Source organism: Dioscorea cayenensis, chromosome 5, assembly GCF_009730915.1.
Source record: "Dioscorea cayenensis subsp. rotundata cultivar TDr96_F1 chromosome 5, TDr96_F1_v2_PseudoChromosome.rev07_lg8_w22 25.fasta, whole genome shotgun sequence".
NCBI classification, from domain to species: Eukaryota; Viridiplantae; Streptophyta; class Magnoliopsida; order Dioscoreales; family Dioscoreaceae; genus Dioscorea; species Dioscorea cayenensis.
The window spans coordinates 1,601,528-1,659,562 of record NC_052475.1 but is presented as its reverse complement, the minus strand read 5'-3'; the positions used below and the strand labels follow the sequence as shown (position 1 = coordinate 1,659,562).

At 33.6% G+C, this 58,035-nt stretch overlaps 6 protein-coding genes, 1 long non-coding RNA gene and 1 pseudogene across 12 annotated transcripts in view; 4 read left to right on the top strand and 4 right to left on the bottom strand.

Annotated features, from left to right (window-relative positions):
- Positions 1-7,520: 7,520 nt before the first annotated feature.
- Positions 7,521-9,748, bottom strand: LOC120260472 (auxin transporter-like protein 3). Its single transcript, XM_039267954.1, has 7 exons — positions 9,516-9,748; positions 9,225-9,410; positions 9,021-9,133; positions 8,726-8,909; positions 8,553-8,650; positions 7,993-8,458; positions 7,521-7,905 (listed from the first exon to the last, which is right to left on the bottom strand). Exons 1-7 carry the CDS (start codon positions 9,666-9,668, stop codon positions 7,714-7,716), a joined length of 1,392 nt encoding a protein of 463 aa, XP_039123888.1. The 5' UTR covers positions 9,669-9,748; the 3' UTR covers positions 7,521-7,713.
- A 2,927-nt stretch (positions 9,749-12,675) lies between these two features.
- On the top strand, positions 12,676-15,246 carry LOC120261601. The gene is made up of 3 exons (XM_039269548.1): positions 12,676-12,794; positions 14,362-14,865; positions 14,941-15,246. The coding sequence occupies exons 2-3, from the start codon at positions 14,380-14,382 to the stop codon at positions 15,091-15,093; spliced, it is 639 nt and encodes a 212-aa protein (XP_039125482.1). The 5' UTR covers positions 12,676-12,794; positions 14,362-14,379; the 3' UTR covers positions 15,094-15,246.
- Positions 15,247-16,335: 1,089 nt separating this feature from the next.
- Positions 16,336-19,869, top strand: LOC120261611 (annotated as a pseudogene).
- An 811-nt stretch (positions 19,870-20,680) lies between these two features.
- On the bottom strand, positions 20,681-22,841 carry LOC120260380 (protein GrpE). The gene is made up of 3 exons (XM_039267848.1): positions 22,555-22,841; positions 21,287-21,805; positions 20,681-21,091 (listed from the first exon to the last, which is right to left on the bottom strand). The coding sequence occupies exons 1-3, from the start codon at positions 22,753-22,755 to the stop codon at positions 20,858-20,860; spliced, it is 954 nt and encodes a 317-aa protein (XP_039123782.1). The 5' UTR covers positions 22,756-22,841; the 3' UTR covers positions 20,681-20,857.
- Positions 22,842-23,954: 1,113 nt separating this feature from the next.
- Positions 23,955-27,201, bottom strand: LOC120262169 (auxin response factor 10-like). Of its 2 annotated transcripts, none has more exons than XM_039270241.1 (4): positions 26,158-27,201; positions 24,813-25,368; positions 24,674-24,733; positions 23,955-24,108 (listed from the first exon to the last, which is right to left on the bottom strand). In XM_039270241.1, exons 1-3 carry the CDS (start codon positions 27,142-27,144, stop codon positions 24,714-24,716), a joined length of 1,563 nt encoding a protein of 520 aa, XP_039126175.1. In that variant the 5' UTR covers positions 27,145-27,201; the 3' UTR covers positions 23,955-24,108; positions 24,674-24,713. The 2 variants fall into 2 exon arrangements, with proteins under 2 accessions (XP_039126175.1, XP_039126176.1); XM_039270242.1 differs by lacking the exon at positions 23,955-24,108 and adding an exon at positions 24,475-24,517.
- A 6,823-nt stretch (positions 27,202-34,024) lies between these two features.
- LOC120261323 lies at positions 34,025-40,200 on the top strand. Of its 5 annotated transcripts, none has more exons than XR_005536590.1 (5): positions 34,025-35,817; positions 38,015-38,129; positions 38,385-38,480; positions 38,773-39,117; positions 39,900-40,200. It is a non-coding gene; the product is annotated as an uncharacterized LOC120261323 (long non-coding RNA). The 5 variants fall into 5 exon arrangements; XR_005536592.1 differs by having other exon boundaries at positions 38,548-39,117; XR_005536593.1 differs by having other exon boundaries at positions 38,385-38,852; positions 39,023-39,117.
- A 2,925-nt stretch (positions 40,201-43,125) lies between these two features.
- On the bottom strand, positions 43,126-51,794 carry LOC120261608 (zinc finger BED domain-containing protein RICESLEEPER 3-like). Its single transcript, XM_039269556.1, has 6 exons — positions 51,694-51,794; positions 46,837-47,831; positions 45,825-46,576; positions 44,529-44,688; positions 44,317-44,409; positions 43,126-43,250 (listed from the first exon to the last, which is right to left on the bottom strand). The coding sequence occupies exons 1-6, from the start codon at positions 51,792-51,794 to the stop codon at positions 43,126-43,128; spliced, it is 2,226 nt and encodes a 741-aa protein (XP_039125490.1).
- Positions 51,795-57,807: 6,013 nt separating this feature from the next.
- Positions 57,808-58,035, top strand: part of LOC120260752 (probable cysteine desulfurase) — a 2,579-nt gene continuing 2,351 nt past the window's right edge. The window contains exon 1 of the mRNA XM_039268309.1: positions 57,808-58,035. This exon is cut by the window's right edge and continues 205 nt beyond it. Within this exon, the coding sequence (XP_039124243.1) occupies positions 57,850-58,035 (186 nt within the window). The 5' untranslated portion in view covers positions 57,808-57,849.

The following is a 58,035-nucleotide window of genomic DNA, read 5'->3' as shown; positions in this document are numbered from 1 at the left end:
CTCGGGTGAAAAAAAGACTAGTAATATAATTGGAAAAGCTCAATATCTTATTTAGTTGGTAGTTTTCTAGGTCTCTTTGGAGCCTAGAGATTTCTTTATTTTTTTCAAGATTTTAGTGTTTGTTTTTATTATTGTTTCGTTTTGTTCAGTTTATGAGCTGTGTGTTGTTATTTATACTTTTCTTTTTTTAATGCATATATTCAAGTTTTTTTTTAAAAGTAATTATTATTACCCTATAGGTCAATATAGTATCTGAACAAGAGTTCAATATCACATCTGAACATTTAAAAAACTAAATGCAAGTGTTGTACAATTCAACATCTCAGCATTAATGTTGCATTTAACTGTTGAAAAGGAAGTTTGAACAGCATATATGCAATGTTGCATTGAATTGCTAACCGTTGCCCTAACCCATTGGAAGGCAGCAGCTTCAAATTCATTGAGTATATAAGACCCATTAAAAATTTTGCTTACTATCTATAGTCAAGCAGTAACATTTCAAATCAGTATAATTAATAACAGATAAAAAATGGTGAATAACTACTGTTCAAGGTGAAGTTTGACATCATATGGAAACAACAGCTCTGCAGCATTGCAGAGCAATCATCAGATTACAGGTCCTCCAATTGATGCATACATGGTAATAACCTAGTCAATTTGATGGGACAATGCTCATCATCCAACTCTGTTGGCTTAACACTGTTTAAAACCTCAAAATCCTCTAATGATAACATCTCAATGGCAAAAACTCTTGTTTCTGCCAGCAACTTCAATGTTTTTACATTTTACACTTCATTGTTGCTGTTCCAAATACCACTATCTTATTCATAAGTTTTTTCACTCAAAAAATTGTTGGAACTAGCTAGGCAAGCTCTGGCTCAGGTTTATATTTATATCTAGAATTAAACTGGATTTGTGTACCCTTGCACACATATATATGCTTTTGTACCCTCCGCATTTGAAAGTGGTTTTTGGGCTTTAATTGGGCCAACGCACCGTAATCCCAGGCTTAAACATTCTAATTCTTTTAATTACATTTCATTTGTGCATTAATTGCATGCTATAATCTCCATTTTTTTTAAACAAAAATAATCAATGGGTGCTAGATGGAGGGTGGTTGTTCGAGATTATATCAAATCTGCCTTTCTATTGTTAAATTGTGTCATATATATATATATATATATATATATATTTTTCTATTTTTAATTTTTTTAATAATAATGATCAAATCACATCAGAGATATACATATACATGGAATTACTACTTTAACACACGTCTCTTCATTCTACATGGGAGTTAAAATTTTAAAAATAATTTTTTTCTAATAAATTATAAATATTTTATATAAGAGATCAAGGGTAATATCTTGCCTGCACATGCTAGGAATGATTGTATCTTTAACGCTAATATCTTACCTGCACATACTCTTATTTTAAAAATTTATCAAATGCTATTATCCTATTTCTCTACAGTTGCCAAGGGGTCTAAAGTAAAGCTGGAGGACTCAATTTCAGCTATTAAGCGTAGTCTGGAGTTTTTAAGCCCTCGTGTGGAAGAGTCTAATGGTGCTCCATCTTTAGAGGTGGGTCAGGATCAGCATACTCGCTAGTTGACAGTGGTGAGTCTGAAGGTTTGAGGAGGGCTATATTTTTTTTTTTTTTGCTTTTTGTGTCTGTGTGTTGTCCCTAGTGTAGTTGTTCCACTACTTGTGGTTTCTTTTGTAGGTCTTTGCTATTCTTTTTGCTTCTCTCTTTACGGGGGAGTGGAGAGTTTTTATAAGCTTTTATTGTTTAATTGAAGTGGTTTACCAACCTCTAAAAAAAATCAATGGCAATAGACCAATTGAGTTCATTGGCTTTCTTTTTGACATTAACCGAACAAATTTGGATTACATCATTTACATCTTCATGTCTTTCATGTGCAGCCACATCAATTAAAGGTCATGCAGTGCAACCAAATTTTCTTTCAATATATATATATTATAGAAATTGGGGTCAAGAATGTGGCACTTAATGGATCACATGTGTGCTCACCGATGGTTGCTCTCAAGAAGTCCTTTTCTCTCGTAAGCAATAAGCACGCACACAAGGCAAGGACCACAAAGACTACCGGGCTTTCGGTGACCAATCCCTTTTTTATTTTTATTTTTTACAAAAGTGATACAAAATATCCACATTACATCAGGAGTGTGCACAAATTGAGAATTAATCATCTAATCTACTCATTTTATTTTATTTTATTTTTATTTTTGAATAAAAGTGGATAAACCACTGATTTATTAAAAGGAGAACAAAAGTACAAAGTGCTAAATCCTCTCACCAGAAGTGAGGGGAAAAAAGTACAGAGGAGAAAGCAAAGAGGCAAAAAGTAGAGGGAAGTCTAATCAGGCGGAAGACACCGTCTGGCATCTCAGGCCTTATTAGAGAAGTAGTAGAAGTAACTATGCCGGAGCAGTGTCGTGGTCGAGATCGCCAGTAGGATTTGAGGCTCTAGCGCTAAAAAAGTTGAGCGAGCGCTTGATTGATTGTGAAGCATCATTGAGGCTTTGTTGATGTCTGTCGGCTGCTGTTGAGAACCAGGAAAGAAGCATGTTAGCAGTTTTATAAATAATATTGAGATGCGAAGATGCAGTCAATTGAAAGATGCGAATATTTCTTTCAAGCCAGATATTCCACAGGATTGCACGGGACGTGAGGTCCCAGAGGATTCGGTGCTGAGGGGCTAAGGATGGTATCCAAATGGTCCACAGTGAGGGGATTGTCTGTGGAAGAGAGTTTGCTTCTAAAATTTGTGAAAAGAGTGCCCAGATGCGTTTAGAAAATTCACAATCGATGAAGAGGTGTTGAAGATTTTCAGATGCATTGTGGCAAAGGACACAGGTGTCGGTGGAATTTTGGAAATTGTAACCTTTTTTGAAGAGATTTGAGAGAGTGAGGATTTTGTCCTCCCCAGCAAGCCAACAGAAGAGAGTAATTTTGCTTGGGCAGTGATTTTTTTCCGAAAAGGGGATAAAAGCGAGTGCATGTATTCATGGTCGATGAGGAAATTTATAAAAGGATTTCTGATTGAATGTGCCATACATCAAGAGTCAGTGTGAACATGTCGTCTTGAGTCAGGGAGCAATCGGGGATAATATCAAGAAGGAGATAACACATGTGGGGGTGGAAGTGGGAAATAAGAGTTCGGTGTTGTTAGATAATCTCGTGAATTGTTTGATGGTTATCCATGGGCCGATTGCAATCAATGAATAAGATCAGACTGACAATCTTTAAAGGCGAAGTCCGGCATACCAACGATCATACAAAAGTGAAGTGTTAAGAGCCGTTTACGATGGATTCGTTATACGCAAGAGCGGAAGGTAACAATGATCTTTGCCCAAAAAGTTTGTTTACGGGTGAAATTTATGAGATAGGACTCCAACGGTGTCACTTATGGAACAGGCGTGGATGATTTTGGCCCAATGCCAATGGGATTACAAGTTTCCTACCACTTTCCAGGTAGCGTTTATTGAAGGTCGAAGGTTAAGGATTCCCCCAAACTTCCCGTATCCGAGTCTAGTGATCCTACTCGAGGCGATCAATCGGCTCCTTTGGGTCCCAGTTAGGGCCTTTCCAAAGAAATCTCTCTCGGATTTATCAATAGTCCTGGCCGGGGCTTAGTGACATCGATGTGGGGCGGTTGAGAGAGAATAGGATTAAGGAGGCGTTAAGCGTCCACCAAGTGAGGTAATTCGTTTCAAGGGTGAACACAGGAGGCGGGCCACTATTGATTCGCATGATAAATCCCGATTTGGGTCCTAGAGCCAGGAAAGGTACCCACTGTGTAAGTAGGTGATTGGGAGGCCCTACGTGTATGCGTTTAGGATTCTAGGCGAGGAGTGATGGGGTTGATAGCCATAGTTAGAGGAGTAGAGGCGACTTTTTTTGAAAAAAATTGATGGATAAGCCGGAGGAGCCTTCATAAAGATACGAGTATAAGTTTAATGATATGAAGATCTTCCCGTCCTCCGATGAGTGAAGATAAGAAGATCATCAGCATATTGGAGGTGGCAGATGTTATCAGAATGGTTCAAGGGGATCCCTACCAGAACTTTGGATTTGAGAGCATGGGAGAACATAGCGCTCAGAACATCAGTGACAAGGGCAAAGAGCAGAGGAGAGAGGGGATCACCTTGCCTCAAACCTCTTTTGCAACGAATGTAGCCCTGAGTAGATCCGTTGATAAGGAATTGGGCCTTGGCAGTGCTAAATATGGAATGAACCCAGGAGATCCATTTAGGTTCAAAGCCTCTAGCAGCAAGAATTTCGAGAAGGAAATTCCAATCAAGAGAATCGAAGGCTTTAGCGAAGTCCACTTTAAAGATATGTCCAAGACGTTTGTGTTTTTGTAAGTTGAAAATAATTTCTTGTGCACCAACAATGTTGTCCGCAGTACATCTGCCTTTAATAAATCCGGATTGAGATTCATTGACAAGCAAACCGATAACAGTATTGAGACGATTAGCAAGTATTTTGGAGATAATTTTACAAGTGGAATTGATAAGACTGATGGGTCGGAAGTCCTTTACTTCGCCAGGCGAATTATTTTTTGCAATAAGAGCAATATGTATCCAGTTAATGCGCTCAAGGTTGATTGTGCCTTCGAAGAAGTCCTCGCAAAGTTTAACAAGTGTGTCTTGGAGGATGGTCCAATGTTTTTGGAAGAAGAAAATAGGGAATCCATCAGGACCAGGGGCTTTGTCAGGGTTAAGGCCAAAAACAGCTTGTTTGATTTCTTCAGTGGTGAAAGGTAGTTCAAGCTGGGAGAGATCAATTCTAACCTTGTAATCGAAAAGAAAGTGCCAATCCAGGAGAAATCTATTTGGCAAAGGAGTGCCAAAGATAACTTTATTATTATATTTTTAAATATTTTCATTAACATTTTCTTATCATGAATATTGATTCACATGTAAATATTTATGAGAAATTTATTGAAAAATAGTGGTTTACATATGAGCAGGAGTTTAGATTTGAATTGTGGCTGAATTTAAAATATTTGACCAAACATGTACATGTAATATATGCTAATTAACCTCCTAAGATTTCTATAATATGCATTAATGGAACTAGCATTAGTTTTTAGACCTTTTCTGTTTTAAAAGTATAATTTTTATATTAAATATGTGTTATTTATGAGTTATATATAGAAACGATTTGTAAAGAATAAAAATTATAAAGTCATTTTCATAATAAAAAGCCAATAACTCTTTTCTCTGCTAAGTGAGAGGTGCAAAAATTAACTTCTCTAACCGTAGTTGAAGCGAATAGTTTATCTATATTATTATTATATAGATAAAATAAAAGAGAAATGCAATAAACTTTCTCAATCAGAGTTTATATCCTCTTATTCTTTCTAAATCATCTTCAATTTTTTATGCCTGCTTTTATTTTCAATGTCAATTCTTGGTTCTTAATCACATGTCTGGTACCATGCTTTCTTTATTCCTATATCTTTTGTATTTGCCTTTCTTAAGTGAATCCAGGATTTCTCTTCTTTTTTTTTTAATGAAAAAAAAAATCAAGATGGCCAGAATGATCTTATTAAAAAATAACTAAAATAAATTGAAAAGTTCTATTTGGTTGGATTGTTAACAAAACAGTCACAAGTTCATCCATACTAAAATTATTAGTATATCATGCCTTGCAAAAAGCTCACAATGGTTAGACATAAAAAAAATAACAGGAAATTAATGGTCAAAGAAATTAAATTTTAGCCTTTTCCTTCATCTCTGATCACTTTATTTTTATGGTAAAATATATGAACTTTATGCTTTTTAATGCACTCATCTAGATTTCAATGCCATTGACCTTAGAATTCATGGCTCTTCCTTAATGATAAAGGTTCTTGGTATTTCAAATCTTTATACAAATTTAATACAATGTTATAAACCTAGATAATTAAGATCAACTAGAATCATATAATTTGAGCTATTTTTTTTGTAATTTGATGCCACTAGAGCCTTAGATATATGTTACTAATATTGTAAATATATTATCCAGTCCAATTAAACTTAATTAAAAATCTAAGTTAATAAACACATTGTTTATATATTTAAATTCATATTTTTTAAATTAAATATTTATATATATATATATATATATATATAGCATCATCTCATTGAACCTTTTAATTTTTTTTTTAAAAAAAGGTGAATGAACCTTTAACTTTCCGTTGTATATTGCAATATTTATATTGGTTCTTGTCTTATGAATTGCAAGTTAACACATATTCTACTAACAATTACAAATTGATGGAAAGCAAACTGAAGGACATATATATATATATATATATATATATATATATATATATATATATATATTCAGCTTTTTCATTTCTAATTGGTGTGCAAATTGCTTGGCATGGCCCTCACTGATGTTGGGTTCCATTTGGAGGCATCTTCCTTTCCGAAAAGAAAGATCAAAGGCTTGATAACACAAAGCTTTATCAAGGATCACAAGATCACAGCTCCAGGTCCCCATTGCCATCCATCACATGATAGGTTGGCAAAGTTCAAGAGGAGGACGATGAGGACCCATTAACTACTCTATTACCATAATATGATCATGAGATAAGCCAATTAGAAGCTACCCAAATTTTCACCTGCCTATTTCCCTTGTCTGAACTATTTCTGTTTGTTTTATGATTCATGTTGTTTGTTTGTTTCTTTAGTTCAGTACTGAAAATGAGAATTTTTTTTGTTGGTTTTTGTGATGCAGTGCTTAAGCAGTGATGAGACTCTTCAGCAAAAGTAAAAAAGAAAAAGGAAAGTTGTTCAGTTCCATCAATCTTGTTTGAATGAACCCTCTCAGTTTTGATGAATACATGAATGAATGACTAGAAAATCAGTGGAGAAACTATGTTCATTAAAAATCAAAATTCCTACTTGAAAAGACTAGCAAACAGATTTTCGGATTGCGCCGATGATTATTCGATTACTTGCCACCAAACTTTGTGAATAATCATTTGCTAGAATAATGGTATACTTACCACAAATATATATAGATATTTTTATTATTTTTTGATTCTATGAATTTGTAACATTGTAATTGCAATTGAGAGAATAAACTTTATAGCATTTATGGACAACTTAACGTGGTGATGGTCTCAGGAAAAGCTTTGGATCATCCCCTCCAAACTTTCATCATATACAGAGCTTTTCATAGCTAGTGTGGTAAAGTTTGAATCTATTGCCTTTTTAAGCTTTGTTTTTTCAGCAACTTGATTGTCCTTTTCTCTTCTGATAGAAAGTTTCAGACAGTTCATAATATGTTTTTTTAGACTTGATTTTTCATTGTTGACTGCTCATACTAGTCTTTGTAGGACCTTTTTTTTTTCTTTGAAAAAAGTATATAGATAAGAACATATCTACCCCTCCACATGCATGCTCATTTCCATGGATTTCTCATGCTTTGGATTTGGCCCCAAGTTCCATGAACTAAAGCAAGTGATAGAGACTAAGGAGACAAAGATATATATGACTTCCAAATTCCAATTCTTTCAATTCAAACAAGCAACACATGCATTACTCTTTTCAAGTGAATCTCATTTAGAGAATACATAAACAAGCTACAAAAGAGAGCCATTGGCTTCATCATCATCATCATCAAACACACCCACACTGATCACCAATCTATTAATCCTCATTACAAACACTAATTACAAACTCTTTCTTTTTAAGTCTTGCGTGGGCATTGATAGCACCTTGTGAACAATCCAAAGGTGTTCACTTGTTGTATGAAATTTAACATGCTTGCCCACCCTCCAAATCCAAATCCAACCACCAATACCCATACAACCACAAAGCAATTCACAGAGTACATTCCAGCCCACCCTCCCACCATTGATGGTGGCCGCTCCACCGCATTCTGCATTAATTGATGTGAGACTATTAGTTACCCTAACAACAAACAATTATAATAATAATAATAATAATAATATGAGAAAAAATGTACCTCTCTTGCCGAAGCAGGTGCAAAGGTTATCATGTGAGCGAGAGCCGGAATTATGTACACCGTGAAGCTAACAAGAAGTGAACCAACAGTGGAGTTGATCGGGCCGAAGAAAGGGAAGATGATGGCGAGAAACCATATTGGTATGACGACAGGGAGTCTCGCCATTGCTCTCTTGAAAATGCTCTTTGTTTCATGGATTCCGATCGCCTTCTCCCACACAAAGTATAGAGGAGTGCATGCAAATCCAAAGGTGATGAACTGATGTATAAGCATAAGAATAACAGCAGTGTCTCTGAACCCAGTTCTTGGAAGCAAAGCCAGTGCATTGGAATGGTTGAGTAGCATGTCTCCAAATGCCCAGTAAACAGCAGCAGCTGATGGCAAAGTGAGTGTCAAAACATACAAGGTTGCCATCAGGTATATCAACTTAAACTTTTGAGGTTTCCACATTGCATGCATGATTTCGCTGCACATGTAATCATTTTAATTTATTAGTCATTATGCATTGGCTAGTTCTGATACAATGTTAGATTGATTCCGATCCGGTCATTGAGACTCACACTGTGACAGCATGGCCGCCGAAGGTGTAGAGAATGTTCGTCGCTCCGGTGAAGTATAGAACCATCTTGGCAGGACCTGAATGTTGAACTCCCTCAACCTTGAACAAACCAATATATGTTAGACTATAGAAATATATAAAATCAATCTAATTATATATATAGAGATGCTTTACCTGGCCATGGATCAAGGATGCAATAGTAAGATACCAAGCAGTATAAGAAGTCATTACGAGGCCAAGGAAAGACCAGATCCTATAGTTATGGAAAGAAGGGATGAACACAGTTGTAGCACAACAAGCTCCAAAGATGTAGGTCCATGTCCTCTTGTCAAGGTTATCATTTATGTAGTAAATGTTACTGCAAAAGCAGAGAAATTATATACAAATTTATATATAAAACCATTCATATCTTTTCTTTTTCTTCTGATGAAAAGCAAATATCATTTTTTTTTCTCCCTTTATATCTAACCTAGCACATGCAATCAGTTGTATCACTGATCCAAAGAGAAGAAAAGTGCAATTGAAAAACAGCCCCACATTCCTCCAGTGCTTCCCCAGCAGTCCATCAAGAACTTCAAACCACTGTATCATAATAAACATTTGAAATTATATATACATATCTATATATATATATATATATTCATGTGAAACATATGTAATTTGAAGTTTTTACCTGAATGACATGATTTCTGAAGTCCACCTTCTCTCTTTCCTTTCTAGTTCTATACTCAACATATAATAAACTGATAAGATAAGCAGTCCAACTTCCCATTAACCCATAAAACAACTGAAACAGTATCCCTGAGGCCATCCCAAGCTGAGAGAATGAGTATGGGAGAGTAAGGAGGACTTGAGCCACCTACCAAATTAAAACAAACCATAATTAACACATATAAGTCTTTTAAACTATATTTATCTCTAGATTTCTATTAACAAAGTTGAAGCATGATATATATATATATACCTGATTAGAAGCACAGCTAAACCATGCATCATAAACAGAGCCACCATGCCAGAACAACTTGGAGAGCTTGCTCTTCGAATTCTTCGGGCCCTCATCGGGCTCCATCTCGATATAGTTCCCGGCGACAATCGTCTCGACCTTCTCCAAGGCCATCTATATTCCTTCTTCTTCTTCTTCTTCTTCCTTGAGTACTAATGAGAGTTTGTGTTTTGTGTTTAAGAGAAGAATGACAAGTAGTGAATATAAAGGAGTTGATCCCTCCATCCTTGTCTTCAAAGTGGAGATGGGGACCAAATGGCAAGGCAATGCACGAGCGGCATTGGCCCACTAGATGTTATTTTGGATATAAGGTGATCAAGTAGTGTATATACATTGTAGATGAAGCTTATTAGGGTTTGCATTCAATATTTGTTCATGGTTTTATAGAGTAGATGGTTATTAAATGTAAAAGGAGTCCCCATGCATGGAAATGGGTTGCATGATTGCTTTGGATATGGGGAGTTGGTGCCTTGCATGATTAGGAGAACCTCTCTTTTGTATACTCTCCATGTTAATTTCAGTGTACAAGATATCATGAGGGAGGCCTACAAGGGAGCAACCCTTACTTTTTTAGTTTTTTAAGTGGATTTCTTGGGATCTTAACCTTAGTTCCTTGTCCAATTGAATATTAATATTAATTTTTTATATAAACAAATTGGATAAATCACTAAAATATATTAGCTAGGAATATCAGTGTTAAAAGAACACACAAGAGAATAGAATATAAAAGAGAAGATAAAGAGCATGGAGTGGTACATTAATAAGATATGTAATGTATGTACAAAACAAACATGAATACCTCGAATCACCAAAGTTTTTGGGTGATCCAAATGAATGTGAAAGAGATGAGAAAAGCAAAACAAAGACTCCAAAAAATAATCACCTATAAAATTATCTATTTATGATTGTTCTCTTAAACTGAGAAATCAAAGGTTTTCAATTGTCTTCTTGATTTTTGGGGGAGTTTCCTCCAATTCCTCAATAAATTGCACATAAAATTTAAGATCTATGTGATGATGGTGGCAAAGTTAAATATTAATATATTTTATTATTATTATCATCATAATTATTCTTTAATAGGCTTAGCTGAATAATTGTCTGTCTTTCAAAAATCCCCATAACAATATTAAGAACCTTATGGAAATATGAAAATTTTTAAATATCATTATATTTATTTCTATGCCATTAAAATGATATGTAAAGTTCTGTTATTTAATAGTTTTGAACCTAGGTTTCTAAATGCTACTATATATATGATTTATTTTTTTTTTAATAAAGTGGATAAATCATAATTTATTAAAATCAAAAGAGTAGTACAGAACTGGAAAAATAAACCAAAAAGACTACAAGCAAATAGTACAACGGTAAAAAATGCCGAACAGAGTCCAAGCAACACACAAGCAAAAACAAAGTCCACTATATGATTTTTATCTATAAGATTATTTTTTATTGATAAAAATCATATATCTATAAAATTATTTTTTATCTATAAGAATATTTTTTATGTTAGTGTTTGTGGTAAGAAATAAGTATGGTTTTCAAAAAAAAAAAAAGTATGGTTTGTTTAAGAATTAAATTGTTATGATCACGAGGGTGCTAAAAATATAATTATATTAATAAACATATTTTACAGAGGTATATAGAAATCAGATGGACAACCAATATATTATGGTTTATCCACCTTTTCAAAAATCAGATGGACAATTAGACATACTTTGAAACATATAAACAAATAAAAATAAAATAAAATGAAAATTAACTTCTTGTTTGGTGAGTGGTTGGAATGATAACATAGAAGTTAGTTACTTGCTCTTTTAGCTCATCAATTTTTTTAGCGTATGGGTCTTGCTTCAAGATGAGGAAAAGAAGTATAAGAAAAACAGATTAAATATAGTTATGCCATTGTTTCCTTTAATAAAACACAAGTTAATTAACTTTAATGATGAAAATAAATCATAAACAAAAATTTAGACCAAATGCATGCAGTGATTACCATTGATGGCAACGCTTACTTTTGGGGAAATGGGGCTACTTTTTTTTATTTTTTCAATATCTTTTATAAGAAGAGTGGCTTCATGAACTAATTAAGAATCCACATTGTCCTTTTGGGACCATCAAGAGTTGCTCTTTAGGACCATATTTTGTTATTGTTAGGTTGCTACTAAGTTTGTGTGAACAGACCATGGTGCAATGTACCTCATATTCTCACTATTGAGCTGGCTTTGTACTTTTAGCACTACCTTTTGCTCTTCAATTTTATAATGATCCGAATCAACACATCTTCATGTCTAAGTCATTTGTGTAACATGGCATATCATCTTCTCAAACCATTTAGTTCATCTTAAATAAATAAATAAATAAATACGCAGTACTTCGTTTATTATAAAATAAGAAATGATTTATACATTCGATAATTGTTAGTAGTGATGCAGATAAAAATTGCAAATGCAAAAATGAAAAAAATATGACAGATTAGTGGTTGCTAGAGTTATATCCTCCAACATAAACAAATGATGTATGGTGTTTTGTTTGATAGACGTTACCATTAGTCTTAACTTTAAAAAACTTGAACAACGATGATTTTTGACACTTTTTAATTATTGGTTAAACGTCAAAACTTTATTCGATGAGTATACATAACTATGTGCTAAAGAACAGACATAAGCAAAACATAATCATAAATCCCAACTCTTTTTTCTTATCATCAATAGAAACAAGTACATATTATTAAAATAAACACAACCGCAAAAACATAAATCATTTTTTAAATACATAAATATCTTTAAATGCAAGAAAATGTCATAAAAAAAAATATAATGAGTAAATAATTGATAATAAATTAAAATAAATCCTAAAAATATTTTTTTGCACAAATGTTTCTGACATTAATGGTGCGCATTAAAAAAAAATATTTGATGATGAAAAATCCACTGTGTTCAGAAAAAAAAAAGGATTTTTATGGATCATTAGATGATTAAAAGGCCAAGCTCAGACTTGGGCCTCCAATGGACTGTTATGAATCAGTTGACAATTAATGGGCCGATCTCAGGCTTGGGCCTCTGAATTATAAAAGCACAATAATTTCTATATTTACAAGGGACTAATGTGCAACATTGTGCATTTTCAGTGACTCGGTTGTGGCGCTGCCTCTCTATTGCTTTTAGGTCTCCGGCCGGCGTCTTGCTCTCCGGCTCTCGTCTCCGGCGGGCCTTTCGCCGGAGAGGTCACCGGCGCTATAAGGTAGAATGATTACCTTCTACTTCTGTTTGTGGATCTGGTGCTGTCTTACTTCTCGATTGTTCATCATTTCGTTTCTTCTTTTCATGCGTTTATGAAATTCTGGAATTCAAATTGTGTTTATTCGATAGATAAATAGTATAGAAGCTTGTATTGATTGCTTTATTTTGTTTAATTTTTGGGCATATTGTTATTTTTTGTGATTGATGTAGGTTAGGGTTTCACAAATTCGTTGTTTTTGTGTTGTAATGTGATGTTGTTCATGGTTGCTAACTGAATTGCGTGTTGGTATCTTTTATGCATCTATTGGCGTGCAAATGTAGATCATTCTGAATTTTATTGTTGTGAGAATCCATTGTTCCTAAAATTATTACAATGATGCTGCATGGAGAGCAAACCTAACTTTGTAATTTTATTTGAAGATATCTCAATGCTTTTACAAAACTCATGAGAAGTTTAGAATTTATAAGAGGATGGTGTTTGTGCTTGTTTGATTATTTAGTTAACTTATATATGTTCAGTTTATACTTTAATTTACAATGCTTGATTGTTTTATTGATGAACATGTTTTGGTAGCATCTAGCACATCATGCGTGATTTCTGCATAGCATCACTGTTCATTATTTGTTTTGGTTTGTAAGCGACAGTGATGTGATTACTTTTGTGTGATTAGAGTATTTGTATGTGTGTGCCATGGAATTGTTACTTATGGTTTACATATTAAGATGATTGTTAGAGTAATATGCTTAAAGTAAGACAGTTGAAATGAAGTATATATCTAAGTGTGCATATAGAAAGGTTGGAGCTAGTTAATATTACCATGACTGCTATTTGATTAAGATTGTCCCATATTCCCAGTTCACTTCTTTTTGTATGACTAGCATTTCCAAAAGTTAACTGAGCATATAGCAGGATCTGTGGCATCATCTCAGGCTTTTTATGTTATTTGTGGAATATTTTGATCTGTGGTTTTATTTTGGACATATGCTAATGCATTAGGTTGCTTTGACCATTCAATTATTTTTTATTTAATGCTAGTGTATCTCTTACTGCATGTAATTTGGGGGGAGCCATGGGTGTTAAATAACTTATTAAATACCTGGATGTGGGTTATGATGCATGGTTGATGTGAATATCTGATCTCAATTTAAGAGAGACTCTGCCTAAGTTTTAAGCCTTGAGTTTGTGTGACTTATCCGTGTTGATCTTGAAATTCTCTTTCGCTACTGACATGGGAGATATGGACTGCCACAGAGCTTAAATTAATTTTTTTTTGCTTCTTTTTTTTTTTCCCTTGGTGACACTTTAGGAATGATCCAAAAAAGGCAAGGTCTTATTCAAAGGTAGAATCCGAATTAGACGTTCAAAGGTAGAATCCGAATTAGACGCATCTCAACCTCTTTAGTTTTAAGTATGAGATTTCAGGGATCTTTGACCACATAAAAGCTCAATTATGTCCATTATTCTTCCAATTCTTTTTCTTCTTATTCTTGAAGAACCTTGGGTAACCACCAAGGCCAGTCATTTGAATTTTTGAATTTCTGTTGATTATCTTACTTCACTTTTGCAGACGGCAAACTTCGTCAATATGGCATCCGCTTCCGCACCTGAAAAAGCAACACAAGCAGCATCAGAGAGGTTGGAAAAAGCATATGCAGCATTCCAAGAGAGAGTGAAGAGGACAGTGTACCTTGATAATATATCCCCACAGGTAAACATTCCAGTTATCAGGACAGCACTTGGGCAGTTTGGCAATGTTGTCAATGTTGAATTCATTCTCAACTACACTATACCATTTGATATTCCACAATGTGCCTTGGTGGAGATGGAGAATGAGAAGGAAGCGGCGGCAGTCATCTCTGAGATGAAGAATTTTCCATTCATGATTTTGGGAATGCCAAGACCTGCCAGAGCATTACCTGCCAAGCCCGAGATGTTTGCCGACCGTCCTTCACCACCTAACCGCAAGATACAGCTCCGATGGGTGAAACCCTCAGACCCTGAGTTTGAGGTGGGGAAAAAGTTGAAGCATCTAGTGAAGCGCCACCGAGCTGAGACTAATGCTATGATTGAGGTAAGCAATGGACCATTTTCTGATTATGTTTTGCGAGATGCTCAGTGATTGACATCTTTGTCGACAATGTTGCAGTTCCAACTGGCTGAGGAAGAGAAGCTCGCGAAACAACAATCGGAGCAGCTCAAAACAAACTATAAGAAGTATGAGATGATAGAGAACATCATGCACGATGGAACTGCTGCTCGACTGGCGCGCTATTATGGCGTGAATTTAGGTGATGACTGAACTGTCCAGTGATTCTAGGCTTACATTTTCCTCTGATGATAGAACACCATGCAGATAGTTGACACTAAATGATCTGATGTTTTTTTCTGTCTGTGCTTGGGGCTATATTGTCACCGGGAAACTCTAATTTGCCCAAGTTTTGCTGATCTCTTATTTTGAGAGTGAGAGAAAGAGAGAGTTTTGCCTTCATGATATGGCATTTTGCCTTCATGATGTGTTGTTTTCAAGTTACAGAACTTGAGGCAACATATATATATATATATACACTCACATAAATTTGTGCAATTACACGGATACCTCTATAAAATATCTACGTTTTTCTAAAATTTTTGAATTTTTTTATGCACATGCTGCTGCATGAGTAGTTAAGTTGGGATATTTTGAAAATATTTCATGTTCTTAAATCTGATTAATTATTTAATGTTTCATATATATTTATATTTAGCCTTCCACATCATGTGTATATTGCATTTTGAGTTAGATTATATTTTTAAAAAAATTGTTTATATAATTGTTGTGTTTAATGGGCCAACGACTTTTTGACTATTGGATCCTCTATGTAAGAGCAATTGGATCCTCTATGTAAGGTGCTCTTGTCTTGTGTAAGGTGAGGGTATAACATATACATTTAGGTGGTAATTCATCATTTGTGCATGTGATTTGTTCATGTCTTGTTAAAAAAAAAAAAAAAATTACCTGTAATGGTAAATATGAGAATAAAAGTTTCAAAAATGTTTGAACGAGGGGGCAGAAGTTTTATTTTTTCATGAGTTTACACGCATTTGATTTCATTATGGCCTACTGAGTCAAGGTTAGCAAGGTCCACTAGCCTTATTAGTCTTCATTTATAATTATTTTTACAGGAAAAGAAATTTTCCCTCAATCATAATTAATTTTTTTTTAAAAAGAAAAAACAACTGAAAGTGAGTTGATTGAGAATAAGGGTCTGTTTGACTGCAAAATAAAAAAAACATGGTGTAATTTTATTATGCAGGAAGTGCAAATGATTATTACAGAAATTATAACATATTTTATTCCTACATAATGAGTGTTTGGTTAATAAAATAAAAAAATTATGGAGATCAGCCGGTCGGTGACCAGAGTGTCGGTGGTTGGTTGTCGGAGGTCCGTCGGACCACCGGCGGACTGGTGGCCGGTCACTGGAGGGCGGGCGGACCACTAGTGGATCGCCGGCGTGTCATCGGAGGCTGGTGGACCGGTGATCGGACCATCGGTGGACCAATGACCGGTCGCTGGAGGCCAGTTGGACCGCAGGCCGAACCGGTGTCCAGTCACAGGAGGCCGACCAGACCACCGGTGGATCGGTAGTCTGATCGCCGGAGGCCGGCTGGTCCGGTCACCGGTCACCGGAGGCCGGGCGGGTCACCGGTGGACCTGTGGCTTGATAAAAAAGAGAGAAACTTTTTACAATGAAAAAAATATTCTGGAATATTTTTTTTATACCATAATGTCTATATTATGCCATAATTTTATACTCTAAAATAAACATCCAAACAGTCAAAATGGCATAATTCTCAGAAAATATTAAATTATAGCATATTGTATTGTTTTTTGCTTTTTAATTCATGGCTCATTGCTACTAAAGTTTTTAATAAATACTCCCTCATGTTTTTTTACTTTTTACTTGTCTATTTCAATTAAATCACATGGAATAAGAAAGTTGGTTAAAATTAATTGATAGTTTAAATTTTATAAAAATTATATTATTTTTCTAAAACTACTCTTATTTAAAATATAATAAAAAAAATGTAATTAAATATCATGAGCAGTTAGGCTGCTAAAAAAGGCAGAGATATATACAAATTTCGGTGAAGCAAATGAGGGTAAGATCCGTGCACATGCAAGTAATGGAATTACCCGTACACAACCATGACCCACAATCACAGAAATATACTTTTACGCGTGATTTAAATTCTCACCACTTGTAAAGAATTTTAATAGATACCCGATTATTAATAGGCCACTTCATTATTTGTACTTCTTGTTACTTCAAATAGAGATGCTTCAGGAGAAGAATCACTGTTGTAACCATTTAATCGTCTCTTGGGGAAAAGCCCTTTCTCATTCATTAAACGAGGTTTTGTTTTCGTCTTTTCTTAATATATACACAAGAAAACACCCTCATTTAGATGTGGGAATCATCAAACAATTCATCGTCGTCATTCTAAGTTATTTAAAGTGCAAGCCTCTTGTTCCATTTAATATTGTTTCAGTTTCATAGCTTAGAAAGCTTATTTATCATGCATCTCTTGTGGTTGCTAGATGGAGGTCTCAACTGTTATTTGTGGATACAAAGAACTGAAAAAACTGGTTAATTTAAATGGAAACTAGAGACTATAAAGCGTGTGATTTATATAAACAATGAAGACATACCCAATGAAACCGAAAAGAAAACAAAATGGACAATAACTTCATTTGCTGAAGTAAAGAAACTGGAAGGAAAAACCATGTTGATGCAGACTTACCAACTTCTGCCGACATTGCTGTGATAATGTTTACAAGCGGAACATTCATTCGATCCTTACTCTTAAACAATCTGTAATTATTTGTTACATGTTGATAGCTTGATGACCAATCCATTATAACTGCAGGTTATTAACAATCTATTTATTTACCTTGGTGGTTTTTTCATGTAGGGTGTGGTAATGACCCATGGCAATGCCTTGGCCACAGTTTCTGCAGTCATGACAATTGTTCCTGCAATTGGTTGTTCGGATGTGTATCTGGCATACATGCCACTAGATCATATCTTTTAGTTAGTTGCCAAGGTAATGGTTTCATTGTACTTTGATCGATAATTTCGATACTTGTTTAACTTGAAGAGTGTTTATATGACGATTGTTTCTATGTAGACTCTGATCGTTGCTGCGGGGTGTTCTATTGGATATGGATCACAGACACATCGAATAAGATAAATAAAGGAACAAAGGGTGATGCTTCAGTCTTGAGACCAACATTGATGGCAGCAGTACCTGCTATACTTGATCGAGTTCGAGGTGGTGTTTCTAAAAATGTTTTGTAGCTAGTTCTAGCAAACCAATAGTTCCTTATGGCTTTTTGTTTAAGGTTCCAGGTTGATGCAAAAGGTGGTTTAACTAAGAAGCTATTCGAAATTGCATACCGTTGTAGTTTGAGTGCAGTTAATGGAGGTTGGTTTGGAGCATATGGCCTTAAGAAAATCTTGTAAAATTTCATTGTCGTTAGGAAGGTGCAAGCAATTTTAGGAGGCCAAATACGTTGCGTGCTTTCTGAAGCAGCTCCTCTCTCTGCAGACACAAAGATTCATCAACATATGTCTTGGGTTAGTATTATCTTTGCATTCATGTTGGCAATAATTTGCTAATTTTCTGATCAACAAATACCTGATGGTTATGTTGATTCGGAATGCTGATTTCCTCATCACTTTTCTCTGCTGCTGCATTCCATGTTAACTGAATTCTGTTAGAACAACATCCCTAACTTGTTTTAAATCCGGCGCTCAGATTGGGCAAGCATATGGGCTCACTGAGACTTGCGCCGGTGGGACATTCTCTGAGCACAACACCACCTCGGTTGGTCGTGTTGGCGCTCCGCTTCCTTGCTCATATATCAAGGTGCATTGGTGCAAATAGTTGAAACTAAAACAACGTTACAATTGTGTGAAAGTTACATAATGATAAGCACTCAATGTTTCAGTTAATCGATTGGCCTGAAGGCGGATATTTAACTACTGATTTACCTATGCCCCATGGGGAGATTATTATTGGTGGACCAAATGTTACAGCAGGATACTTCAAAAATGAACGAGAAAACAAGAGAAGTTTATGAGGTGGATGGGAAGGGGATGCAATGGTTTTATACTAGTGACATTTGGTGCTTTCACTCTGATAGTTCCCTGGAAATTATCAATCATAAGATAGATATAGTGAAACTCCAACATAGTGAATATGAGTCACTTGGGAAGGTATGCATTATCTTTTTTTTTTGACAAAACCCTGGAGGGGAGAACGAGAGGTAATCCTCACACAGAACTCCTACAGGAGACCTTAAATATAAATTGTAATCTGAGAGGTTCGAACTCGAGACCTCTTAATTACAACCATGGGAAGGTATGCATTATCAGAAGGAAAAATGTATGGATAAATATATGGTCATGGGGAATATAGTGTATATTAACAATGTGTTTAACAGGTGGAGGCTGCTCTTATTGTGAGTCCCTTTGCGGATAACATAATGGTGCATGCTGACCCTTTTCCAGTTACTGTATGGCTATTGTGGCAGTGGCACCACAAGCAATTGAGAACTGGGCACTGAAACAGGGAATCAAATTCACTGGTATTGCACTCTTTGCAGATCTATGTCAAAAGGAAGAAACTTTGGAAGCAGTTCATGTATCATTAGTAAAGGTTTGCACATTGTTTAGATAACTGCTATTATACACCTGTAAAAGCCTTATTTCCTTACATCTAACATATTCTTAAAAAATACAAATAAAGGTCAAGGATAATACTAGCGACTTTAATCTAAAAAAATCTTAGATGATACACTGATGATTGTTAGTGTCAATGAATTCAGGCTGCAAAACAAGCTCATCTCCAGAAATTTGAGATTCCGTCAAAGATCAAATTGCTGCCTGAACCCTGGACAGCTGAATCAGGTTTGGTGACTGCAGCGCTTAAGCTTAAGCGGGAAGTCATCAAGAAGAAGGTGTTTGCTGAAGATCTTGCTCAGCTATATGCTTGAAACTTACTAGATGCTATATGAGGGTAAATTTTTCTAGTGAGTACCTAAGTTTGGTCTTATATCAGTTTGAGCACTAATTTTCAATTTGTATCAAAATGAGCACCAAGTTTTAATTTCATTTCTCAGGCGGGGTAATTGGGGATTTTCAGTGGATTTTTGGTGATGTGGACGCCGAAAAGCTTGCGTGGATACCCTAGGTCCATGTCACCGACTCGTCAGCTCAGCTACTTAACCAATGTGGTGTTTTTTTGTCCACGTAGGAGGTACACGTTAGCTATTGTACGTCCTAAGTGGACCAAAAAAAGCCACATTGGTTAACTGGCTGAATTGGTGAGTCGGTGACATGGACCCAAGGCATCCACGAAGCTTTCCGGCGTCCACATCACCAAAAAATCCACCTAAAACTCCCAATTACCATGCCAGAGAAATGAAATTAAAATTTGGTGCTCATTTTGATACAAATTGAAAGTTAGTGCTCAAACTGATATATGGCCAAACTTAGGTACTCACTGGAAAAATTTACTCTGCTATATGAAGGTATTTTAGTAGTTACGTGAGTGAACCATCAGCATATATCAGATGTAGTTGATATGTGATCGTTGGTCATTTATCTTTGGCGGATTTAGTTTTATGTAATTATGACTAGTTGTGTTGTGAATAGAGGTTTAGACCTGGGTTGAGTTCTCAAAAAACAAAAGTGTGAAGATTTGTGCCAATCCTGGTTCTGCATAAGAGCTTAATGACCAACTTGCCTAATGTTATATCCTAACATCATTTACTAATCCTAACTGCAAACATGAATGGCATATTGGTAAAATTAATTTCATTACAACAAAAGTATGTGTGAAAGTCGACCATGAATAATGAAATTTTATATGGATGATGCGGGTATTTCTAAAACAAGCATTATATTCAAGAAATTTTGGTACAAACCGAGTCAAAAATTGGTTGTGTGCTCATTGCTTCAAGTGGATTGAGATAAGAAATCTCAGCACTTGCCGAAGGAAAGAGTGTTGTTAAATCAGCTTGTGTTGATTGTTGAGGCTGGATCATCAGCAGGTTGTACTGTTTCTGTTGATTGCTCAGTTGACTTCTCAGTGTTTGGAGGGGCTTTCACAGGGCCTGGCCCGGTGGAGACTTTAACAGTGGCTGGTCTGAGAAGCTTTCCACCCAGAACAAATCCCCGGCGGAGTTCTTGCATCACAATACCTGCCCTGATCTCCTGAGATTCTTCTCGTCCAACAGCCTCATGAATCTTCATTAAAGATTAAAAATTTGAAATGGCCCCAAACTTCTATTGTTCTATTAGCAATGTAATGTAAAATGATTCAAGATAACGCTAATAAGTTCATTGAAATTGCTGATAAAGTTGATACCCGAGATACAACACAAAAATAGAGAATGCAAATAATTTGGAAACAGAAGGAAAATTGTGATCCAATTTGCTTACCGATGGATCAAATGGTTTGCCAACTGTCGCTACAACAGCCACTCCCAAGTATCTCATGACCTCCACAAACTGCTTGTATATACCTTGATAGCTTGTGTCAATCATTTTCTCCTTTTCTGTTTCTGGTTTTATTTGCTGCCTGGCTTTCTCAAAGCTATCAACGATGGGTAACAAATTCTCGATAACATCCCCTTGAAAATCAGAAGTAAAAGTGAGGCGATCATTCTCAGAACGCTTTCTGAAATTCTCAAAATCTGCTTTTAGGCGAAGAAGTTTATCCTTCCCAGTAGTTATTTCTGCCAGCATCTCCAATAATTTTTGTGACAAATCATTCTTCTCATTCTCCATGATGCAAATAGCAGCTTCCACTTCATAAGCACTCTTTTCATCTCCATCTAGTATAGCCTTCTTGTAAGCTTGAACAAGAGCCTTCATAGGAGGTAAATCTTTTGGACCAACATCATTGCCGGCCTTATTCTTATTCTCTTCAACCTGATTCTCATCTTCCCCATTTATTGTCTGAAGAAAAGGCAACATTTTTCATTGTTAATGTCTTGCAGAAAACCACTGCTTCAACTTTGCATTTCCTATTGAGTTGTAAAAACTACCAAGCAATTAACATTTGCTAATACGAACTTAGACCAATCCTCTAACTCTATTTCTTGTATTTAAAGTGAGTCGTGCATGTACACCAATGAGACCATTGTTCCAAACCATTATGGACAAAGCTCCAGGTAAGATATGCACCTCTTTAGGAATGAAACAAAAGCAATATGCTTTTATTTGTATTTGGTTAAATGCTTCTGTTCCTTGATGCTCAATCAAAGCTTCCTAATTTACAATTGAATCTACCTCTATGGTCCCATATTTAAGTCAGCAATTCCTGAAAATTGAGCATAATTCTATGAGAAGCTACAAAAATGAAACTTATCATCCAACTTTTTACCATCAAATACTGGCATTCCTTTTGCAAAACAGTTATCTGAGAGAGAGAGAAAAAAAAAAATGCAACTTGAATTATGAATCATCCATCAATAACAGTGCTAAAATTGATAAACACTCCAGAAATGGGCAATAAAAAACTCATGCCTTTACTTGAAAACAAGAAGGTATCTTCTTGGCCATACTAGCGAGCTTCTTAACTATCGGCAAAAACTAGGGTTTTCACAGGATGAGAAGAGGGGCGTTAAATCCAACGACCTAAATAAACAAAAAAACTAGCAATCAAAGGATTAATGAGAAGATTAAGGAGATAAATCAAAACTCACCCTGGCGACCTTGGGAGATGCAATGCGACACCGCCGATGGATTGGGGAGGAGATGAATCGGGCCTTGGAAAGGCGGACAGTATGGTTTTGGAGGGAGGGAAATGAGAAGGCTAGGGTTTGGGGAGGCGCTGGAGAAGAAGAGGGAGATAGAGGAGTGGTTACTGAGAACCATTGCTTCGAGACAAAGCCAGCCACTGCCATTCGCACACCCTCTCTGTCTCTCTCTCTCTCTCTCTCAACGCTCTGGACCGGCACGCGGGAGACCTTGTGTTTGTTGGCTTGGCTATGCATCTCCTTTCTGGACTCTTCTTGACCGTCCGATCATTTTTATTATTTATTATTCATGTTATCATCATCTTCATGGTATAAATGGCGCAAATAATTGGCTTATAATTTGGGCCATGGCGTGAAATATTATGGGATATTTATAATAATAATAATGTGTGTATAACATCACATATTTGTGTACTTACGTAAATTTTGATTTTGAGTTTTTTTAAAATAAACATTTTAAATGGTCTAAAAGACTGGTAAATTATTGAATATATATATATTACATATATTCGTTATTTGAAATTAAACTTAAATTTTAATTAGTGAGATGTATTTTTAATATCAACCATTATTTATTGAAATGAAGTTAGTGAGAGTTTTTTTATTCCTCTACGATAAGATTTGTTAAAATTGAAAAAAAAAAATTTAACACTCATTTTTTAGTCATGCTTGTATACTTATATTTGAATTCTTTTTGGAAAAACAAGTATTTAAATTTTAAATAAATATAGAAATAAATATTAATAATAAAATAATGGATCAACATTAATTTTCATTCCAAAATCAAATATGATGTTTGCATGTATATTATATAATAAAGCATATTTGTATATATATATATATATATATATATATAAATAGACACACACAAACCTTGAATAGGATCAACTTAATTTCACTAACAAACTTTTAACCCTGCTAAAAGTAAAATCTTAATTATGTTTAGATCAGTACCAGTAAACCAGTAAGAATCTTATTAATTAATTATAACAAAATAAATAAATACATATATATTGAAAAAATGAATATATATGCAATAATGAGACAAAAAATGAGGAAAAATATATCTGTTTAGGTATTCTCGGCATGCACCTAAACGGTTTACGGATCATGTCATAAACAAACGGTCACTTACGACGTGAATTATCAGTCATCCTCTTCTTCTATTCTAAACTTGACTATTCATAAGCGCACACAGTGTATATAAAAAGATATACATATATATATATATAATAGAAATTTCCTGGGACGAGATTATGATAGAGGAATAAACAAGATGAAAAATAGACAAAACAAGCTGCAGTGATAGTTTTGATGCACTAAAACCAAATTAACAAATTCCAATCCTTAAAAAACAGGAAATTGTTCAGTATATATACAGCAAAGGACGAATGAAATCGAATCACAAGTTTCAAGTGCTGAAAACACAGAATGTCATCAAGTAGTCACCCATGAACTGCAAAGAAGAGAACCATGCTAGAGTGGCCAATCCTTCATCACCTGATCAAAAGAGAAGAAGATCATAACAAGAAGAGCTGTGCATATATATATATATATATATATTGAGATTAACTTGTTTGGCAGGAACATATGAATTTTCTCAGTTCTCAGAAGCCACATTTTTTTATCTGTTCATAATATACTTGAAACAACTATATGGTGATCCACATTTCATTTAACATGTTTGTCATCATGTTGGGTTATTCCCTTACCAGTTATACACTAGGCTAAGGTCAGGTTTAATACTTTTCCTCTCCAACAACCTATATGTGTTGAATCATGTACTAGTACAAATACTCTGTAATCATCTCCTATATGTTTCTTGTGAATAAGGTGTAAGACATAGCATGTATTCCAAATTCATATGCCATAATTAAGAACACTATCAACATTTTCTTCTTTATCCCCCCTGCAAATTAAGGAAACAAAATAACAACTAATTTGATACTAATATAAGTTCTGCAAATATTCACATTAGCCATCTAGTGAAATATAAATTAAATAATGGACACGTGTGAATTTCCAATAACAACTGCATGAACTAGATGAGAAACTCATCACATACCTGGAAAGACTACTTGTGACATTCATCAGATGCATCTTCATCACTTTTGACTGGAATCATCTGTATAGTCAAGATCATGATCAGCATGCTCCAAAGGTTACTAGAAGATAAAAAAGAACGACTAGTGACTAGACTGAACCTCCAGCATCTTTCTGCTCTGTTTGGGCATCGGAATTTACTGGGATGTTCACCACAATGTCACGGCCAAACAATCTCAATTTATTATTGCTTTGCCTGGAGGCTTCCGGAACTGGAGAGATAAAATGGTTCCTTCCTTGATTATTGATGACTCCAGTTGGTGTCGGAGAATTTACAAGTGCCACGTTGTTAGTAAAAGCAGTTAACTTCAGCTGTGTGTTAGTCTTATCCAGATCATCAATGCACATGGGATAGGGATTGTTCGGTGCAGAGTTGGGTGAGTGGTGTGCATTATGGGGATCATGCCTGGCTCCCTGCATGCCAGCAGGAATTGCACCGGTAATCTCACGTGATGGGATTAAGCTTCTTACTCTTGCATGAAAGCTTGAGATATCCTCATTACTGTAGGATAGCTCACTGTTATTTGCATTCCTTAACATCCGTCTAGGTGGGTTGTGATGAGGTTGCTGGGGAGTGTCTGTGACTAACACCACTTGCCATGGACTTGCATTTTCCAAATGCTTCAGTTTCGCTTTCTCTGGTTCCTCCCACTCGATCTGATTGACAAGAAAAGCTCAGTAACATGACAAGTAAAATAATTTTAATGCAGATGATCGATCAGTAGAAGATTATAAACACTTGCAAAGTTAAAGAATTATATAAATTTTCAGACATAACTATCATGATACATCAAAATCAGTGTAATGAATGAGTTGAAGGGCATAAAGTCCCATGATAAAGACTTGCAGACATAATTTTATCTGATTTCTTTAAAGCCTTTATATGACCTCATTCAATACTTACCAAATCTAAGGAGTTAGGTGTTTTCCCAGACCAGTTAATCAAAACAATAACTTCTTATTATTGAGGTTACAACCAATTAACTTCAGAAGAAATCCAACTCCACAAACTTCAATAACTAATGAAACTCCACAAAGAAAGAAAGATACCTCCTTTTGCATTAACCAGAAATAATCTATTTGAAAATTCAAGACTTGCATTCTTGAATGGCCAAGCTGATTCTATATATACATCTCATTCAGATTTTGATACCAACATTAGAATATCCTATGCAGAGCCACAATTTTTTCTTAAAAGAATGAATAAATAAAAGGAACAGCATCAGTTTCGAACGCTTAAAGGATAAAAATAAAAATAAAAATAAAAAAGCAAAGAACTTCTACCCAAATTTCCAATCTAAATGACAAGAAATCATCAAAAGTCGGATTCCAAACAAAAGGCAGAACAAACAAGAGAAAAGAACAACTGATTGCTAAAACAGTTTCAGATAAAATAAAATCCAGTAATAGAAGTGCAAAAATAGAAATCAAGATTAATCCAAGAACCTTAATCTTGCGCCATGGGGACTGCGACCAGAGAGCAGAGTCCTTCTGGTTGAGTTCCAACACAGTACCTTTGTACCAATCCAAACTCCCGTCCTCCATCTCCACTCCCGCCTTGACCTTCATCCCAGGAGCCCAGTCTACCATCAATGCCCTGTCCACCGCCTCCACTTCCACCACAAAGTTTTGCAACCCAGCCCTCGGGTAGTAAATCACTTCGAATGGCAACCCCATCTCCGCCAGATTCATGGCCTTCTTCACTAACGCAATAGGCACTCTCCCCCTGCCGTACCTCCAAAACCCCCTATTTGTTCTAACGAGAGCTTCAGGAGCTACAGCCATGGGTTTAACAGAGCGGCGAAAGCCTACATAAAGTTCCCCTGATCTATCACGCGCAAAGATGATCTTGTCCCCGGCGATGATATTCTTACTGTTCACGAATTTGCTCCAGTTGGTGGTGAGCAGATGCCGCCGCGGCGATCCACGAAAGACGTGCCTGAATTTTAGCACATTTCCTTGCAAATCGCGCACAGTGACACTCTGCACAGGCATCTCTTCCTTCAAATCGAGCTGCGGAAAGACGAACGTCGCGCAATCCTTGGGCACCGAGAACCCCCCTCCATTGTTAGAATCGCTAAGCGTCAAAACCTTCGAGTGGGACACCACTCCACCATAGTCCTGCAGCTCCTCCTCCTCCTCCTTCTTACTTCTCTCCCGACCAAGCAATCCACAGACTGGAACACGAGGATCCAGCATCATCCGTGCAAAAACCTCATCGGATTCCCGGTCGGCGTGGAAAGAGACGTCGGAGAGGAGAGCTCGAATGTGGGTTTTCCGAACGGGGATCTCATCGGTTTTCATCGGAGGAAATGATTGCTCTGCGTGCCCTTCTGGGAAGTAGTAGACTTGGGATCCCACGGCGGGGATCTTGTTGGTAATTCCGGCGAAGGCCAGCCAGATGCTGCGATCGAGACGCCCGAATTCGTCCATCGAAAGCTCTTTCTAGGGTTCCGGCGAGCCGGAGAAGAAACAAGAAAGAGAAGCAATAGAGCGGGGATTGAGGGTTTGAAATCAGGTGATGGTCTGTATTTATACATGAGATGAGAGACAATGATAGCGCAAAGGTTGTTATAAATTATTAAAGGATTTAAGATTCGCATCTTTATCTGAATCTCGTCTTAAAATAAAAATAATGTAATATCCTAATAATTACATTATTTGTTTTAATTTGTTTTTTTTTTGTAATATTGTAAAAATAAATAATTATTTTAATTAAAATAATACTAATAGGTTTGACTGATTTGTTGGTTTATTATTTTTTTTTATTTTGATATTTGGATAAGATTTTTAAGGTTTGGTAGGGTAAGATTTTTTTTTTAATTTAGGTTTGAGTAAGTTAAACAAAAATATTTCCATAAAAAATTGATTTTTTTTATTTTGTATTTTGAAATTATTTCTCTGAAAAAAATTTATAATTTTGTGTGTTTGGTATGTGACTATTTTGGCCTGAAAATTATATAAATTTGCTTTTGTATATACTGTTGAACAAATGAGACCCAAAGGCTGATAGGTATGGATTTGGTATTTGATAGTAATTGGTTTTTATATGTATATATTTTTATGAAATATAAGAGCTTAATATTTGTTTTGAAAAGTTTTTTCCGAAGTATATTTTCAATTTTATGTATTTTTTTTATTTTATTTTCCGTTTTTACCAAACATATTATTCATTAAATTGAAAAATGCATTTGTAATAGGATACTTAGTTATAATTTAAATATATATAATACTAGTCATGATAATATTTTTTAAAATAAAAATTTATGAATTTGTACTAATAACTAATGTTCAATATATCTAACAAATTTAAACTTGAAGCCTTAAAATTCGGAATTATTGGTTTTTAAAAAAATGAAAAATATCTTCTAAGATGGATTTATGTCATGGCATGGTTGAAACCGTTGCGGGCCATGTTTGGCACGGCCTGCAACGACAATTTGGTGGTGGACACGGATGGCCTGTTAGCCTTGTTGTTATCATTACTATTAAAATGATAAATTATATATATATATATATATATAAATTCTAAGGCATTCAAGTAAAGTTTTAGGGATAAGTTTTTCATAAATTAAAAAAAATAGATAAACCACATTTATTTAGGTTAAAAAAATAATATAAACCCACTAATGAGTAATTGAAATAGAATAAAATAAAATAAAATAACAGTCCACAAAAAATTGGAGGAAATCAAAGAATAAAAAAAACTATAATAACTGTAAAACAAAATTGGCATAGGAACAACATAGAAATAACACCTCATAAAGAGGACAAAGAACTAAAAACAGCCAGAGGAATCCTAGTGCATCCAGGACTAAGAGCTAAGTGGCTATTATATGATTGCTTGTATTTGTGTGATCCTCTAAGAACTCTAAGTTGTGTTTTGTAGTTGTAGCCGAGTCCTCTAATTACTCTTAAAAGGCATTTAAAGGAAACTGGTTATTCAATCTACTTCAATTACTCTTAGGGTATGTTTGTTTGGCCGGATATAAAACTACATGTAATTGTAATTACAAAAAACTTCAAAATCTAGTGTTTGTTTGGTTGGATTTGAGAATTTGAAAGTAGTTAGAAATACAGTGTAGATAGATTTGGTTGGTTTTGGAACTACATTCAAAACGGCCGTAGTTCAATCTCCTGCACTTTGGATTTTTATAGAAAGTCTCACATGTGGTGTCACGTGAGACTTTCTAATAAATATATATAAATAAAAATAAAAATAAAATCATGATATTATTTTATCTTAATAATAAATGGTTACTATTATATTTTTATCAAAATAAAAAATTATAAATAGTGTAATATATTTTTTATAATTATTAAAAATAACAATAATTTGTAATGAAAACATAATTTTACATTAAATTAAGTAATTATATACATAATTATTTTGGTTACGATTAATGACAATTAATTGTGTATTTATAATTAATTAAATTTAATAATGACCCAATGTGGGATATCCTTAGCAAGGGTGTTTATATCCTATAAATACATCCAACCAAACACATGTTTTCAAAATGCAGATTTACAAATCTTTCCAAACAAACACAAAATTTTGAAATCCAGCATTTTCAATTACAGTCAACCAAACACCAAATTTGACTCTCCTGCATTTTCAACTCCAAAATTTACAACTACACCGTAATTGAAAATCTACTGTATTTTTAACTACATCTAACCAAACGCTACCTTAAATTAATTGAGGTAGTTGCGCTTTGTAGTTGTAGCCAAGTCCTCTAATTACTCTTAAATGGCATTTAAAGGAAATAGGTTATTCAATCTACTTCTTCCATTACTCTTAAATTAGTTGAGGTAATCCTTTTTTTTTTTTGCCTTTTTCTTTTTCTTTTAAATGGATAAACCTATGAAGTATATGACACCAATGGAGTGAAAAATAACAACATTCCACTAGCAGTGGACACTGATACAATAACAAAAGGAAACATCAACTGAAACAACAGCAAAGCCAAAACAAATAAATCCAAGCTGGTTGGTGGACATGTGATTCGTTCTCTGCTACATTACCTGGTTTAACTGATGGCTTGGGTCTAAGTGCTACTCTAAGAAATCCAAGCTGCTTCACCAACACAACTTAGTTCTCCAATTTAGCTTTCTTAGCGTCAGGGGCTAGTGCAATCAATGAGAGGAATATGTGAACAATTTTTAATGATTATAGCAGAAACCAAGAAGCGTTCAACATCATTGAACATGCAATAATTTCTAGCTAGTCATATATTCCAAGTAATTGCCATAGCAAGAAAGTCTCCTATTACTCTCAATGAATGAGATTTTGGATCTCCAAACAATTCTTGTAGGGATGTTGGTAGTGGCGGTAGGCTAAAAGCCTAGGAGATTGAAATGCCAATTGCACTCTACTACTGATTATAGGAGAAAGAGATGGTATAATGATTCAATGGCCGAGTGATACATTACACAAGTGGTTGTTGGAAGTTTATAATTTAGCAGCTAGGTTTTTCAAGGTGAAGATAGGGTTGTTCTAGGCCAACCATTTAAAAATGTTTATTTTCCTGGGAGAAGTGCATTTTTAAATAATTTGGGTTAAAAGTAGAGGATACCTTCATGGTTAAGAAATCCATAGAACAATTTAACTGTAAATTTCAAATACCGGAGTTTGTTGTCTCTAGACCCCTGGGCATATGGGGCCATTCTAATAATTGTTGATCCTAAACTTTTATTTTTAGTTTTGCAAATAGCTAGTTCTTGCAACCATTCCTTGTGATATTTTTCTATTTTATCTTTATGTAAATACATCCCAAGAGTAGTTGATTTTGACGTTGAGCCTATTATTGATTCCCTTAATTATGGTCATCTAGTATTAACATGGCTAAATCAAAACTCAGGAAAATAAATTTGGAGGATTTAGTAATTTTATGATATTGTTAAAATTGAAAATAAAGGCGTATGTTAATAAAAAATAATAATAATGAAAGAGTATGTGCTATTTATAGAAAGTTAAAAAAAAATATTTTTTTTTTCTTACAAAACTTAGAGTGGATGGGCATTTAAAAAGGCATGCTAGCATGTCAAGAGCCAACATCACCTTTCAAGTTTCAAGCACAAACAACTTCTATTGGTTTGAGTATTAGAATTTTTTTACTAATAAAATCTCAAAAAATAAAAAAAATGCTATTTATTTTATTATTATTATTATTATTTGGTTCAAGTAGAACAATCTTTTGCGTTATCAGAAATCATTAATTTATAAAACTACCTTTTCAAAATTTTAATCCATTTTTTTAAAAAAAAAGTGTTTAGAAATACTACGGACACCTAAAAAAAAAATTTAATTTTTGAATCATCTAATATATATTTTTTGAATAATAGACGACAAACGTCTTTTTTTATGAATATAAACAATACTGAACTGTATTGGAGCCTGGATGTACAGTTAAATCATCTAATATTGCTCTCATTTTTTATATTTGGATTTCTAAATTTAGAACTAGTTATATTTCACTTCTCTTTATTTTATTAAAGGCATTTGGATTTTACTGTTAGTTCCGTTGGTCAGTGTGGAATATTAATTTTTAAGATCATCATTTACAAACATAAAAAATAACATAAAATTTAATAACACAATTTAGTATCACAACCTGCATCTGATAGGCTAAATTCGAAGAATCAATCCACTAATAAAAGAGACGAAACAAGGTTATAAAAATCTTATAAATTTAGGAAGATCACACACCTCCCTCTATTTTGATGCTCTCCTAGCTCTGAATGTGGTATTATGAATTATTATAATATGAATTGATTTGACCTAAACATGCTTACCGAGTATGGCTGAGTCACAATTCAGTTGCAGCATAACTTCATAGCACCATTAATCCTCTTGGTTAAACCTGAGTCAAATAGCTAAATTTATCAAGAATCTGACCAACCATGGAAATAGTTACAACTAACCAGACAAATAAGCCAGAAACACACATGGTTTTCAATCAATAGCCCAACTTTGGTGTTCTTTCGATTGGCCCAAAATAGCTTCTAATCAATTAAGAATATAGTCTTCAAGCAACCAAATGTATTGTTATATTAAATCAATCAAATAATCTTGGCATTCACCCAATTTAGCTCCGAATCAATGATAGACTCCAATCATGCAACTTGTTATGCAATCTCCATATATAAATAGATTCTACTCTAATATGGCTCTCAACTCAATTAATCAATTAAGTCTCTTACTTTAGCTCCAATAGGAAATCATGTTTTTCTTTTTCCATCATCAAATCTGTTTAATTAATTATCTAACATATAATGTCCTAGAATCAAAGGGGATGTGAGACAGAATAAAAATTTAAAATGTTTTTTATCCTTTTATTCATATAAGTTTATTTTTATACCTTATGAATAATTTATACCCAATCTCCTTTGAGAATATAGAAAATCATCAGTTATAGGAATAATATCACACAGCCCCACTGGCGACCGTGATTCCACCAAAGTGTGTGACCACACATCATGCATGGATCGACGCTAACTGCCCCCTCAAGCTAACCTACCACCGCTAGCTCCGTTGGAAGAAGACCTCTGCACCATTCTCATTTATTTTTATTTACACTTTGCTTTAAGTGTTACAATGCATGCATGCATGCACGAATACACGTCGTACAAGTCTTGATCTGCTTAAATACAACAAAAAATGTCACTAAAATTAGATGAATTGGATACACACACACACATATATAACCTTCATCTTGAGCTCCACAAGCCTGTGAATGGTGGTCACCTGGGCCACCTCAAAAATCATTAGTTCTCACAGAATGGGGTTACCATCCTTGAGAATAGATAATTAATAGCAAAAGCAAAGAGCAAGCTTATTAATTAATTTACCAGCCGGATTAGCTTATCTGACAGGGATCATACAATCCAATATTCTAAGCAACTGATATTGGCTACTATTAGCTTGGTGAATTAGAGCTTCTTCCTCAATTTGGCACAAGAACAGAATAAAAGCTATTCTGAGAATCTACTTATACACTGTATCCATCAGTGCTGCTTGAAATTGCCTGATCTGCATGTCCTTTTAAGATTCATGGGGCTGTTGGAAACTAAAGCAAAGCATAATATTGTGGATAAATATGCATCTTAACATGATAAATTTAGCACGGAAATAAACCAAAAAATCGTGACAAATTTAAGTAATAAATTGATTTTGTCACGGTTTTTAGTATGAAAATGTAACGGTGCCTACAACTTGCGTGATAAATAGAATTTGGTACAGAATAGTAAAATTGTGCCTACATTTGTTATGATTTTCACTAAATCGTCATTACATTTGTCACGATCTTTGGTATAAAACATAAATGAATATTAAATGGATGAAAAAAGCACATCACATTTATATATATTCTCGTAATTAAGGCATTCATATTCGTAACATATATATATATATATATGGCCAAACATCATCTGCGGATGTTCGTAGAATGTCCGCAGATGATGTACAGTAATTTTAATAGGGTTGGACGACTGCGATTGATTTAGTTACTGTACTGAGATTGATTGGATGGTTCAGATTAGAATACTGTGCATCCCACTTTTTACTGTGCTTATAAATAGTGCGCAGTGTTACTGTTCATAGAACGGTGTGCAACCATTGGATTGAAATCCAACGGCCCATATCAACGTTCACAGATTACGAATCTGTGAACGTGGGCAGGCGATACATCCTCTCTCTCTATATATATAATACATGTACGCTATCGTAAACTTCATATGGAGTATTTATGCAGGGTAACAAGATATTATTAGATATGCACATTTATAAACATGTAGTTATCACAAGTTACTATATTTAATGTAAAAATTAAGGTTTTTTTTCCGTCCACGCATAATTGTCATGGATGTATAGTTATAAACATATTATCATGTGTATATATTAATTTACAAAAAAAAAAAATTCTAGATTTTTTTAGGAGTATAATTGTTATAAATATACAAATAAATATAATTTATGAATTTTTATATTTGTGTATGCATACAACAAATCACAAATTGTGAGTGTAATGAGATAGCGGAAACAATCAAATACAAGCTAAGTCCTCATAGGTATTTAATTGAACACCTTGCTTGCATGCCTTGTAACAACACCTTGTCATGCACTTAACACTACACTATATTTGGGCTTTAGAGGCAGTTAAATATAGGGGTTTTATAAAACCACCTCTATAATAAAATATAATATTTTTTTTTATATTTTTAGAGCCGGTTTAGAGGTCAACCCCTCTACATTAATTTTGTTTTAAAAAATAATTAAAAAACCTCTCTCTCTCTCTCTCTCTTTCTAATTCCTCCGCCCTCTCCTCTTCGAGCCCGCCTCCCCAAACCCTCTCCCCCTCTTCGTGCCACCCTCTCTAATTCCTCCGCCTTCTCCTCTTCGATCCCGCCTCCCCAAACCCTCTCCTCTTCTTCGTGCCACCCTCAAACCACGGCCCCACGATAACCCTCTCAGAACCCTCATCCCCTCGGCGGCCGCTGCAGCTGCTCTCGCCCTCGTTGCCCTTCTCCGCAGCCCTCTCAAGCTAGCCCTCGCCGCCACCCCCATCTCTTAGTCCGAGGCCCTCCCGGAATCCCTCACCGATGATGAGAAAGTCTGCGCACTCAAAGACGACCTCACCTCTGATCCAGACGACATCAAGGTGCTCTGATCGCTACTTGAGCTCAAAGTGAAGACCAATCTACTCCCCGCGCTATCGCCATCATCGACTGCCTCATTGCTCTGGAACCTGACGACAAGGACCTCCCCCTCATCAGTCTCTTCTCTCTTTTCCTCCCCCTTCTTCTTACTCTTCCATAGATGTTTAGATCCCTGTTCATTGGTAGTCTACTACAAATCACTCTCTGATATGCACTTTTTTCTATCGAGATATCAATGCTCTTGAAGTGAACACTCCTGGAACAATGCATAATCTGTTGAACTACATTAACAAATTATTAACAATGGAGTTTGTGGGCAATGTTCTCTTTGATGCATACATCAGTTACAATTGATTTGTGAGGAAATGTTTTCTGAGTCCATAATCTATCCACATTATTGTCATTTGTGCTCTATTTTCTATTGAATCATGAAATTCTCTCTTTTGCAGAAATTATAGTTCTGAGTTAAATATAATAGGTTTCTTTTGGGGGTGTCAATATTAAGCTTATATTTAACCTTCACACACACACACACAGTATACCGCATTGAAACTGTTATTGTTCCAATGATTATTGAACTCAAGCCTCTTGCTTTTTTGTGAAGTATCATGATGATTGGTATGCCTGATTCTCACTTTCCATGTGCTAAACTTTATAACTTTTTGTGGTACTCTCGTTGACAGCGCCTGACCATCTCTATCTTCTGAATTTTCTATTGGGTAGTTTGTACAGAATAGTTTCTAAGCCTTCTTTTCTTTTTCCATGGCTGATATATTAATCTTTATTTCATGAATTATCATTTTGTAATTGTATGATTTATTTTTAGTTTGATGAGGAGAATAAAGAGGTACAACTTCTGGCTGATGATTTAATGTGGATAGGCTTTGGTTGAGACTCGAGTAGTATTAATATAAGACTAAACAATGACATATATATATGAGTTCTGTTCTATGATAAGGTAACTCTTTGATTTTATATTTCTCTACTCTAAAGGATAGCACAAGTGTATTTTATTTACTTGATGATGTTGAAATAAAATAAAAGTTTGCTTTGGTACAAAGTTCGAGTTTGACCTAACACTGAAGTTGTAAAATACCAGCAAGTTACTGATTACATTATTCTTTTTAACTTCTATAAAGTGCATGGCTACTTCTGGATGCAATTGGGAATATTGATCATTGAATAGTAGCTAAGCTAATAACATCTTTCTCCTCCATCAGTTATACTTCTTGATATCTTTATCTGGTTTTCCTAGTCTGGCTTCTCCATTCCAACTACTATTTCTTACATTACATTTGGCTGAATGTATCCTCTTATAAAGCAGAAAAGCTACAGGTGTAGTAGCCTCCCCACGGAATGTGACTCCAGAGAAGTCAAAAGGCCACGGAATGTTATGACCAAATAAGAAAAACTGTTAAAGGATGGTTCAATAAGTTGTTGTCAATGGTAAGTACTGTTGCAATATGTAGTTTAAGCACCTAAAGCATAAATACTCGTTGTTGGTATATCTTATTATCCAAAAAGATTCTACCTGAGTTCTGTTAGTACAACTTGTTTTTGAGGATTTAAAAACTGCTTTGTAAAAAGCTCGGTCGGTATAAAATTTATCAATGCTCTTGCCATTTTTTTTTTTTAAAGTCAGATCTCATCAATAGAGTTGGATGCCATAAAACTTATAAGTTATGAAAAATTATCTTCATAAGAAGGTATATGATGTATGATTAAATGCCAATATTGTTCTTGTTTATAAATCTCTATTTCTCTGTGAAATGATTGAAAACTTGATGATAAATTTAGAAAGGGTATAATCCCAAAACTTGATGACAAATTTAGAAAGGGGATAAACCCAAAATGATTGAAAATGTTTATTTGAAAATTAGGCTACATTATTCTATATCTCTGTGAAATTCTATTCTTCATTCAGAAAGAAAACTTCTGTTTGTTGCTATATTATTTGCATTTATTTGTTTTGTTTTCCCTTTTAGTGTGTTCTCTGAATCATATTTTAGTTTGCAATTTCTCATTTTGTTTGTGTTGGATATAATTGAAGTTGTAGATGTATCTTAAAAACACACAGTTCAAGGATTAGAATAAGCATGCCGTAGTCTTTAGGGTTATGTATGTGATCCCTCTGTATTCTATGGTTGCTATATCATATGCATACGCTGATTCTTCTTGTGTGCTTGTTTTTATTCATTTTGTCACTAATCATTTTGATAAACATGTGTCAAGTGTGTTTAATTTGGTTGAAATTAATGTCACTATATCATGTGATTAATTCAGTTGATTTTATTATGAAATTTGACTTCTTAAATTGAGAATTCAGTTTAGTTGCTGAACTTACTGTAAGTGCCAAGATAGAGGTACTTTTGTTGCCAAACACTCTACCAATCATTGTTTCCCATCTTCCATTGTGATGATGCCTGCATTATTTCATATTTTATGAAAAAGTTTAGTGCTAATGTGATTCATCTAAATCATTGATCTTAAATAAAATTTAGTGGATATGTATGTGCATACCTTGCAACACCCCTGTATTTTGAGACACCTCTTGAGAAGCCACTGCCCTTCCTGCTAACAAAGCAATTAATTTCTTCAATAAAAATGGTTTCATTCTTTTAATGAAAAAATTTTAAGGAAGTATATAGAGTTCATTAGGGACTAGAATCTAATACCTTCTTAATGGGGCTAAGTACTCCTCTCTAGTCACACTTTGCATTATTTCCAACTCTTTCTCATAATTAGATAATTGAGATTATATTGTGAATATTTATATTTCATTTTCAAGATATTAAAAACCGATTTAAAAAAAAATAGAAACTTGCTGGGAAGTTTGCGAAGGTTGTAGGTGCCCAGTACTTTAGTGCAGCAAGATCATAAGCTCTTGCTGCTGATTCTTCTTCATCATAAGCACCAAGATAAACTTAAAAATAAAAAATAAAAAAAACAGTGAATTTGATTATATATATACAATAAAGTGTAATTAATTAGTACCTTGTTTTCCCTTCTTTTGTGTTGCATTCCAAGAACCTTTGTCCCAGAGGTGTGTTTCAAACCTACCTGTCCATCTATGTCTGCAAAAAACAAATTCAATTCCCATTTTATTCAAAATTTAGCAAATAAATTCTTTGTCTTCTATTTGTCTTCTTTTTTTATCAAATTCCCATGCAAATTTGATTCCCACATGGCTCACATTCCCATGAACCATGAGAACGAGAAACCTTCCGAGTCCACTTACAGGCAAATGCAACAGAAAATAAAGTTACCATTATAATTCATCATTTTAGAATTCATTCCACTAGTTCAAATATTCTTTACCATTATATTCCAACCTTAGATATTTCACTAAAATGACAAAATTCCCTTGCCTTCCTATAATGACCAAACAACTCAAATGCATTTATCTTTTACCCATGAAAGTTACCAATTTTATGTGTTTTATTATCATTGAAAAATTGTATACAAGGGTATTTAGATAATTCAAACAAGTTACTGTAACACATCGATCATAGTGATCCCTGTATTTCACATTCCCAAGAATGTGTATCCATGTTACGCCACCACATTCCAAGAACCAAATGAGCCTTGTTGTATATAATCTGAATGATACCTTCCACTAATTCCTTCTCTTGTATTTTTGCAGTTATTACCTGATATGGAAATCAACCTCCTTGCTCAAGTCATGAGCCTTGTTCAATAACAGCTCAATCTCCTGCCTTCCGGACAAATTAGCCAGGGCAGAGCTGCTGGAAGAAATGGTAACTAACTAACATTGAGAAATTGATATCGGATTGAACCACAGCTGAATTTATAAACGTACTTTTGTCTGGCAGCTGTAGTTCTGCTTGCAGTTTTTCTCAATGTAGATCCTTTGGTAATGTAGATGAATTTGTTCATATGATCTGCTTCAACAGATGATGATGCTTTCATTTCTTGTCTTCTTCCACCAGTGTGTCATGGAATAAGAATAATTACTTTGAAATGAAACTGCAGACGTCTGGCTTCTTCTGCAGGTGGTGATGAGTCAAGAGTCGTGCATGGGCACCTACAAAGGATACTAGAACTGCAAAACTACATTAATAAGCATAGCAAATATGATTTATGTGTGGGTAAGTTGAACTGAATACATTGATTATTGGCGTTTCATTAAACTGACTTCAGTGTACAAAGATGCAGATCCTTGATTGATGATGCTGATTTGGTAAACTGAAGCCACTTTTAAAAGATAGAAAATGAATGTGCTTATTATTCTTTATTGCTCTACAACTGGTAAATAGAAATGTATTCTTGTTTCTAAATGCTAGCAGAAATAGTAATTATGATGAGTTGACTAGATGCTACCGTGTGCTTTGAAACTTGCTTTTAATTAATTTGATTACAATAAACTTTCCCATTATGCAGAGCATGGAACTTAAGATGATTGTAGAGTACATTATCGCAGATGGACAAGTTTGAGTATTTGTTGCAAGTAAGTGAGCGTGGTAAGTCTCTTCTGTTATTTTCTTCCATAAATTGGCAGGCATGTGATCTGAGAAAGGTTGGCAAAGCTTTTTCAGGTTTTCATTTATTAGCCAACACATCACATTATTTGATTCAAGGGGTAATTGATTGACTCATCAGCTTCTATTTAATGGCATGCATATTTAAGCAGGAAAAGCTAGAAATGTTAAACAAGTTGCGTATCCACTGTTGCAGTCACACTCATGATCAAAAGCCCCTGTTTTTCTGCAGTAACCTCCTCCAGAGGTACTCCACAAACATGAATTAGAGAATGATATTGTTGCTAAACAAATAAACCCCACATTGTTGCTGCTATCAATACCCCACATTGTTCCAAAAAAAAAAAAAATGAGAATGATAATGTTCATTTTTTTTTTAACTAATTATGATATGCTTGATTATCAAAATAGATTACTAGTTGTTTTTTGTTCTCAAGTTTCTCTGCTTGTTTGTTGGTTGATTATTGTATTTGGTATTCATATGACGGCCAAAATGTGATCTTTGTGCTCTTATTTGTTGTTGGTCTTCATTGTCAAGTTTCTATTGCAGCCAAAATATTATCTTTGAACTTGTTGAAATGTGTTCTTGATTTTAACTCTTTTTGTTTGCCAACATGGTTTTCTGATTTGGTATTGTTAATGGTAGTGAAAATGTAATCTTTTGTGCTTTGATAAATTGTTAATTCTTCAGTGTCAAGTTCCCATTCCAGTGGAAATATTATCTTTGAACTTGTTGATATGTGTTCTTGTTTTTTACTTTTTCTTTATCTTGTCAACTTGGTTTTTTGATTTGGTATTGTTATTGCAGTCGGAATGTAATCTTTGAACTGATTGATTTGTGGTCGTATGTTGTTCTTATTGATTCCCTAATGTTCTTAGCTTCCAAAGCCTGTCAATTGAACATTATTTATTGGCAACCATTTAACTTCTTGTTACTGGCTTTCATGATGAAGCAATGATCAGAAACAAGTAGCTATTCTGAATTTGTTGCCTGGAATAAGTAAGCATCATTTTGCATAAATTTTGCAGAGTAGGATGATTGGGATGATGATGATGTGAATGATGACTTCTTATTGCGGTTGAAGAATGAGCTTGATAGCAACTTTGAGAAGAAATAGACTGGAGTAATGGAGCCTGAGAACTGATGAATCAATTGGCTGTCTTCTTAGCAATTCTCTCTTAAAGATTAGTTATTGTGCCAAACTAAGCAGTTCTTTTTATGTAAACCAGAATCTATAACATGTTTTAGGTTTCTAATCAAGAGATTCCAAACCCTTGGGCTATGGCTTAATATAGCTTATTTATCAAAGAGTTCAGAGTTCGTATTTTATTTTCCTTTTTAAGCATGTGGGTTGAATTAGTAGTTTATTTTATCAAAAAAACCCGAATTTATGTGTATTTTACTATTTTATTTTGTAAAATAAAAATAAAATGTGAGTTTTAAATTGGTTAAAAGCATGTTTTTAATTGATTAAATAATATTTATTCAATTAAAAACTAATTATTAGGTATGCTTTTGAGGGGGTTATAACCGTCTCTAAAACACTAATTAGAAATTTTAATTAGAAATTTAAAATTTTAATTGTAGAGGCGGTTATAACCGCCTCTAAAAGTATGAATGTTGGTAAAACTTTATTAATCGTAGAGGCGGTTATAACTGCCTCTAAAACTATAGCTAGAGTTTTAAAATTTTAATTGTAGAGGCGGTTATAACCGCTTCTAAAACTATATAAATTAGGTCTAGGTAAAATATCTTTTGAGGCGGTTATAACTGCCTCTAAAAATTGCTTATTTACCTATTAATTTACCCCCAACGGTTGTATCAAACCGGTTCTAAACTCTAGAGCCGGCTTAATACGAGCCGGTTTAGAGGCGGGTGAAAAATTCACCGCTAAAGCTATAGAGGCGGTTTTAACCGCCTCTATAGGTCTTGAAAATCGCCTCTACAACTATTTTTTTAGTGTAGTGTAAGTGTATAACCTTCAAAATTACAAAATACCTATTAGATATAGCTTACCAAAACAATCAATATCCCAGGAAGCAACCAATGTATTAAAGAACACTAAGATTTACGTGGAAAACCCTTACGGGAAAAACCATGGGTGGCGGTGAGGCAATTAATCCACTATTGAGATGAAGCAATACAAGATGGAAGCCAACAAAAATGGGGAGGCTCCAAATCCTCAATCTCTCTCACAAAAAGATAGATATGAAGCACTCAATTTAACTCCATCTTCGTCTCCCAATCTCTAGCTCTGGCTTAATAAAAACATTATTCAGAAAGCCCCCGAAATTGCTAAATATTACAAATAGCCCATTTTCCATCCTACTATATATATATATATATATATATATATATATATATATATATAGAAAAGAAAATAAAGTGAAAGAGAAGCCGAATATCACACAAATTACCCACATATACCAAACAATTTGGTACGCATGGTGAAAACTATGGCAATTTCTGTGCCAAACAAGAATATTTGGCACATTTTTTGGTACACGCTTTAGATATTTTGTGCCAAAATCACGTGTTTATCATAGTTTTGGGCATACCATGCAAAATATTATACCAAACAAATAAATAGTGGTTGGCATGATTTTAGGCATACCATGGCAAATTAAAAGTCATGTCTTTGGCCAAACAAATAAATAGTACTCTCTCCGTTCTTTTTTATATGCCGTGGTTAACCGTATCTCACGTACCAAGAAATTTAATTATTTCATAAAATTTTATAAAAAATTAGTTACTTTTCCAAAATTACACATAATTTATATCTACACATCTCTCTCTCATATTTAATTTCAAGAAAAGAATTGAATAGAGTGTTAAGGGTAATTTTGGAAAAAAAATAATAAATGCTTCTTGATGTTAGAAAATAACAGATAAAAAGAAACATGGATTTGTGACATATAAAAAGAGCGGAGGGAGTATTTAGCACAATTTTGGATATACCGTGCCAAATTGCATGCCAACAAAAAACAATACTGTTTGGCACGATATTTAATACAGTTATGGGCTCATTACGCTAAATTTTGTGCCAACTAAAAATTAATACCCCCTCCGTTCCTTTTAGTTGTCACATTTAACTAATTCACATCGATTAAGAAAAATTAGTTAAAATTAGTTGATTACCTATATTTTATAAAAAAATCTATTACTTTTCAAAACTACCCCTATTTAAAATCCCACTAGCAGAAAATATAATTTAATGCTTAGTTGATTTTAATTTATTGAAAATTGTACAAGTACATTAAATGAAAGGGTAAATTTGGAAAAAAATATTTAATGCTGCACAAAGTTTCTAATGTGATAAGTAAAAAGGAACAGAGAAGAGCTCCAAAATGTGACAACTAAAAAGGAACGGAGGGAGTATATTGTTGTTTGTACTCCCTCCATTCCTAAATACATGTCGTTTTAAGAAAAAATTTTATTACAAAATAGTTGTCACTTTACAATATCAAGGCAATTTTTTTTTTTCCAATTTTACCCATTCAATTTCCTAAGTTATATAAATGAAAAGAGTAATATTTATAGTCCTTAGAAAAATACATAGTTTCAAGAGAGGGATAGTTTAGTAATTTGATTGTATCTTATGTTAAAATTTAGATAATTTAATGCTATCCTTAATTCTTGTACATCATTCTTAAACGACATGTATTTAGGAATAGAGGGAGTATTTGTCAATATTTTAGGCATAGTTTGTTATTGGAATAAAAATTGTGCTAAATTGTGTGCCAAATATTGTGCCAAATTTAGCACCGTTAATAATTCTGTATCAAAATCCATTGTAAATTTGGCACGGAATTGATTCTAAGCCAAAGCTATAGTGTCAAAATACAGTTTTCCTTATAGTGATTGAGAAATAGTGCCTTGCTATATATAGCTAAAATTAATCTTGGAGGACAGAAGGTTAGATGGGAAAGCCCAATATTAAACCTCAAAACACCCATCAACTGATTTAACTCATTGAAGAAAGAATTATGTGCATTGCATCATGACCCATTTTTATTTCTTGTTGTTGATTTTTCAATATTTGTTTTTTTATTGAATAAAGTGGATAAACCACGAATTTATTAGAGAAAAAGAAAGCAAAGTACAAAAGGAAAACAGAAACAGTAAACATAAGAACGAAGGAAAATATTGAAGTTCTCACCATAGATGAGGAAAACAGTAAACATAAAGAACTAAGAAAGCAGATAGGGAGGAACTGAAGCCAGCGAAGTCAGCCATCTAGAGACACAGGCTTACTCAGGCAGGGGAGAATCGAATTACTCCTGAGTCAAGTTTGACGCCAAATCGCCTGTGGAGTCTATGGATCTGGAGCTCAGGAAGTTTAAGGAGCGCTTGATCTTCTAAGTAACCTTTGCAGCTTCCTATTGATGGTAAACCAAGTTTGCAGAAATCCAAGAAAGAGTCATATTAACAGTCTTAAATATAATTGAAGATCGGGATGCGCAGGTTTGGTTAAAGATACGGTTGTTGCGTTCCAACCATACATTCCAGAGGATGGCTCTAGAACAGATATCCCAAAGGTTTCTTGAAGTAGGGATTAAAGAAGGTATCCATTTGGTCCAAATATTTGCAACTGAGGTCGGAAGTGAGTCAGATGTAGATAAAACTTATAATAAGACCAAATGCGAAGTGAAAGGTGCAGTGTAAGAATAGGTGATCTACTGATTCTGTGTTATTGTGATAAAGAATACATGTGTCAGTGGCGTTAGGATTACAGCCTTTTTTGAACAAATTTTCAAGGGTAAGAATTTTGTTATCCCAGGCAAGCCAACAGAAAAGAGTGATTTTGCTTGGGGATTTGGTTTTCCAGAATTTGGAATAGAGTTGGCTTCGAAGACCTCCATCTATTAAAAAATTGTAAAAAGATTTAACAGAGAAGGTTCCATTTTTTTCAAAAGGCCAAGAGTAGAAGTCTTCAAAATCATTGGTACAAGCAGGTAAAGAATTGAGAATTGTACCAAAATCGTTAATTGAAGCAGAACTAAATGGGTTACCCTTGGGAGTTAAGAGTAAGTATAAGTTGTTTTAGAGTGATCCAGGGATGAGGGCAGTCCAAAAAGAGATAAGGCCAACGATTTAAGGGGGATTGGCCCTCCAGTCATCTGTCATGCCAGAATAAAGTATTTTCTCCATTTCCAATAACTTTGATTAAGCAGGAACGGAATGAGTGTAGAATGGTATTAATTCCCGCCCAAAAGATAGATTTATTTCTTGGTGGTTGTAAGAATAGAAAACTAGGGAAATCACTATTGGTATAGTTGGCTTTGATGATCTTGAACCAGCAGGAGTCCGGTGTGGTAATGAATTTCCACCACCATTTTCCTAGTAAAGCTTTGTTGAACTCCTGCAAATCAAGGATTCCCCAGCCACCCATGCTTTGTGGGCGACAAATTCTCTTCCAAACGATTAACCTAATCCCTTTAGTACCTAGGTCAGGACCTTTCCAAAGGAAGTCTCTTCTGATTTTGTCAATCTCATGAATGACCCAGGCAGGTAGTTTGAAGACTGACATCCAGTATACTAGAATTGAAGATAAAACGGAGTTGATAAAGGTTAAACGACTCCCCAACGAAAGGTAGATAGCTTTCCAGGGTGTGAGCCTTGTGCGAACAGAATCAACTAACTTAGTCCGGTCAGACCTTCTGGGTCGTCTACCAGAAAGGGGGACTCCCAGGTATGTGACGGGAAGACAATCCCGACTGCAATTAAGTATTCTCGCCGAAGAGGAAGTCTATTGGTAACCGAAATTGGTGGAGTATAAGCAACTTTTGGAATAGTTGATTGAGAGACCTGAGTAGCCTTCAAATAAATAAAGAATTAATTTGATAATTTTAAGGTCTTCCTGTCCACCAGCTGAGAAAATGATAAGATCATCATCGTATTGCAAATGACTAATGTTATTTGATTGGTCAAGATGAACTCCAATCAGGACTTTGGAATAGATGGCATGGTTGAACATGGCGCTAAGAGCATCAGCTGCTAAGAATTGAGATAATCAGGAATTAATATTTGTTTTTATATTTGGATGGATTGAGATAATTTTCACTTTATTCCCCAGTATGCTTTCCGATCTTAATTAGGGGTGTATTCGAGCCGAGCCGAGCCGAGCTTTGATGTGGTCAAGCTCGGCTCGTGACTAAAAAGATGAGCTCGAGCTCGGCTCGTGGCTCGAATCGAGCTTTAAATATTGTTTGAGCTCGGCTCGTTTGAGGAATTATTGAACTCGAGCTCGGCTCAAGCTCGACTCGAGAAAGCTTGTTTATTAGTTCATTCAAGCTCGAGTTCATTTAACTGCTCGTTTAGAAGCTCGTTTGAGCTCGTGTTCGCTAAATGCTCGTTTAGAAGCTCGTTTATGAAGCTCGTTTGAAAAGCTCGTTTATAAAGCTCGTTTATGAAGAATAGAACCTATATGTTCACAAATAATATACTTATGCATTTTTTACATCAAAATAAAACATCAATTGCAAATTTGCAATAAATAAACTAAAAATATGAAATGACAAATTCAAATACAATCTTGAGATAAAACAACAACATAAAATCCAATACAAGTAATTCATTCATAATGAAATAACAAGCATTTTGTCCATAATCACTTAAATAACAAAGCATAAGAACACTTGAGCCTTTCTTCTAAGCAAACTCATCATCCTCCCAACAAACTCACAAGTCTAAGCATCTTGACAAAAGCATAATTACCTAAAAAAAAGAAGAAGATAAAATAGTGTTAATCACAAATAGAAAATGTAAAATTCAAAACAAAATGTAGTACTCATACCGATATTGATTACTAATTGTCTTCTTGTCAAAGATGCCTTCATTTTAAAAGAAATTCAAGGACTTCCTTGTTCTCCTACAAAATGTAAAAAATATTAAAAATGGTCTTACATATAATTAACTTAAAAAAATAGAAAACATAAATTATTTTTACTTACCTTTTCTTTTCTTTGGATCCCATAATAAGCTCTCAACCAATCTCCACTACACATCAATGCTTCAACCGTAGCCGGTGCTAATGAAGCATGATGCGACTCAATAACTCTTTTGGCCGTACTAAAAGCCGACTCAGAAGGTACTGTGGTTATTGGTATGGATAGAACATCACAAGCCATCTTTGACAAAACCCGAAACTTCAAATAATTAGCTTTCCACCACTCCAAGACATCAAATGGAGGATCAATGCTCTCATTGTGTATGTGAACACCTTCTTCCAAGTACACATCTAATTCTGACTTTATCAATTGAAAAGAACCCACATTTCTAATGAAATTATCAAATTCAGCCCTTCCTCTTGATCTACCAACACTAGCACTGGATGAAGAAGAAGTTGTAGGAGCAGAAAGTTGACTTTGAGTATCCATGTCACTCTTGGCCTTGAAAGCTGCCACATACTCATTATAAAGCTTGTAAAGTGATGATCGAACAAAACTCATTTTATTTGGAACATCATCCACTGAATAGAAAAAAGGGAAAGCCCACTCAACTAAAGTCATCTTATTCCTTGGATCTAAAATAGCTGCAATTGATATCAACAAATTATTGTCCCCCCAATATTTATCAAACTTTCTAATCATTCTTGCTGCCATTTGTCTCATAAAATCATTATCCCCTTCCACATGTTTAGACAAAGCTTTCTTTACAGTTGTGAGTTCAAGGAGAAACAAATTTGAAGTAGGATACTCACAACCTGAAATAACATTTGTAACATAATGAAATTCTTCAAGAAATGTGCAAACCGTTTGGACTTTACTCCAATCTTCTTCGGATGGCAAGTAATGGTAGTTTGAATCTCTTAGTTGATATCTAGGAAAGACATCCTTCAAATCTAGAGCGGCTTGAAGCATGTAATATGTAGCATTCCATCTTGTGCAAACATCAAGACAAGCTTTTTATTTGACAGATTTAATTGCTTAGTAATGGCACTAAACATAGTAAGACGAGACATACTTTTACTAATATGCTTCACACTTGCACGCACATTGCAAACTATATCACCAATTTCACCAAGCCCATATTGAACCAGGATATTTAAAATATGTGCACAACACCTCACATGAAATAATTTCCCATCAAGAACAAGTGCATTCTGATTGTTCAAATTCAGATTAGCTTTCAACAAATTCACAGCAACATCATTATAACTTGCATTATCAACTGAGACGCTCATCAACTTTTTCTCAAGACCCCAATCAGCTATGCATCTTGCTAACTCATCACAAACAGCAACACCAGTGTGTGGAGGGACAATAGAACGAAAGCATAACAAACGTTTTTGCAATTTCCAATCATAATCCACAAAATGACAAGTGACAACCATATACTCTACATCTTGCACCGTAGATGTCCACAAATCAGTAGTGATACTAACTCGATCAACTTCTTTCAACAATGAAGTTACTCTTTTTTTCTCAATGTCATAAGCAGATATACAGTCTTTTTTTGACAGGCCTCTACTTATTCTTTCCCAATTAGGGCTAACAGTTCTCATAAAATGATTAAAAACTTCATTCTCAACAAATGAAAATGTTAAATCATGCACTAAAACCATATGAGCATAAACTTGCCGCACCTTTGCTTGGTCATATTTCCAGGTTTGAATTGCATTCACACTTTCAGATTTTGCCAAATTTGTTGAGAAAGTCAGCTGCCTTTGTCCCTTCAATGCTAATTGTCGTCTCACACACACCTTCAAATGGCGGATAAACTGAGTTGTTGCTCCAGACTTCAATAGGCCAAGTTGATGCCTACAATAAATACATTCTGCCTTTTTTGTTCCATCCGAGAGAGTAACTTCTTTGAATTCATCCCAAACTTTGGAGGTCTTCTTTCTTTTCTTGGCTGCAAATGGATTCTCTTCTACTTCATCATCTTCAACATCGATGGGAGATTCATTAACTTCAACATTGTTAGCCTCATTAACAGCATTATCAAAATTTCCCACACTTCCAATGGGACTAACATTAGCAGATGATTCATCAATTGATGCGGGGAGTAGACGTTCGCATCCGAAAATAAAATTAGAGATGAAAAAGAGAGATGAAAGAAGAAGAGAATGAAGAAGGTAGACTTACCTTTTCTGTTTTTTCGGAATGAGAAGCTCGTTGGGATGAAGGTTGGCCGATGATGAAGAACGCAAGAGCAGGTCGTGGGTGGGTGGGTGGTGGACTGGTGTGGCGGCATAGGTTGAAAGGGTTGATGAAAGAAAAGAAAGATGCTAGGGTTTGGTTTGTTCTGATTTTGTTTTTTGGTTTTTTGTAAAAAAAAATTAAAAATTCCATTATGGGCTTGGGCCATAATGGAATACATCATTTAAATATATAATTATTATTATTATTATCATTATTGTTGTTGTTGTTGTTGTTGTTGTTATTATTATTATTATGTATGGGATATCCTTAATTTTATTTTTTTGACGAAGTTGACAAACATCACAAACTTCACATATTCAATACGTTAGCCATATCTTATTTAAATAATCTTTAATACATCAATGATCAGTATGTAGGTACAATATATGATGTAATACTTTAAATTGAAAAACCAAATAATAAACAAAAATTTAAATAACTAAGCACTAACTCTGAATAATAAGCAGGAATAACAAAATAATACATAAAACACTTAAATAACTATACGCCAACTTATTAGAATAACAAGTAGTATTGACCAAACAATACATAGAAAGTTGGAAACTTAAATAATTAAGCCAAATAACTTTAAATTATGCTTTTATTTATCATTTGCCATTTACGTTTAAAGTATTACATCATATATTGTACATACTTATTATTTTAAGTTGTTACTCATCATTGTATGTTTATACATATTGTTATATGATATAAACCGAAATCTTATTAATTAAATATTACAATTTACAAGTATGTGAGCCAAGTAATAATATTGATGATAATAATAATAAGAATAAGAATAAGAATCATAATCATAATCATAATCATAATCATAATGAAGATGCCAATAATGACATAGTCACATATACACTAATACACCTTAATATACATGTATATAATAATAATAATAATAATAATAATAATAATAATAATAATAATAATAACAACAACAACATATGTGATATACATGTATATATATTAATATATATATACGAGCTCACAAACGAGCTTATAAACGAGCTTGCTCACAAGCTTTGTTCACGAGTTTTGTTCACGAGCTTTGTTCACGAGCTTGTTCGTGAGCTGTGTTCACGAGCTGTGTTCGTGAGCTATGTTCATGAGCCAAAACGAGCCGAGCTTTTGACTGCTCAAGCTTGACTCGTTTATTAATCGAGCTTGAGAATCAAGTTCAAACTTGGCTCGTTTACAATACGAGCCGAACATGAACGAGCCCTTACCGAGCCGAACACCGAGCCGCTCACGAACAGCTCGGCTCAAATACACCCATAATCTTAATTTCACATAAAGTCAAGAGAATGAACATATGAGAATGAGTTGTACTCTTTTTTTTATTATTATTATTTATAAGTTGACTCCATAATTTTAAATTGAAAGCCCAATATTAAACCTCAAAACACCCATCATCTGATGTAACTTATAGAAAAAAGAATTATGTGCATTACATCAGGACCCATTTTTATTTCTTGTTGTTGATTTTTTTCAATATTTGTTTTTATATTTGGATGGATTGAGATAATTTTCACTCTATTCCTCAGCATGCTTTCCGATCTTAATTTCACATAAAGTCATGAGAATGAACATATGCAAATGAGTTGAACTCTGTTTTTTTTTTTTTTTTAATAAGTTGACTTCATAATTTTAAATTGAAAGCCCAATATTAAACCTCAAAACACCCATCATCTGATTTAACTCATAGAAAAAAGAATTATGTGCATTACATCATGATCCATTTTTGTTTCTTCTTGTTGATTTTTCAATATTCAACGTCCACTAACACAATTATTTAGACTTGACTCATTAAAAGAGGAGCTGTTGGGGATGAATTCAGCTTCACATGTCGTTCCATGGTAATTTACTAGATAGACTAATAATTAGTAATGACTTTTGGAACATTTCTTAAGGGGTGTGAGAAGGGAATTATTCGGAGTTGTAATTCTACATAGTTAATTTAAGTCAAGTCCATCCACTATTTCCAAAAAGAAAAAGCAATTTAAGTCAGCATAGAAATTTCAATTTTCAAGTGAATGATTTCAAATTTGGGCAACTGAAACATTCACTTTTGAATTATGAATTATGAATTATGAATTATGAATTGAGTAATCATGCTCAGCCATTAATTTATGTTAAGAAAGGATTAGTGTCCTTGACTGGGATAGTATTTAGTGTACTTTCCCTTGATAAATCATAAATTCTATTAAAAATTTTAAATTAATTGTTTACCTTTTTTTAAAATTAAGTTAATTAAATTATATAATTTTTTTTAATATGTGCATATCTTTGTTCATTATTTTGTTCTAGTGTGTGCATATATATATATATATATATATATATATATATATATATATTGTTCATAAATGGTTGCTTTTTCAAATTTCTAAATGTTTTCAATTATTTAATATTTTTGTCTACATGTTTTTTTAAACCACATTCATTATCTTTGGTTGCATGAGAATGTGTGATGGATGTTTGGTAATTGTTTAAATAAATAAAAGAAGGAAGCCATCGAAACTAAACACATGAGTAAACAAAGAGTGTTTAAGGATATGCACACAATGTTGATTTATTCTATTAATTCATTTTTTTTATAAAAATTAATTATATATGTTATTTATATTTTTAAAATATAAATATTAATGATTTTTTTTATTAATTAAAATAGAAAATTTAGGTTTAAAATGTTTAATTTTAATTAAGACAAAATGAGATTTTATACAAAATTTCCGTAAAACTAATTTTAAATATATATATATAGAGAGAGAGAGAGAGAAAGAGATGATTAGTTTTCTACCAACATTCTTAAATTTGGAATCTACGGACCTTCATCTGAACACAATAGTATCACTATTCTAATGGGAGCTAAAACAAAACTTAGTTAAACTAAAACAAAATCGAAGAATATCATACCAACATGTTGAGTAGAGGTATACTTGTTGGTTACTGTTATTAACACTATTCATCCACCTATGTCTCCCTATCTCTCTTCCTCAATATCTCTTATAACTTTTTAAACTATGGGGATGTTACTATGAATGTCCCAAAGGATGTTTGCTCAAATATATATATATATATACTCTAATTATTATTTTATATGCATTAAAAAGATAATAACTCTTTATTTTGCCAAGTGAGAGATTGAAAAATCAATTTACTCTCACAACATCGACTGAGATGAATGCTTTGTCCATCTCATCAAAATATATATACTCTAATTTGGAGACCAAACACAATGTAACAATTATTTAATAGACTATTATTAGTATATGCTTTTTTTTTAATTATTGCCTCACATAGCAGGGTGAGGTATTGGGAGTTCTTTGAAAGTGTGTGTATATATATATATTACATATATAAAAATCTAAATTTAAAATTACTTGCTTAAACAATCTTAATATCTACGACTTGGCCTATCCACTATTGGTAAAGTTATCAGTCCTTCCAAGTGGAGAAAATATTTTCATACTTTACATGCAATTAAATTTTTTACTAGTCTGTTTGGCTGCAAAATAAAAAAATATGGCACAATTTTATTATGTAAGAAGTGCAAGTCATTAGCATATTTTATTCTTCCAGAATGAGTATTTGGTTAACAAAATAAAAAAATTACGGAGATCAGCTGGTCGGTGACCGGACCGATGGTGGACTGGTGGCCGGTCACCGGAGGCCTGCCAACCGATGGCCAGACCACCGGTGGACTGGTGGCCAGTCACCGGAGACCAGTCGGTAGGTGACCGAATCACAGGAGGCCGCCCAGACCATCGGTGGACTACCGATATGTCATCGGAGGCTGGACCCCCGATGGACCGTTGGCCAGTCACCGTAGGCCGGCCGGATTACCAGTGGACCGGTGGCTGGTGATTGGATCAAAAAAGAGAGAGACTTTTTACAATGAAAAATATTCTACGGTTAGTGGAACATTTTTTTTATGCCATAATTTTATACTCTAAAATAAATACCAAACAATCAATATGGCATAATTCTAAAAAAATATCAAATTATGGAATATTGTATAAATTATGTCATAATTTTGGCCTATCCAAACAATTCCGAATAAATTTTTTATCTTCCATTGCAATTATGGACACGGAAGATTAAACATAATGCTCAAACTTGGGAGTTATTTTATTATTATTATTTTTTGTTGGGTCCTTTAAATCTCATTTTATGGTTATGATAGATGATTTTTTTTAAGTTTATTTTCTTCTAAACTACACAAAAATTATTAGAAATGTAACCAAATTTGTGTTAAATATATCATATACTCTCATTCTGGGCACGGAGACCCTATATCATCTGTACATAGAAGACTTTTTTCACCATGCGTCAATTGAGAATTAAACCTCTGCCCTCTCACATAGGAATAAATGCTTCCGTACACAGAAGACTCTTTTCACCATGCCTTGCCTTGATTGAGAATTAAACCTTTGGCTCTCACATAAAAATAAATGCTTCAACTATTAATTTAGTCCAATATTTACTTCTATTGTTAATATATATACTCATCCTTTATCCATTTTAATAACCAAACAAAAAAGAAACTCTATTCCTCCATACTCAAAAAAATATCTAAGCTTTTTAATTTTTATATAGTTGAAGTCAGAAAAAAATTATATTCATATTAAAAAGATGATAATTTTTGTTATTACTTAATAAAAAGTTGAAAAATCTACCACTTTGATAACAACTACATTTATCAATTGTATTCATACAAAAAAACAAATATTTTGAGGGTTTGTCATTCCTAATAAAGTTTCATGACTCAACTTCATTTTTCAAGGGTGCGTTTTTTGACCGTCATTGCAAAAATATATTCCCCTTGAGTTTTGACGAGGGGAAAACCAGATGCATAGCCCTTGGAATTAGTGCGTGTATATCTCACGTATTATGCACGTGCACTATTACGGTCAACATTGAGTTAATGAAGGGTGAGTATAAAACCAAAAACTATGTCAAAATCACCATATTTTGAATTTATATATATATATATATATATATATCTTTTAATTTGCTAGCGTTTTGAATATCCTACCCACCTAATGCTGTGTTTGATTGCAACGTGAAAAATGGGTGAAATTTTTTTTTTTAATAGAATATTTTTCCATAAAAAAAATAGTTGTTTGATTAGCATTATTTTCTGGTTAGAAAATCAAAAATTTTATATGAAAAATTCTTATTTTGTTATTTGATTGCATCAATTTTCCCCGAAAAAAAATTATATTTTATTTGGAAAATTTTTTATATTCTCCAAAAAAAAATTATATTTTTGACTACCTAAAATGCTATTAATCCTAATCAATAATTTTTTTATTTTATGATCATTCTCAAAAAAATTATTTATGCATCACTGACTTTAAAAAACCATCATACTAAATCATTTAAATAATATAACTCATGTATATTCCTCAAAAAGTTGATATAGTAAATCTCAAAATTCAAAATTATTTTTGCAAATATGTCTATTGTTTCAAATTGATTTTTTAAATAAAAAATAAAAAACCCTAAAGAGAGAGAGAGATATTTTAAAATTTTAAAATAAAACCAAAAGAGATAAAGATAGAGATATTTTATATATATATATAAAAAATCAAATTGCCCCTCAGTTTAATTTTTTTCAAATAAGCCCCTCAGTTTTTCATGAAAAAGTTTTCTCTATGTTGGGAGAGGAAAACTTTTTCACAAATTTGAGGAAAAAGTGGTCACGTGACCAGCTTTGTGAAAAAAAAACAACCTATTTGACTGAAAAATTTTTGATAGAAAAATTTTTCATAAAAAAAAATGGCCAATCAAACCCAGCTTAAATGTGTTTTTTTTCATAATACATATATATCCATTATATAAGATTTGTAAATGAAACTAAAACTCCACTCAAAAGTGGTATTTAATTAATAACTAAGTAGTTTCAAACATAAAAAAGAACTTGTAATATGTTTTTTTTGAAAAAAAACTTGTAATATTCTCTCCATTCTAAAATAGAAGTTATTTTATAAAAAAAAAGTTACCATTTTATTATACGAAGACACCAATTTCAGTTTTTATTAATTTTTTAAATTATATAGATGAAGAAAAGTATATTTATAATTAAATAAATATTATTTTTAAAAATGATAATTTAGTTATTTAGTTCATTTTAATTTTAAAATTTTAAAATTTAATATTATCCTTAATTTTTTTTATAACATCTTTATTTTAAAATATATAGTGGTAGTAATATTATTAGGATTAACAACAATAACAAAGCCAAAACTAGTGTATTATGAACCACCCCAACATTCCTAAAATTTGGAATAGAAATGTTCAATTGACCAATTATTCTCAGGCATTGATTTCTATAAGCAAGTGGCATTGATGCCGTCTATTTGGGAGTAATATTAGGTTACATAAACTGGGTCAACTTAATATATATATATATATATATATATGTGTGTGTGTGTGTGTGTGTGTTAATGAAACTTTAGAATCTTCAATTGACTAACCCTGAGAATATATAGTTGTTGATGAAACTTTAAAACCTTCAATTGACTGACTATTATCAAGCATTAATTTGTGTAAGCAAGATGGCATCAATGCCGTCTTTGGTGTGGTTGAGAGTGACATTAAGTTAGGCAAACTGAATCAACTAAATGGTTTAAATTATAAATGGATATACTTATTTCACCAATATGAAATGCAATTATTATTTTTTAGATTATTATTTATACTCCTTTGAGATTTAGGTTATGATTAGAATTTAATTTATTGATCACAATTATCATATCGAATGTCAAAAAAGCACAAAAACTAGATTGGGTGATTAGAGATTAGAATTAATAGAATTTTATTCTTTATTTTAATTTTAATTATATGTATTTTATTGGTACTAGCTTTTCAATTTTCCACTTTAATTTTGATTTAAATTCTTCTCAAATGTGATTTCTGTAATTAATAAGTTGTCATCTTAGATCTTTCGTCGACTATCACACATCATCAAGGTAATCGATACTAGTAACACCATAGGTTTAGTGTTTGAGAATCTTAATCTGGTACTATATTTGTGAGAGACCGGCCCACCTCAATGAGACCCAGAACAGAATTCTGCACAAGCCAGGTATTATTTTGTTTAGTCGGGCATAAATTCACACTCCCTCGAAGTTGAACCCGCGACCTAAGCCTTTTGTCACACTTAAAGCAAGCGTCTCTGATCCTTTTAGATTTTCATATCTTTGAATAATTGTTTGGTCAAACCTTGTTAGTTGATTTCATTGTATTTTAAACCTTGTAACTTCTTTTATTTTTGAATCCAGTTGTCTGTTAGATTGTTATATCTTTTTGTAAGACAGGTTCTGAGGCTTTGCATGCTCACTTGGCCTCTGTTTTGTGGATATGAAGCCGTTTGTCGGCGCACCGGGTTTTGAGCGTGGCAATATTGATTGATTATCATTTTCTCTAGATTATTGGTGAAAAAAAATCAAGAAACTAAAAACTTCATTTAAGTATAAATTTCTATAATCCTTCATGAATTTCACATTTCTCATTGTCAACAAGCATAAACTTCTGCAATTCTTGATGAATTTCATATGACTTTTAAAATATTATACAATAAACATGCACTTATATAATATTTATGGATTTCAGATTACTCAATCAATCGAATTTAAAAATAAATAAATAAATAAATAAACCACTTGCATTAAAATAAAAACAACACATCATACAAAAAGAAGCACAAACACATCTTAACAGATTGGATTTTATATATAAGAACTACATTAATAATTTTTTTAAATATAATCAAGTCAAAAATAGGATTTAAACTCTCACCCTTTGAGTTGGGAAGGGTGATGAAAGTAAGCAATTCATATTAACAATTTCAAACCCTATTAATATACTGATCATGTAACTGTGGGTTGTCAATGTTTTCATTTTGAAAAAATAGCTCCACACACACACACAAACACACACACACACACATATATTCATTCTTCTTCAACAAACCCACTTACCCTCACAATATAACATCCTATAGTAAACCTATTGTCTACTCAAGTGTGTGGAATTCACGTTAATAGATTTATTATTATTACTAGTTTTTAGTTGCTTATTTATTTATTTATTTATTTATTTGACAAATGTGACAAGTGTATATATATAAAATCAAGGATATACGCATAGGCCAGAAATTTGAACACGAGACTCTTAATTCCCACATCAACATCTTTCATAGTGAAACTAATGCCAATGCACTTTTGGTCGGTTGCTTAATTTTCATGTTAATGAATTTCCATTTAGGGTTTTGGTGTTTTTTTTTTTTTTAAATGATAATCTCGAAACTTCAAATTCAATAGTTTAATTCAAAATGATGCATAATTTCTTTGGTAAAAAAAATGATGCATAACTTATGATTTTGGACATTTTATAGATCATGATAATGGCAGCATGAACAGAATAATCTCATATGGAATGTTAAGGAAAAAGATTGAGAACTCATAGACATGACTAATTAGATATATTTTGGGTTTTTCATTAAAGATCTGATGTTAAGCGAATGTCAAGGGAATGTCAAGGGATATGCAGGTATGGTAATGCATAAGTTATTGTGGCTTAACGATTCTTTAGGGATTTATTAATTCAATCAGATGTCACATGGGATGATTAGAGCCATATCATGTACACACCCAGAAGATATTTTAGGAATCAAACCGACCTAATAAACCTCCCCTGCTATGCAACCCTGAAGGGGAGAGAAACAATATCCTCCCAATGAGGGACCCATGAACTGTTTTGTGTAGTACTGCTGACCCAAAAATTCGATCTTGGGTCTGTCTATTTACTGTTCTCATAACATTCTACTACGCGAAGAAATGGTTGTTTAATTTTGAGTTACATCAATATAAGTTTGAGCTAACACTTTGAAATATTTATATTTTTTAAATATAATTTTAAAAATTAATTATCCATTGAGAAAAATAGTTAATTTTTTTTTTTTGGACAAAAACCACAAGCACTGTCTCATAAAGAGTTGTTAAAAAAAAACATGTGTACTAATGTACCAATTATAGTAGTTTAACGACCTTCTAAGAATTTATAATGTGGGGCATATTACGACAGAAGACCATGATGGCTTATCATATGCTCCCAAAATAATATATCAGGGATTGTAATTTTATAATAGTAAATAATTTTGTCTTACCATCATTGAGGGGTAATGAATATAATTTATCCCATAGAAGGTCTAATATATAATGGGTAATATTATATAGTAATTTTATATAATACAACACAATGCCATTGTGCGAGATTTTGATCTTGCTTGACTCACCCATCATTCATGTGACTTCCCACCGGAATATGCCCCCAGGTAAGAAAATAAACAGTTATTAGGTTCGAAACTGAACCATATATAATATAAATATATATATATATTTTTGTTTTTGAAAATTTGTTAAAGCATATCTAGATTTGACAAGTCAATAAACAATGGCAATTGCCTTTGTCCGTCCGCGTTTTCAAAGTAGTTTTTTTTTTTTTTAAATCAACATGTTTATTGAAAAGACATAAAGGAAATACTAGACATAAAAGACCGACTTAAGTAATGACAATTATTTGTGTTTGTTGCGGATAAAACAAACATCTTGCACCAATGACCAAACTATAGTTTACCATTTCTTCACAAATACGTCTGCATTAAATTTCTTTATTATGATAAGTTTTTTTGACCGATTCACATGTCTAGAACTTGTGCTTGCACTATAAATCAATGATAGCACTTCTCAAAATTCACATATCGACAAAGCAATTCATCTCTAATTAAACTCTTTCAACTTGAGATCGAGTCGCAATGCATTTCATGAAGCGTTTTACAGCCAAACACAGAAACCAAACACCATCTTCCAAGGAACCTCAAAACCAAACGTCCATTAACTCACAAACTCCAAACTCCATGACCATGATGCTCAAGCCAGTTCAAGATAAGATGATTCATAAATCAAGTTTGGATGAACTTGATACTAGTATCAGTCCTGCT

Coding starts and splice junctions, on each gene's coding strand:
- LOC120261601 (XM_039269548.1), top strand. CDS start 14,380: ATGGCATCCGCTTCCGCACCTGAAAAAGCAACACAAGCAGCATCAGAG. Junction 14,866..14,940: donor AGACTAATGCTATGATTGAG/GTAAGCAATGGA, acceptor ACAATGTTGCAG/TTCCAACTGGCTGAGGAAGA.
- LOC120260380 (XM_039267848.1), bottom strand. CDS start 22,755: ATGGCAGTGGCTGGCTTTGTCTCGAAGCAATGGTTCTCAGTAACCACT. Junction 21,806..22,554: donor CATCTCCCAAGGTCGCCAGG/GTGAGTTTTGAT, acceptor CCTTTTCTTCAG/ACAATAAATGGGGAAGATGA. Junction 21,092..21,286: donor GCAAACCATTTGATCCATCG/GTAAGCAAATTG, acceptor TCTTTAATGAAG/ATTCATGAGGCTGTTGGACG.
- LOC120261608 (XM_039269556.1), bottom strand. CDS start 51,794: ATGGTCTGGGCGGCCTCCTGTGATTCGGTCACCTACCGACTGGTCTCC. Junction 44,410..44,528: donor TCTGGTAGACGACCCAGAAG/GTCTGACCGGAC, acceptor CTTCAATTCTAG/TATACTGGATGTCAGTCTTC. Junction 43,251..44,316: donor TTGGAAAGGTCCTGACCTAG/GTACTAAAGGGA, acceptor TACCATCAATAG/GAAGCTGCAAAGGTTACTTA.
- LOC120262169 (XM_039270241.1), bottom strand. CDS start 27,144: ATGGACGAATTCGGGCGTCTCGATCGCAGCATCTGGCTGGCCTTCGCC. Junction 25,369..26,157: donor CCCCATGGCGCAAGATTAAG/GTTCTTGGATTA, acceptor CTTGTCAATCAG/ATCGAGTGGGAGGAACCAGA. Junction 24,734..24,812: donor AGAGCAGAAAGATGCTGGAG/GTTCAGTCTAGT, acceptor TTGACTATACAG/ATGATTCCAGTCAAAAGTGA.
- LOC120260472 (XM_039267954.1), bottom strand. CDS start 9,668: ATGGCCTTGGAGAAGGTCGAGACGATTGTCGCCGGGAACTATATCGAG. Junction 9,134..9,224: donor TCAGAAATCATGTCATTCAG/GTAAAAACTTCA, acceptor ATTATGATACAG/TGGTTTGAAGTTCTTGATGG. Junction 8,651..8,725: donor CATCCTTGATCCATGGCCAG/GTAAAGCATCTC, acceptor GGTTTGTTCAAG/GTTGAGGGAGTTCAACATTC.